The 72,089-nt window shown below is 35.6% G+C and overlaps 2 protein-coding genes and 1 non-coding gene across 3 annotated transcripts; 1 reads left to right on the top strand and 2 right to left on the bottom strand.

Annotated features, from left to right (window-relative positions):
• Positions 1-17,488: 17,488 nt before the first annotated feature.
• Positions 17,489-17,565, top strand: TRNAW-CCA (transfer RNA tryptophan (anticodon CCA)). Its single transcript has one exon. It is a non-coding gene; the product is annotated as a tRNA-Trp (tRNA).
• A 9,034-nt stretch (positions 17,566-26,599) lies between these two features.
• LOC138707743 (serine-rich adhesin for platelets-like) lies at positions 26,600-42,057 on the bottom strand. Its single transcript, XM_069837608.1, has 5 exons — positions 41,943-42,057; positions 41,526-41,627; positions 39,091-39,192; positions 36,171-36,260; positions 26,600-31,235 (listed from the first exon to the last, which is right to left on the bottom strand). Exons 1-5 carry the CDS (start codon positions 42,055-42,057, stop codon positions 28,120-28,122), a joined length of 3,525 nt encoding a protein of 1,174 aa, XP_069693709.1. The 3' UTR covers positions 26,600-28,119.
• A 2,995-nt stretch (positions 42,058-45,052) lies between these two features.
• Positions 45,053-53,722, bottom strand: LOC138707742 (uncharacterized). The gene is made up of 6 exons (XM_069837607.1): positions 53,549-53,722; positions 46,853-46,954; positions 46,353-46,445; positions 45,938-46,039; positions 45,106-45,207; positions 45,053-45,060 (listed from the first exon to the last, which is right to left on the bottom strand). Exons 1-6 carry the CDS (start codon positions 53,574-53,576, stop codon positions 45,053-45,055), a joined length of 435 nt encoding a protein of 144 aa, XP_069693708.1. The 5' UTR covers positions 53,577-53,722.
• Positions 53,723-72,089: the final 18,367 nt, after the last annotated feature.

The raw sequence follows: 72,089 nt of genomic DNA, 5'->3' as shown, positions 1-72,089 counted from the left end.
CGGTTTCGAAGGGGACACCCCTCCTGCAAGCAGACGAAGACATGCGTCATGATCTGAATATGCCTATGAAATGAAATGATGAAGATGAATGATATGATATGAAATCTAAATTCTTTTTCTACAGGGAAGAGGAAGGGAAATGGATCGTGGCAATGAAACTTGCACCCCGGAATTTGTTTAAATAACTGTGGTAAACCAAATAAAAATCACAGTCAGGATTGGTCGGTCGAGGGATTTAAACCGCAGACCTCCCGAATGCGGGTCCCGTGCATAACGCATGAACCACCTTGGTTAATTAGAATGAATGTTAGACATACGGACATAGCATTGAGTAGTGCTTGCATTGCATTTTCTACTTTCTGATCCTTGTAGAATAGTATAAATTCAGCCTTTACTCGTCATTCCATCTCGTTTACGCCGATAAAAAAATTTGGTATTAAAACGTGAGAGCTGCTGATAGTCATGCTGTCTACTACAGAACTTTTCCCACAAACATTTGCCTTACTTTTTGTGGCTTTGTACACAAAATGTACCACAAATATATATTTAGACTCTCACAACGTACTTAAGTATAATACCAATTTTTATTGAGCTGAAAACGTTAATAATATTCTTCCGGTGTCTCCACCTATAAATAAATTTTTGATTAGTTTATTTTGCAACGCTTTATCAACTGCAATGTTTATCTTGCATCTGGGTGAAATGAAAGTGATAATGTCAGTGAAATGAGCCCGGGCTCTAGCGCTTAAATTTTCTCTTAATGGGTTGAGGGAAAACCCGGGAAAAACCTCAACCAGGTAACTTGTATCAACCAGGATTTGAACATGGGCCCGCTCGTCCTCGGTCAGACATGCTAACCGTTATTCCACAGCGTGTACGAGCCATTGTTCCTCATCCAGTTGCGTAATATGCTCAACCATTTCTATTCCAGTTACAGTAATGTTGGTTTGTGTATGGTCTCGAATATATACTTGAGCAATGTGACAACAGCGCAAAACGAGACTCATTCGATCCCTGTGACAGTGACCTGAGCACGCTGACCTGAGATGTAAACAAACGACGACGTTCTTCTCATTCCCGACATTGAAAACCTAATAAAGTTTGCTGATTTAGAGTTCAGGATAAAAGGAAAATTTTTACCTCTGGTTTCAGTTGATGTTGAGCGGTCATTTTCTGTTTATAACGACATTCTGCATTCAAAGAGGCAGAATCATATTGAAACATATTAAAATGTTGAATGTGATCAAATACAACACTTTCCTTCTGTTGTGAAGCGATAATTATAAGCTTGTGTATGCTATGTGTATCCATGAATGTGCTGAAGTGTGTTTTCAATTAGTCCATTTTGAAGTCCTTCTTTGACTATATCAAATACAACACTTTCCTTATGTTGTGAAGATATAAATGTAGGAATGTTTGTGCCATGTATATCCATGAATGTGCTGAAGTTGTTTGGGGAGTAATGTAGTCCTTTTTCAAGTCCTTTTTTTTGCTGTAACTTTCCCTTTTTTGTCCTTTTTTGATGAAAAATTTGGGAAAAACGTAATACGGCGAACGTTAAGCTCCGCCCACGACCCCTTTCCACTTTTCCCCTACAAGCTCACCACACACTCTACGTGATAGGCTAGTGTTGTGTCGAATGCACATTTCATGTAAGTGGGGATAACTTCCCCTACTGGCGTTCGCCGTATTACGTTTTCGCCAAAAATTTTCCCTTTAAAATCCGGTCTCTAGTGATGATGTTACATGAGTTTATATTTTCTCTACAAAGTGTACAATATCTCAGCTTTTAGTGGTTAGATTTATTTCATATTTTCTGTGTCTATTTAGTTAATATTGTAGCATAAATTGGCACGGTTTTTTTAAGTAATGGCTTTAAACCAGATTTCTTGATAAATATAACAAAACATGAGGTAAAAATTTACATATTCAGAAAACAAATTTGACATCACCGCACAGTGGGACGGATTGCGATTCTAGCCGGAACAAAATCTAATATTGATAAATTCCTTTCGAATCGTTGAAAATAGCAAAATGAAGGTAAATAATTATGACATTTGGTGAAATATTTGTATGAGAATTATTATTTTAGTATAGAATGCCTATTTATTAAAAAAAGAATCGTAAAGTAATAGAAATTTCATAAAACTAATGCAAATAAAAATTAAAGTAAATAGAAATTATTTTACAGACTACTACGAAGAGAAAAGTAATATATGTAGTAAATTTTATGACTCATGTTTAGAAATCTGAAGCGTCTGTTGTATCTCCAGAAGTGTCGGATCCGCTAGCGCTACTGTCGTCCTCATCTTGGGGTTGCAGTTGAGCAGTGCTGTTGTTGGCACTCGCAGCTGGTACTTGTAGCAGTTTAATTACCTCAAATTACATTTTCGATTTTCTTGTATTTGGATGTCGGTTGATTTGGGATATGATGGGATCAGAAGATACTAGCAACATGTGTAGGACATCTAAGTTTCTCTCACGAGGACACTTCCTAGCGTGATCTAACCTGTACTTTTGTAAATGTTTTTGTCTTGCCTCTTGAGCATCTTCAGATAACATCCCAATAGGAAGTATCACAGTTTCTGCAATTTTTCCTACATGTACAGTATGAGTATGTTATGGACGCTGGATGGCATGTAGTATCATGGATATATCTATTATACATATAAATGGGCTGTATCATTGGTGTACATCTCAAACGCCTCAATATACTGTATGTTGAATATCCACATGAAATGGTGCATAAAATTACAGAAAATCTGTGAATGAGGTCTTACTAATGAGCGTAATATTGGCTGTAATTTGTGGGTTTTCAAAAAAAAAAAAAAAACAAACAAAGTGCTATATTGCCGTCATTTGATGTCCCAGGGCCACCACATTTCGGTTTGTCAATAAGAAGACCTAATTGAGAGCGAAATCTAGAAATAAGCCCCTGTTTTATAGCTTCAAAAATATATTTGTTGTTGCCTCTGACCTGCCAAGAACAATGTTTTTTAGACAATAATCCTTTTTATGGCGACACTGCATCCAACGTCTGTTAAAATTACTTCGAATATTTTTCAAAATATTATGAATGCACTTCTCACTATTAGAACCACATGTTTCAATACATAATTTGTTCAAAACATATCTATATAGTTCATCCAAGTCGCCACTTTTATTGGCGAGTATTGGAAATAGATCACGGCGCGAAATCACCGGTAGCGGTTCCGAGTCTGAAAAAAATTAACCACATGCAGAGCGGTCAGTAGGAGCAAATGAAACTAGGTTAGTCTTAAAGTGCATACTTAAACCTACATTATGACATAAAAGTAAATGTGACTCTGTGTGACTCTCCTATTATAAGTCAACGTTTACTTTGAGAAATAGTTTTAAAAAATTGCATTTTCCGTCGTTCAGTTAACGTGCCGATTCTAAAAATTCAAAATTATTTTGAACATACCATTTATATAATAATTATCTACAAACCTTGTTCTTCATTTTCCATTTCAGAATAACAAAATGTTTCACTCCCAGATCACAGAAAACAAGCTTGCTTCTTACACTATTTCAGCGTGGCTGAGCAATAAAACTGGTTACGGAGGGGAATCCTCGTCAACATCATTGTGTGACGTCCGTATGTATAGTGTCAAAGCTTCTTTCTCATAGATAAGCATTCTGTGATTCATTAGCAACAACTTGAGATAGGACACGCATAAAAATGAGAACGTGTGAAAATTGATTTTGTTCCGGCTAGAATCGCAATCCGTCCCACTGTGCACCGGGGTGACTCAGCCGGTTAAGGAGCTTGCCTGCCGGTTTGAAGTTGCGCTCGGGCGCGTGTTCGATCTCCGCTTGGGCTGATTACCAGGTTGGGTTTTTTCCTAGGTTTTCCCCAACCGTAAGGTGAATGCCAGGTAATCCATGGCGAATCCTCGGGCTCACCTCGCCAAATACTATCTCGCTATCACCAATCTCATCAACGCTAAGTAACCTCGTAGTTGATACAGCTTCGTTAAACAATCAAGTAAAAAATATATATTGTTCATGTTACAGAAAATAATCGCTCTGGTTTACATATATGGATAAACAACAATCGATTACACATTTATGTAATATTACACGAATTTCACGCGCACAGTGCAATGGGTCTGATCCCTTGTCTTTCGAAGATTGTTGCAATCGCACTCGATTTACCGTCTTTTAATATGTTCGTCCATCGTAATCTGTGGCTATTCCCTCATACGTCTCCCCCTAAAAGGTTAGCTATTAGGTTACGTTCATCATTGTTGGCTTCCCGATTCATACTTCAATAAATTTGCCTCCATTGAACGGCGAATCTCGGGGTGAGACAAGTGGCCAACAGGCTTGGAGTTCACAGACAAGTGGCCAACAGGCTTGGAGTTCACATATCAGTTTTTCCCATTCCCAGAATTCCCTTGCAAGGACGTGTTTTTTGCGTATCATTACATTTTACTCCTCTCATTTCCCCATTGTCATTGGCACAAAATAAATCCATGTACACATTTTAATTCTTATTAGTAGGCTTCGTATTTCAGCTACCTATAAACTAGAATGAAGTTGTTTGATTCGAAGTATATGTGACGTCACAGCGCTGGTACAGGTACTTTCGTATACAAAATAGTTACGAATTCTCTAGAAAGTCAAAATCGGGACGCAGTCATAGTGAGTAGTCTTATCGATCACTGCTCTTACTAGTCGTATTATTTAAATAACTACATCTTTGTGGCTGATTAAAGGTTCATAGCAGAGGTAAAATGCCTTAGGTAAGACGCTCAAGCGTGTAATTTTGCGTATCATTACATTTTACTCCTTTTGAACTGATATTTTCGCTGTCAATATAGACAACATTACATATAAATTGTGTTAAATAAACGTAAAAGTGAAAAAAAAAAAAAAACATTACACTGAAATACACTGCAATACCAAAAGACACAAAATGTGTTGAACGCAATCTAAAAAAATCAGTACCATTTAAATCTGAAAATTATGAAGATATTAACTCGACGTATATCATGGATTTGTGTAGCCTACCATGATGTTCAGTGCCAACATTCCAATTAATAAATTGAATAATCTACATTTTAGGGAATTTATAGAGAAGTATCTACATAGAAAATTAGTGGCTTTTCAGTGTTGAGCGACATGCAATATCCTAATGAAACACGAAAAAATATCAGACAATAGGAATATCTTGTACTACATCATGCACCAATAACATCATGTGCTATTGAAAGAATTTCTTGCAATATAAAATCATTTCAAGTTCCGTGACTTACGAATGCACGTTATTATTCACGGCAAAGATCACAACGAAAGTGAACATCACCGCTCAATAATGTGTTTACCAGTATAGCTTCAGAATGTCGGGAGTTGACTTTACTCCACGAACACGCAGCGTTGTTCGACCTGTTTGTTTATATCCTTATCCGTTGCATTACCAGTGTTCGGCGTACTATATATCCAGTGTGTCTTTAACTTCAGTCTTTAGGTAGCTGGAATACGAAGCCTACTTATTAGCTTATTTTATCATTTTATATTATAAATAAATTGTCTTACCTTCATGACATCGTTTGACACTTGCAGTGGAGAAAGCTGTTGTCGGATAAGTTTCTGCGGCGTTCTTTTGTTTCCTCGGCCATTGTTATTCCACCAGTGCTCTCTTGCGACTTCATGGTCACCTACTCTAAATACTACTACTCCGTAGTTTAAAAGGGTCGCTACCTAGTACATTCTCTGTAGCCCTCGAAGGATTGTGGCGCACACCCTCAGAATTCGAATGCGACGAGTGAGGAAACTGCGATTCTGTCGTGGATGCATTTTCCGGAGAATTCACGTATCTCGCTGCACTTAGGCAGAAGTGAACGATTCCGTGACGTCGGGAGAGTATAAAGGGGACATAAAATGGGGAACTGGTGGCCAAGGAATGAGTGAGGATGGGGTTGTGTGCGGGTGGCCGCCGCTAGCCACTTTCCGCGCCCCATCTCCCTTCCACCCTTTCTCCCCCCCATCGGAATGGGTTGGGGCAGAAGAATATCCTGCCACCCGATACGTATAGCCTCTTTTAAAAAGCCCTGCAAGCAGCTCTCCGTGTAAAACCCGAGGAGTTTCCCCCGCTTTTTTCTATAAGAAACAAGCAGCATTGTCCTGCCAAACTTTGAAATAGATGTGACACCTTTTATCACCAGTTATAAATATCTCCACATCATCTATAAAACAAATGGTGTTTTCCTGTATGCTCAACATCATAAAGGGATGGCAGTTATATGAAATGTTTTAACGGCATTTTGGTAACGTTTTTCTTCTTTTGCCTTCTTTTTGCTCGGAACCTTTCTTTTGCAACCCTCGAGGACAATAGAATTTCCGCTTCCAGTATAAACGAAAAACTCCATGCAATGTTGAAGACGAGCAGCCAGTGTTTAAGATTGTTATATATGGCTCTTAGGAAGATAGTATCCGCACTGTAATGTTCCTCTATCTGTCCAAAGTGTACAGTAAAATTAAACAAATGTACATGACATATTGCGAGGATCCACTGCTATGGGTGACATTTATACGTCTGCAAGAATTCATTTTCTTCTCCATGCTGCGAAAACCATTACCGTCTATAGTTATTTCCTTGAACTATTACTTAGACACATCTAAGTGAAATAATTTAATAGATATCAAAATAAGAACATATTTCATTTTGACGTAACTACGTCTCTGAAATCTGACCTACACATGGAGTAACAGAACGGAAACCTCGCTATAACGTTTGCAGTGAGATCAATTCCAAAACTATAACTTCGTGACTAACACCACGATTGAAATAAATGTGGTCTCGTTCGATCGCGTATACGACTACGATGCGAGCATGGCCTTGACTTGACGTCGCGCGTGCGCGAGGCGCGGATGAAGACCGTGGCGACTGGCTGCCATTTTGGGCGTCGGCGAAAATTTCTGCTCAGTATATCTCGTGACTCAGATGTGCTAGCGTTATGATTTTAGTGCCAAACGAAATATCTCGTCTAGAGCTGCTGATTTAAGCCAAAGCTATTCACTAAAACCGAGGGCCGTGTCCCCGACACAACCGCAACTCGATTTTTTGGTTTACAAGTAGAACGCATTTTTCTTATAAGCACAAAAACTATGGAAATTATTTTCATTCATACATTGTACTGCTTCAATAATTATACATAATTAATTGTCCACAGATTTAAATGAAATAGCCCACACCTGTGGAGTAACGGTCAGCACATCTGGCCGCGAAACCAGGTGGCCCGTGTTTGAATTCCGGTCGGGGCAAGTTACCTGGTTGAAGTTATTTTTATTTTATTTTATTGGGTTATTTTACGACGCTGTATCAACATTTAAGGTTATTTAGCGTCTGAATGAAATGAAGGTGATAATGCCGGTAAATGAGTCCGGGGTCCAGCATCGAAAGTTACCCAGCATTTGCTAGTATTGTGTTGAGGGAAAACCCCGGAAAAAACCTCAACCACGTAAATTGCCCCGACCGGGAATCGAACCCGGGCCACCTGGTTTCGCAGCCAGACGCGCTGACCGTTACTCCACAGGTGTGGACGGTTGAGGTTAAGTTTGATAGTGTAACTGAGAATGGTTACACCTCCTATATACGTCACGTCAGCAATCTGCCAACCACAGTTGCCAGTCTTGCCGCCCAGACTGCGGCAGAAGTAAAGATACTTGCACTTGACTTTCCTTACATAGCGTTCCTGCGTTGAAAGCTTGAGTACAGTGTCCAGTCAGTGAGTTTCTGTTGTCACTGCAGCTGAGAACGATATCTCCTCCTAAATACATGTCGCATCAACAATTAGCTAGTCACAATTTTATTGTCAGCTTTATCGCCCATAGACTACTGCTAGGGTAAGATACTCTCACTTAAGGTTCCCATTACTTATTTCACATGCCAAAAACGGTGGCGCGGCCTATAGACTTCGCTATTTAAAAGAGTTCTAACTTATCGTAATTGTTGTTCAGGAGATTGCGCATATGAAACGTTCTGCTCCAAAAACAATTAAACCTGGTCGGAAAGTCATTCTGGTGTGGAAACAATTTCATGCTAAAGAAATTGTTGTTCATTTAAGAGAAAAAAATTAATTCAAAACAATCCATAGCAACACAGCTTGAACCAACACGCGTTTTTACGTCCTTCGCTTCAGCCAGAGCTGAGTCTAAATTGACCGCAAACTGTACAGATAAAAACAGTTTCATGTAAATCTCTGTTACATTTAACTCTGTCAGATTAAATACAACTGGATTTCATTCGAATATGGTATTTACGAATGTGTGTCTCGAGTGTATGAACTGTGTATTGCTTGATTTACATTTTTAATTTAGGAACTTAGGAATGTATTTATAATTTGTTTGTATTTATTTACACTGCAAGTGGGCAAGCACCCGGTGGCAGTGGTATACACAATGTAAACAATACACAATACAATTACACAATACAAATACAATTATAAAATACACAATACAATTCTGTGGCCGGAAGGAAAAAGATCTTAAGTAAAAATTTTATACTTTTCAGGAGAGCAGTAGAAAGACTGAAATTGGTGTCATTTATAGAGTTTTTCTAATTAAGAGGTTTTTCCTGGATATTATTTGTTTATATTTCTTCTAAAATAAGTAATGTTGCTCATTTAACAACTTACTTGATTATTTCCAAAATTAGCCGCACTTAAGCCCTTTTAAGACTAGAATCCAAACTGAGTAGAAGGGACTATTTAAACATAAGACCTTTTTCGTATCAAAATAAATGAGAACTGTAAATTATTAGGAATGCAAAATGGGTCTTAAACAATTATAGGACTGTTTACCCTGGTGCTTAAAGTTTTAAAAGGAAAAGGCATCAGTATGTGATATAATGGCTAAAATATAATTTAGACATTTTTAATAGGGAAGCATGGAAAGTAAACATGTGATGGTCTGTAAGAAATAAAGTATTAAAAATTCTTAAGCCCTTTATTCTGTGTGTGCTCGATTCAGAAAGTACTTAGGACATTTGGTAACGCTCTATAAATCCAGTCAGGAGTCTTATTTGACTTTAGCCGTTTACCAAATTGTAGAGCGTTGTTTCCACTTTCAGAATATATAAAAATTTCATTTTCACAAAAAATTGACTTAAGACCTTTTACCTCCCGGCCACAGAATTATATACACAATACAATAAGAATACAAAATACAATTTAACACAATAATTACAATTAATAATAATACTTAAATTAACCTAAGTAATAAGTGAACGCAATTTTACAATACAACCTACATATGTATAGGCCCTACATAAGTTTCATATTGGTACTGATAATAGTCTTTCACTTTACTCTCATCTCACTCACTGTAGTGGCACTATGACGCATTTCACTGTCACTTTAGGACACATTTCTCTGACACTCCATGACACATTTCACTGACACTATAGAACACATTTCATTTACACTATAAATTATCACTGATCGGAACTATTCACTGCACTGTAAAACCATAACTTCACTGACTCACCACGCTTCACTGATTCAACAGCTCAAATAAGACAAATACTTACACCCTTATGCATACTTATAAACAGACCTACATTTAAGCTAAACATTTCTAGTCTAAGATCCTCTTACACACTATTTATAAATAATTTACAATTCAAACCAGGGGAGTAACTCGTCAGGCTAAATAAATACATGTAACCTTAAAAAATTAAATATTAAACGTCACCTTAATTTTAATTTACACTTTATACACAACTTTTTAAGTTAGTGTCGTTGACAAAAGAATATTGTTAATCTAACGAATAGGCCTATGATGAGATTTTGAAGGGATCTATCTGTTTAGATTCACTACTACAGCATTTTCCTAGAGAGAAATTTTGGAAGTCACGAGACGGATGTGAGAATAATTATTCCCAGAGACGGAAGTCTCATTTATATTTATATTTATTTATCTAATGTAGATTATATAGATAAATTTAAGTGTAAGCAAATGAATTTCTTGTCATTATTTTCTGTAACAAACTTATATTCTCTGTTCATTATATTTTAAATTTCCTTATTTCTCTCTTAATTCAAATTGAAGACTTGAATTGACAAATATTCCAAGTGCATTGAAGTACATTTTTCAGGAGAACAACATACTACATTGGCTTACAATATAAGCGCATTGAAATAAATATTTTTATGATTAAAACGTAGGCATAGAGTGGGATTGGAATATTCTTTTTTACAAGATGGTAGCTTATGCGAATCACATCGTACGTAAGGTAAAAGCACAGTCTAGTATATACAGTCGCGAAGCTCAATACGTAGTAAATATGCAAACACTAGATAGTTGCTCACCACTAGGATCGCTGATATCGCCTCATTACAGGCAATGCAAAATAGTACCGTCATAGTATATTGTTTCTAGCACCCTCAAAACTCAAGCTTCGTGACTGTATATAGTAGACTGTGGTAAAAGTCAAATTCGGTAAATTTTGTATTTGGAATGTTTGTAAATTTAAGTGTTCAAGTCTAAGTTTACTTAGGACGTATGATTGTAATTATTGCCATGGTAACTCTGTTGTGTACTGCCTCTTCGGAAGGCCAATCGTGCTCTTTGAGGCGTTGACTACAGTGAATGAACGAAAGAACGAATAAATGAAGGGATAAATAGACAAATACATAAATGATTAAATTAAAAATACATAAAAATGAAAAGATAATAAACACAGAAATAGTGAAATGAAGAAATAAATAAAAATGAAATAACTAAACAAATAGAGATATTATAAGTAAATAACTAAGTAAATGAATACATAAATATATATAAATAAAAAGCATAATTTATTACTTTGAGATACAGTAACTTTTCCTGTGATATACTGGGTGTTCATTTCAAAGTGTGTCATGACGTCACTGTTGTGAGTCAGCGATTTGAAGCGAGTTTCAACTTCTAAGTCAGATAAGTTGCCTATTAATCAAGGCGTTCAATCTGAACTTGAGAACGTGTACGGTATAACTTGAATGTCGTAGCAACAGATGGCGGTCTGTAAAGTCTGTGTGCTACCATAATCTCTTTCGAACTGTGTTTTGCGCGGGCAAGTCGTACGCAGGGTATTTGTTATCATCGGTTGCGTACGGCAACATTCCACAACACAAATCAAAATGCTCCGTGTCCATGTTGACCGTCCAAGTTAATGTCAACAAATACGTAAGTAATCGCCTTAACCCTCTCCCCATATCCCGACAGTAAGAAAAAACTCACTTCAGTACGTGTTTCCAAACAGTTTACATTCTTGCAACTACTGGCGTTACCGTACGTATCGGTAAGTAATCTTCAGAATGAACGCCGTACTTGCTAGGCAACTTCTCTCGCATTTAGGCAATACTCCTCTGCGGAAGTGTAGGAAGATTGAATTCTCTAGGCTCATCGGCTAGCCACATGACGACATACAGCGAGCAATGACACATTTTGAACTGAACACCCAGTAGTCTAGACTACTGAGAACTTATTAACATCATCTCTTATGTTGTTTGTTGTTGTTTGGTCAGCTGTCCGAAGACAGGTTTGAACTTCATAAGTGACACCAATAAGCCATCACTCATGAGGCAACTGAGCCAGGAGATAATGGGGTAGGGTGGCCAGTTCCTTTCCCCATATCATCTGTTATATGAACCAAAATAATAGTAATAGTAAAGAGTCCAAGTAACGTTCCTTAATAAAATATACCACTTGTACTTTATGAGTGACCATTACACTTTTACTACGTCATAGTACTTCTGACCAATAAAACGGTGCGAAAGGTTGTGTTTCAACTAATCATGGCTGTTTATCGCTACAATTTTATCACTTCCCTACGATTTGTTTTTATCACTTCCCTAGCATTTCTTTGCTTTTATCACTTCCATAGCATTTGTATCTTTGTTTGACACATTTCAAACTGAAAATTCTTCACGGTACTGTAAAACATGTTTTGCGATCGTCATTTATTTACCGCATAGATAGTCAACTGACAATGGCGACTCCGTTCAAACGTATTGTTGAAGCTAAATTCGTGAACTAGAATTTTAGTAAGTAAATTAATATTTTATTGTATTAGAGTACTTTATTTCTCCTAATTTTTATATACTTTCTTCTAATCGTGTAATAGTCTATTAAATACCACTCGAATTTTGATTTTCTCTAAGTAAATCAAAACTTATAGGAGATTACTGTGACTATTACACTCTTACTACGTCATACTACTTTTGACCAATAAAACGGTACGAAAGGACGTCTTTCAACCAATCATGGCTACTTATCGCACAATTGTATCACTTCCCTAGCATTTGTTTAATTTTATCGCTTCCCAAACATTTGTTTGTTTTTATCACTACCTTAGCATTTGTTTCTTTGTTTGCAAACATTTGAAACGGCACTGGTCTGGAAGTCAAAAACAGAAAGTTACAAACCACTCCAGTCGATGCACAGCACTTTCAAATATGACTCGTATTGGCTTTCAAGAACAAGAATTAATAAAGATCACTGGTCATAGCTATGCATCTTCCCTGAAACCATATTTACAAATAAATGAAGAGCACCATTTGGAAATCCTGAATAAGTTGAGGAATGCACCATGTACATCAACGAGTTCCACTTCTTTTACGCACACGTCCAATATACTGTAACACCAACCACTAAAACATTCATATTTGAAAATTGTACTTTCAATAATTGTTCCTTTTAAAATTATTCATGTTTATTTTTTATTTCGTCATCCTTAATTAAAACTTTTCTTATTTCATCATTCCAAATTATAACTTTTCAAACACTTGTTTATTATATTTAGGTTAGGTTATAGTTTCTGCTGTGTGATATTATGGATAGTCACGTATCAGAGATTGCTTAATACTAAGAAAATTATCTGTCAAGTGACGTTGATTACTGAAATCCGTATAATTGAAGTCGAAAGCAACTTTTTTAATAAAAATGAAACTGAATCAACAAAGCCTTCTTAACTAGTAACCGTCCACAGAGTTCAATGAAGATTCCATAGTTGGCACAACTGATAACAAGAAAACAACTAATCATGACACACTACTGCCATCTAGCGTAATATTTGTAATATTGAGATGGTACAATAATACATTTGAAGACAGTTGTATTTTCGTAAGTCAATTAATATTTTATTGTATTGGAGTACTTTATTTCTTCTAATCTTTATATACTTTCTTCTAATCGTGTAATAGTTAACTAAATCCCACTCGAGCTTTGATTTTCTCTATATAAATCAAAACCTCTTGTGAGATTACCGTAGAAGTGGGTAAAGTCAATCATTGGGTGTAAAATCGATCATTAGCGATTTTGATTGAAAATTATATATTTTCTCAGTTACTTGTTACAATTTTGTTATGCTGACTTCATTGCCTTACATTGTAAATGTAAGCGAGACGGACAACAAAAAGTCTGCGAATGCCAACAATGGGAACATTGTGTAATTACCTTTGAAGTGAAAATTGTTATTTTCAACTTTTTCTCTTAAATGAAAACAAAGCCTTACAAACTCTAAATTATCGTCAGCAGTGAAAGGAGACAGGAAGTATACGTAAGTACTTTTCGTTGAGATTGTATCCTGAAATAATAGTTTTGCAGTTCGTAATTGAAACTTATTATTTTAAGAAAACTTGTACCTTTGTAGGGCTAAGTCGATCATGCCATCGACCTACTCGAAACAGATATAACCAGCAGGAAGAATAAATTTTTCACCGAAATACCTCCAACTAACACTTATAAACAGAAAAGTGTCATAGTATAGCTTATATTGATGGGATAGTGGGGAAAGAGGAAGACAAAATTATGGTGAATTTCTTGCGTAAGAGAAGCACTGCCAAAGGAACATATTTTGTACACCCCTCTGTACCTGACTATGGGAACAGCGTAGTTTCTAAAGTGACATGAGGAGGGGAAGATTTCAAATAACATCTGATATAAACCTAAGCAATGTTGAATTGCATTTTAGATTATAATTGAAGGGTGGTATTTCAATGTAAATTTTGAATTCTTAAATCTTTGTTTGTTTGTATGTGAAGTATTAAAAAGTGTTTTATGTTTTATAAATTGGCAATCATAGTAACGATTGTACAGTAGAGACCTATAGGCCTAATTTTATCGAATAGTATGATCACAGTAACAAAAGATAGGCTACACTATATAATGCTATAGGCATATATTGAAGATTATTATTGTTTTTACACCCCTTATAACAAATGAAATATATGTAATACACTTAATTTGTTTTTTAAAAACATAAACAGTGATCGACTTTACTCCGTAATATTTTCAAATCAATCTTAAACTAAAAATTCAATGGTGATCGACTTTACCCTATTTAAGCAGGTAACTTCGATCACAAGTCAAATAAAAAACAGTTTTTTATAGATTGTAATTCAATTCTTGTAACGTATCTTCATAAGTGAAGGATATGACGACAAAATGCTATTTTCTGAGGAACTTCGCTCCATTGCATAACCTCAATATCATTAAAAAATTGCAAAATTTTGATCGACTTTACCCTCTTCTACGGTACTGTTGATAAAAATGTTTATTGTTTTATTCGTAATTTTCCGCAGTGTACTAGCTGAAATTCCCTAATACACGGACGTTGGTTAGAGTTAGGGAACTCCTTGGTCACAAAGTCCACAGCGACGGGATTCGTCAGGAAAAGGCAAACAGTTATATCGGCGCGGAACCGTGGAAGTGGTTGCCGCGCGTCGAGGAGGTGCAAATCCTCTGTCTTTATATTTAATGATGAGTCCGGGAGGAAGAAGCTGCGACAGTATCAACACGGGTCTGCAGAAGCCAGGGGATTTAGGGTGCATGCATGTAGCGTTGAGGAACAAGTCGGCCAAATCCCGCTCTCTGGGCCTCCGCTCATTACAGGGAGTGCAGCCCCGTCGTTGACGACTCCTCGGTATATCCTCGCTGCCATTATGTATTGCGCCATCTCCACGGGGCAATTGGTATCGGAATTAGCGAGGGCCACATAACTCACGCTGCACATGTAGACGACTATTCCTTGTTGCCTCCAGCGGCTTCTTCAGGTAGGGGCGGGACTTTGCGAGTCTCGAATTGACTAAAATATGGATTAAAGGAACTGCAGCAAATAAAGGCCGCGGCTTTATGGAAGGCCTTGTCGCGAAGGGGACGAATTAGCACGCCTTTGGGGCAGGAAGGAGCTCGGAGTCTGCGACTCTGTTTACAGGAGGAGGTTCGAGTGCTCCTCGGGGACCCGCTGTAAAAATGAACACATGAAATTAGCGGCACTGCGTGGCTGCTCCGTAATCTAAACTCACCTCATTGCGCCCTCCACTGCCTTTTAATTTGATTTTGACTGTCGCAATAGTCATCCCCGCCGTCGCATTATACAGAATTTGTGGTCTATTCGCAGTTTTCTTGCCACTTGCTCTTTTCTGCCAATAGCAGATAATATCCCCAGTTCAGAATGAATTCTTGAGGCATTATTTCCATTGTTATTGTCTCAAGCCTGTATTACACTATCAAATTATTGTGTCACAGAATATTATAAAATTTTTATCAAATATATATGATCAAATGTACGATTTAGACTAAGGTACACGTACCAAATAACGCCATCTTAACACTTCAGTCACTTTTGCTCTGGAAATAAGTTATGTACAAACACGAAAATTATGAAATAGAAACTGTAATCTTATCTTTACAAAATAGCACAATGAAAATGGATATATTATATACCGAACAAGAATTAGAACTCAAATAGGAAAACTTTGTAAACTGGCGTTATTAGGAACAGGCTGTCCAATTAACGCCACCTATTTTCTAGTAACCTATACACTTATACTTGTTAATGAATTATTTTTCCCAAGCAACACAAATAGAACTGCGGGAATAAATTTGAGTTTCTGTTAATAAAAGATACAAAATCACCAATACTAATGATAGATTCTTGATCTGAAACTGAAACACCAGATGAATTAGGAAAATATGTTTTCCAGTGACTCCTTAAAAAAAATAAGAGACAATGTGACACAGTAGAAAGTTATTAAACACAAAAGCATTTACCTTAGTTTAATATGAATGTTTTCCAATAAGTAAAACAAAAAAAAAAGTTAAGTTATGTAAAATAAAAAAAAAATTAAGAGTTCGATAAGCAATTGAACCAATATCATCACTGCACATTCTGAACATTTGTAAGTTGACAGCCTAGTGATTTTCCTGATGTTTTCACACTGATGCTGTACTGTCAGCCTTAGTACTAACATAACCTAAAATTTTGTATGTAGACCTTTAACGCCACATGGCGTTAAAGCGCTACTGAGCACTTGAAAACATGACATGCCTGTTTCTCTAACATTTTCAAATTTTATAGGTAGCAAATACTTTCTATACATAGAAGAATGTTTAAGGATCACGAAAATATATAGTTTAATATAGTTATTATTTGCTCAACACACACAATAAAATATTGCCTCTTACCTTGATATAAGAACAGCCATTCACAACAGGAAAATGATGGAATATGTCACTCGTAAATGTCAGCGGACAGCTAGTAACCCATTTCATCATTAGATTGCAAGCCAATGCAGGCTACAATAGTGCACTACCGAAACGTGTGTCGTTAACAAATTTTAATAGGGTGGCGTTAAAGGTATACATGGCGTTATTTGGCTCAGGAACCTTATATTACACGATGTCAAAGCTTTGTTCATATCCATCATCACAGTTCTAATAATGGATCCACAATAGTTCTATGCTTGTTGTAACTGTAAAAAATGTAGTAATGGTTATTGCATTAATACTAAAGAAGAAATAAAAAAATGTATTTCGCCGCCTTAGAGTGCAAACCTGCTAACCAACAAAAAGGAAATTTTACAGGGGAAACAAAAAACTGAGTATAAATTAACTCTGAAACTTTAGGACCAAACCCAAAGTACAGGTGGTGAAGTATCAGAGTTAATTCGCACTCAGTTACGGAACTTTGTTATTTTTCCAGGTAATTAATAACTACTTTAATATTCTGAATATTGTTTCATAAAGTGCAATGTGTGTATATTAAGCATGAAAAGATTTTACATCACATATTCATTATATATGAGGTCTCGCCTACCTCATTGAATATTACACGACTACTATGAAGTAGCCAATGTGTATTATCATCATTTAATTCGAGAAAAATTCGTTCCGGCACCGTGAATCGAACCCGGGACCTCTCAGCTCTGCGCGCTGAGCGCTCTTTCCAACTGAGCTATGCCGGGACACGATCCACGGTGCCGGCCGAACTTCTCTCGTTGTAATGAGGTAGGCGAGACCTCATATATAATGAATATGTGATGTATTAACTGTTAGCAGTTGTCACAAACTGAGGTTAAATGTGGCCATAAAGTTATTTAAATATGCGCTCCTGCATGTATGACTTACATTGTCTAAAGTGGTGGTAGTAAGGCCGTAAAACATTACAACGAGAGGAGTTCGGCCGGCACCGTGGATCGTGTCCCGGCATAGCTCAGTTGGAAAGAGCGCTCAGCGCCCAGAGCTGAGAGGCCCCGGGTTCGATTCCCGGCGCCGGAACGAATTTTTCTCGAATTAAGTGATGAAAAGTTTTGTTCATTTACCTGAGATACAAATAAAATTAATTTCACTAAATTTTTGCAGGCCAATGGTACGGGCCCTACCTCTCTCCTTAAACGAGTTTCAACCATCAATTTTTCTGGCTACTTAATTTGTCCATTTTTTCATATTCATGGGTTATATATCGTACAAAACAGTGTTAATTGACAGATGGTGTAATTTTTTGCAAGGAAATAGTAGTTACTTGTGTTGTATTACAACCAATTGTTGAGTCCAGCAAATGTAAGAACATTTTTCCCCTCTTTATTGCAAAAAATTGACTCATCTAGTTCTTATTTTAAGATAAGGATTTTATGCTGAAATCTTTAATTGAAGCGTTGGGCCGAATAACGGTCTATGTTACAATTTTTCAAAATCGACTTTTCAATGGAATAATGCTCTATATAGTCTTATACAGCTGTCACAAAAATTGTTTTTCAATATCTGTGCCAGAGGCGCTTCTACACGAGTTACAACCATGAATTTCTTGGTTGGAACAACGGTCTGCGATGTAACCAATGAACCAACAGGATTACAACGAAGTGCTAAACATAATTAAATACATAGCACAAGAAAACTGATACAATCCTAACATTATAGATAACATAATACGTAAAAGAAAACATAATCACAAAAAACATAAGAATACAACACAAGCAAATGAACACAAAAAATACATCACACTAACATACGGAAGCAAAAACACACACAAAATTGCAACCTCATTAAAGAAATTAAATTACATCGCATACAGAACAAATAACACTCTACAAACACATCTCAACACACAAACAACACAAACAAACAAATACAACCACACAGGCGTATACAAACTCAAATGTAACACCTGCAACAACTTCTACATAGGACAGACGGGCAGATCATTTCAAACACGTTACAAAGAACACATAACAAAATTACAAAATACCTCCACATATGCAGAACACATCACAAATGCTAACCACACCTATAGAGACATCAACACAGACATGAAAATATTACACATCCAACCAAAAAAGCCAGAAACTAAACACACTAGAACAATATGAAATATACAGACACACAAAAACATACTCCAATTAAATTCTCAACACACAACTCAATTTCAGAACACACACACTCTTTGACTCCACATTACACTACACAAACACACCCTCATAGGAAATAAAACAAGAGGCGCCAAGACCAACAACGACCAGTTCTGAGGATGACCCATAATAGGTCGAAACATGTCAACCAGGTACGATAGAATTAAAACAAGAAAGTCATATAATACATATTCTCACATTCAAATTCAAATTCATATTTATTCACAATTTACACTTGAAATGGTACATAAGAATAGATAGCCAAATTGAGCATATGCTCGTGCTCGGGTACAGTCCAGTAGAGTATGCATACATTTTACTGATATCAATAATAATGTTGATGTTAGAAATAATAGTAACAACAATAGTAATAATAATAATAATAATAATAATAATAATAATAATAATAATAGAATAACCGTGACGGAGATAATACAAAGATAGTAATACAAATTAATTAAATAATAATGATAAAACAAAAATATTAACAATAATAAAATAAATACTAAGACTGATAAAATAATAATAAAACCACTTAGCGAGAGTTAACACAACTTAAATAAGCATATAATAACCACAAAAAAAATAACGAACTTGAAAATCAACAAAAAAGTTCGTCGTATCGCAGACGACAGCAACCGCCGTATTGGCATTGTGTTATAAATTATTGGTAGGAGGGGGGAGCCGAAGGTCTACATCCTGACGTTCTCTTCGAATCTTCTCATACAGTCATGGGAAGTTAATGGTGAAAAACCAAATGTCTACGAGTCAAACTGTTCATTATTACCAGTAACATTTTTGTTCCTCCTGCAGAGTTAGCAGATTGTAACATAGACCGTTATTCGGCCCAACGTTTCAATGAATCAAATTTCTTTAATTTTATTTGGTAGCGTATCATATAATTATAGACAAAATTATCAACCTTCAATTGTTTATTTTGTGGATAATAGTGTAAATCTGACCCAAATGGTTTACTTACTTACTTACCGGCCTTTATGGAACCCGGAGGTTCATTGCCGCCCTCGCATAAGCCCGCCATTAATCCCTATCCTGAGCAAGATTAATCTAGTCTCTACCATCATATCCCACTTCCCTCAAATCAATTTTAATATTATCTTCCCATCTACGTCTCGGCCTCCCCAAAGGTCTTTTCCCCGCCGGCCTCCCAGCTAACACACTATATGCATTTCTGGATTCGCCCATACGTGCTACATGCCCTGTACATCTCAAACGTCTGGATTTAATGTTCCTAATTATGTCAGGTGAAGAATGCAATGCGTGCAGCTCTGCGTTGTGTAACTTTCTCCATTCTCCTGTAACTTCATCCCTCTTAGCCCCAAATATTTTCCTAAGAACCTTAATCTATGTTCCTCTCTCAAAGTGAGAGTCCAAGTTTCACAACCATAAAGAACAACCGGTAATATAATTGTTTTATAAATTCTAACCTTCAGATTTTTTGACAGCAGACTAGATGACAAAAACTTCTCAACCGAATAATAACACGCATTTCCCATATTTATTCAGCATTTAATTTCCTCCCGAGTGTCATTTATATTTGTTACTGTTGCTCCAAGATATTTTAATTTTTCCACCTCTTCGAAGGATAAATATCCAATTTTTATATTTCCATTTCGTACAATATGCTGGTCACGAGACATAATCATATACTTAGTCTTTTCGGGATTTACTTCCAACCCTATCGCTTTACTTGCTTCAAGTAGAATTTCCGTGTCTTCCCTAATCGTTTGTGGATTTTCTCATAACATATTTACGTCATCCGCATAGACAAGAAGCTGATGTAACCCCTTCAATTCCAAACCCTCTGTGTTGTCCTGAACATTCCTAATGGCATATTCTAGAGCGAAGTTAAAAATTAGAGGTGACAATGCATCTCCCTGCTTTAGCCCGCAGTGAATTGGAAAAGCATCAGATAGTAACTGACCTATACGGACTCTGCTGTAAGTTTCACTAAGACACATTTTAATTAATCGAACTACTTTCTTGGGAATACCAAATTCAATAAGAATATCATATAAAACTTCCCCAAATGGTTTAGCATCGTAAATATCTTAGGATTCAAATATTTATTTAATATTTTCATATTTTGCTAAAATTTCTTTCGTATTGTGCTAGTTTCTAGTTATTAACAATCTTGTATATTAGAGTTATGTTATTCGTCTTTCTTTCATTGCGTAATATCAGTGGTTAATTTGTTTCTTTATCCATTGATTTAGTTAATAATATAACACTCCCGCCCCTATCACTCGATCCCTGTTCGTGTTGGCGCGTGTGTGTGTGTCTAGAGTATCTTAGGTTACTGTGGATTCCCTTCGACCGAGAGGAAGGCCAATGAGAGCCGAAAGGCCGGAATGGCTGCAGATCACGCCAAGCTCCGAGTATCATGACCCAGGTCACAGCCGAAATATTAATTGCAGTGTCCGTGAGAGCAATACTACACGAATAAACACGCTCCTGGCACCGCGGAATCATCCAAGTCCTGTCGATTTCGTTCTTAAAGGCAACCTAAGTTGCCTAATTCCGTGACATATTTAGTAAAGTCTATATTTATGCCAAAATTGTGATAAAAATGTCAAATAACACCTAAATGAGTTATTTGTCCCTTACCTACAGTTTTTACAACATTCAGTGTTAACAGTTTCACAAGTTTGGTATATAATATAAGATTCTTCATTGTTATACAGTGGCTCCCAAATCCGTGACAGGGATCCAAATTCCGTGATAGTGTTTTAATAATTCCGTGAGTGATATCCTAATTCCGTGATACTAAAATAATCCTCATTAACTGCTCAGAAAACAAACGTGTATTTGGATAAACACATTAAAGTCATGGTATATTGTTTTAATATGGGTTAAGCAAGAAATTATAACATAGAAAAAGGGCCTAAGTGACGAATTTCACAGAAAATATTTATGTAACTACAGGAATACATATTACATATGCCGATTTCCGGGAGAATTTGATCACAGTCTAGTATATACAGTCGCGAAGCTCAATACGTAGTAAATATGCAAACATTAGATAGTTGCTCACCACTAGGATCGCTAATATCGCCTCATTACAGGCAATGCAAAATAGTACCGTCACAGTCTATTGTTTCTAGCATCCTCAAAACTCAAGCTTCGTGACTGTATATAGTAGACTGTGATTTGATGTTGGCACTCAGCTTCAGTTTCAAGTCCATCGTGATTTCCGAAATGCGTGGATGCACGTGCTAACAAAACCTTGTGTAACACAAGTCTCATTGAAGATAGCGCTTTGAAACTTTGTGTCGCGTCTCTTCAAGGTCGTTTAGCGTCACTACTGCATCTAAAAAGCATTTGTTTATAATGAAATAAAATCAAAAAAAAATCTGAAGTTATAAAAATAAATTAATCAAAATATAAAACTAAAAAATGAAATTTTATTTCCTTCTTGAAATTCAAATATTCGAGCACCATCTAAATTACAATTAACATATCTATAAGAGGTTCCACTAATAATTATTGAAACAAAATCACTTTTAGAAAGACCATAACATGGAAATAAAGTATAAAAAATTGGGAAACAAAACATCATGATAATATGAATAACAAAAACAAAAATATTATAATAACACAAAATAAAATAATTTGGAAGCAGACTAACTTAGAAATGTAGAAAATTTAGCTACATTTTGAATTTTATATCCTGGAATTTTCATGATACAGACAACCAAGGGGGGTGACATAGACTATAAAGGGGGTAACAAGATCACCCCACATGAATAATGTGAATTACAACTTTAAGTAACGGTAGGTTAATTATTTATATTATTCTTAATTCAAATAGTTAGGTGGCATATAACGGATAAATACAAGGAATTTAAAAAAGAAAACAAAATGAAAATATTGAAAAACCATCAGTGTTAACAGGAGGGTTAAAAGAACGTTGATCTTGTGACAACTACATCATCATAGTGTATAGACGTATGTAAAATTCAGTACATTGACAGCAAATTAACACATTTTAAGACTGTATATATTTTAGTGAATTATTTTATATGATATTACTTGCGTTACAGAAGTTTTTACCATAATTAGCAAAATAATTGCATCAAATGCCGATATTTTTATTGCTATTCAAACTCCTTACTCCTTCATACATTATGATTCGAATTTCTCCAATGCAATAATATAGCCCTGTCGAATTTTTGTCAGCAAATTTGCCCTTCCACTTACTTTACACTTTCCATATGGCGGACAAGGGATGTGCACGATAATGTGTCTGTAGAGTACTATAATACTTCGAACAGATAATCGATATTTATAGTGTAGATGGGATTCGAACACCCAACAGTGGTTTTCGCGTGACTTCAAGTCAACGTGACCTAAGAATTGGAACATATTGAAACATATTTGTTTCTATCTCGAGTCATGGATGCTGTATTAGTCTCCTCCTGGACCACCATGACAATGTGCTACAGACATGGGCGTGGCACAGAGCCAAACCAGAATGGCGATAAAGAATAGTCTCTGCCTCTCTTCAGAGTCGCCACCATTGTGTCGGTGGGACCTGTTAATAAAATTGTCGTATATTTAAACGTTTATCTGCTTTCAAATAATTTTTATAAATCCATTCCATATTGTTGAGTCTATCTTCAGAAATAACATTTATTATGTATTGTTGATATTGGTTCAAAAGAATAACCCACTGATCCCTAAAAAGTTTTGAACAGTGGAAGACAATTAAATACCTTATTAATCATGTTATCAGAAGAAGAGCGTATGTAATTCAGAGATATAAATTTTCTTTTTTTTTTTCTTTTTGTACAGTGACTTAATATGCCCCCCCCCCGTCATAACGTCGTTGTCTGAGGTATCATGCCTAGGACCCTAGATCATATATGTAACAGATATGTCGAGCTTATAGGCTTTGAGGTTAACAACTTTTGTCAGGTTTACTACGCTGCCATATAGTTGTTACATAAGGAGTCACGTCATAATTCCCATTTGAATTGCATTAGCGACTGTGCTGCCATCTCGTGTTCGTTTACGGCGGACGGGTAGCGATATTGGCGGTTGTTCTCTTCAAAGTGCTGCCGATTTTAACATAGCGAGGAGTTATCTGTTACATATATGATCTAGGCTAGGACTCACGTTACGGAATGCGCGTTGGTACGAGTCTTCGTGGGGAAGGAATTTTCTCATTAAATTTTGACCATGTATGGGATCGGTGCCCACCCAGCATCGTAATGAATTTGGAGAACTACAATATGTAGCGAAATCCGGTTACGAAAACCAGCAATAACGCTGGAGGTTAATTGTGATAATCACATCATACCCTTTTTGTGGTTGGACGATCGTTCACCTCCGCTGAAACATGTGAACGTGAAGCCTGCAGCCGGCTGGTCAGCCTTAGCCATTCATGGCCTGTCGCTTCTCGGATTTACGGTAACTTAATATGTGGTAGACCTACCGATATCCCAGTGGCAAACTTTGGCTTTCCAAGCTGGAGATTTGAGTTGAAGCCATGACGAGTCAAAATAGATATATATGGTTGATATAGGGTACACTTCTCCAACAACAGCTGCATTTCCTGCCAACAGTCCATTGTATATCCATAGCTCGCAATCATCTCTTTCGCCGATTCAGAAAGGAGCGGAAAACCTTTTCAAACCGACACATTTCTAGGGTTACCATAAGAAGTAATTCTATAGGAGGACATGGAATCTAAAATAAGAGGATGTTGCTAAAAAAGGAGGACTTTTAAATAATTGGTATGAACAAAATTAAAGATCAAATCAATGGCTCACCTTAGTTTTCTCATTAGTTGCTGGATCAGTATTACTTCTGTACCCTACTTATCGGTGGAGCCCACTTTGTGCACAAGAGCCTGAAGAGACAAACTTATATTATCTTGTAAAAATAACTATGGAAATGTTGACAGGACATATCCTTGAAATTATATTTCACCATGATGATACGTCTGACTGTCTTCGTTAGCATGCGATTTCGTTCTTTTGTCCATTGAGCAGATATTAGGGACAATACTGTCTGAGCACTTCCATTGTGACTTGGGATAAATAAATAGAATTGACATATTTTTAAGAGTTCTGAGAAAGTTTCAGTACTCGCAGAACTATTGGAATTGAAGAATTTCCACCATTGTTTATCTAAACTTAAATATTTGTCCAAATTAACTTGATTGCCATATCTTTGTACATTGCAGAATAAAATTAATAAAATACCGTAGCTTATAATCATGCATAGTGACGTTTTTAGAGTGTAAGAATTCAATGCATGTCAATAGGTCATCATATTTTATGTTTTTATGTGCTCCAGCTCTACCAAATGCACTTGAATTCTCAGCCTTGTGGGTTCTCGGCTACATACATGTAAGCACTGCGGAGAGACTTCTCGATCGCACTGTATTATTTATTTGCGATATAAGTATAATCACACATATTACATTACAAAATGTAAAAATTGTCCACTATTTCATCTAAAATTTCGAAGTTTTATTAGGCTTAACAGTCACTCTAGGAAGACAGACGACAGGATTATTATGTGATTATTGAAAGAACTGAGTTTGCATTAGTTACGAATATCCTCTCGTTAGAGATCTTTTTCCACAACTCTGCTTACAGTGTATGATGCGCAAGCTAGTTAGTATGGAATGCCACCATAGTTATCGTGTAACAACAACAACCCCACATCAGAATAGTCTGATTCCGTGTAGATGCTCTGATTTACTTCTGATTAGAATGCAATTACACATAAGAGTGGTGTATCATTTAGTAATTCTTAGGTTCACTGCCACTATTGTTTTGTTCGAACTGTACTACGTTGTTATCGTGTCACGTGACCTAACTTCATTATTTACCATTCCCACAGAAATAAACTAATTTGTACTCTCTACAATGTAAACAGGATAGGAAAATAGTTCTAACTAGGAAGGAAAGCGTTTCTTGGCCCATGTTCGTACACGGTGCCCAGATCAAAATGTTTAAAAGCAGGACATTTAAAGGATAAACAGGACATTTTGCAAAACAGCCTGACAACAAATTCCTTTCCATTCACTAAGGATAATAAAACAATAGGAAAACACAGTACCAAAGCTATCCATTGTTATTAATCTTACAATTTCATTGTTCATACTTCTGTGAAGAGGAAATGTCCTTCAGTAGCATCGTGATTTTAAATAAATATTTGTGATATTCTTTACGTGTAAAATACTTCAAATTGTATTGTACTGTTACAATACCCTTTACTGCTTCTACTGATAGTCTGTTTCTTTCATCTGACCATTGGGTGTTAATTAGTGAAAACACCCTCTCAACATTAGCACTTTGTGCAATTATTGAAAAAAGAATTGACATATATATAGCAAAGTTTGGAAACACTCAAAACCTGCTCAAAAAGTGTACTCCACTGAAAATCTATTCCTTCCAAGAAAATTTTCAGATTTTATATTACATACGTACTATATTTCAATATTTGGCAGAAAGTCGGACATTTTGGTTTTATCGTAAAAAGCTCACGAAATAGTAAAAAGCAGGACATGTTTGGCAAAATCCGGACGTTTGGTCTTGCTATGTTCGTATAACATTTTCATCTCCTAATAAATATGAGGAATTTTTCCCTAATGTTTTTAGATAACTTCTTGTTACACCCTTCATATTCTCCTATTCAGATTACATGACTAAAGTGTTAAGAAGTTTCAAGAACAGAATAGGTTTAATGCTTGAAAAGTAGTCTACACTTCAAATGCACTGAAGAAAATAATGACTGTAAAGGAAATGGAGAAACATGTGAATTCTATAAGTACATATGCAATAAATGAACAAGGAAAATTCAAGGAAGATGGAAATAAGCGTCATTTCCTGGGAATTAGCAGTGGAAGAATTTCAGCAATAGAGAGTGTTGAGTATCCTTTATTGCGTTTGTTAACTTTAAGACAGCAGTACAAAAATAGCATTTAATGAATGATAAGTTAATCCCCTGTCATGGTAATCGATCACTGACCGAACACCATACTATAATATTTTAACAAAATGTTTAAGGGGATCATATACACACTTGAAGTGGTTATTCTTGATTCTTGTTTTAAATTAATGTGTATGTAATGTCTATGTGCATGTTCTCAAGCATTTCGAAAAGAATGTTCTTAAAAATATAATTTTAATAGCCTGTTAAAGAATTTTGCCCAACTGAAAATCGAAGGTAGTAAAAAAAGGTAATGTAATTTTTACCCTTTATTTTTCATAAATCTAAACAAAAGTGTTAGGAAATATTCCGCAAATACTGTAGACAGATTTAATGTAATTCCATGAAATTTGGGTAAAAAAATGTAGCATATAGACATTCTTTAACACTGTAGTGTAGCTAATAACACATTAAACTATGATAACACATAAAACAAATTTCTATAAGGTCAGGCTTGAAATGTGTCAGTTTCAAGGTCATGAAACTATTACTATACATTGATATATCAAAGAAAAAATGCGTACTATCTATAGCCATCTTAATACTAATACATAATATGTGAAACTCTATACACATTACATAAAAAATGAATCCACAATATTAAGAAGTTGTGTCTAAATTATTGGTGATAACTGTAAAAAAATAAGCATTTTGCATACTACAGACCATGTGTTAGTTTGAAAATCTTCTGTATCTATGATGAAATAATTATAAACTCCCTAAATGTTCAGTGGCATTAAATTATGGACACTTTGGCTTTGGAATGCATTTAACATAAAAAAGTCAACTTTATTCTGACTTACAGGCAAACATTCTCATGACAATGTATAAAAAAAAATAAATTTTTATTCTGCTCCAGGAGAATATTTGTTTGTTAGTCCTCACATTTGTCCACTCCGCATTTTACAGAAAGCAGTGGAGGTTTCTCAACCCTCATATTGCCCAATTTATCGAAATTCACTATTTTCTGTTATGAATTTTGGATATCAGTTAATTAGCTTCAATTACAATGTAAAACGTAGTGAATTTTGTTAACATGAGACCACAAAATATTTTGCAAAACATTCAACTGATTCTAGTGTTAATTCGAACAATACCAATACAACATCTTTAGTTCTTCAGAGGTAGTGACCTCCACGATCGTTATTTCTAATTTAGTAAGTTGAATGTTATTTACAATTTTAATTATTTTTAATTCTGTGGCTCACGAATCCGGAACCCTAGAGCGAAATATAAAATCACATACAGACCTAAACAAGTAAATAAGCTTTAAGGAAGGTTGTAAGTTCCAAGTTATTCCATCAACTGTACTTCCATCTCTTGCAAAATGAAGTGAATATTACAAAAACGGTACTTGGTGTGGTGCGAATATCATCATCAAACTTTACCTCGGCACTCAATTAATTGTATAGAAATTCTTTGGTTCTGTACTAAAATAGTATGAGCAAAATTGATGACGAAATTACCTATCCATTTCTAACGCTTCTTCGAACGTAATGGGTGGGCTATGCACCCTAGGACCTACACGACATACCTTCCGCAGGGGAGCTTTGGAAGATTCTTTCTCCTGCAGTAATCTTATAGGGGATCTCTCCCTCAAAGTAAAATCTGAAGCCCTATACTGGACAGATGGGTCACGATTCCCATCCAGCAACGATGGAATAGAACGTTCATTAATAACATCCCTGTCAATTTCTATCTCTTCGTCCGTAATGGCTTGGCCACTCACCATAGGCCGTACAACACATACCTTCCGCAGGGGATCTTTGGAAGATTCTTCCTCCGGCAGTGATCTTATAGGGGATCGCTCCCTCAATGTAGAATCTGAAGACCTATCCTGAAGAGATGGGTCATGATTACCATCCAGCAACGATGGAACAGAACGATCATTCTGTAGCGACGAACATATGCGAGTATCAGTATGCGTTGGATGGGCAAAAGAACTCTCATTCACAGTGGAGATGGGAGACTCCACTCTCGGGAAACTGTGTGGAGGCGTCTGCCTCAGTGAAAGATCTGGAGAATTCCTACTCAGCGAAAGGACAGGAGAACTTGTAGGCGACCTCTCCCTGTTCTGGAGAGATGACTCACGATTCCCATCCAGCAACGATGGAACAGAACGATTATTCTGTAGCGACGAACATATGGGAGTCTCAGTATGCGTTGGATGGGCAAAAGAACTCTCATTCAGAGTGGAGATGGGAGACTCCTCTCTCGGGAAACTGTGTGGAGGCGTCTGCCTCAGTGAAAGATCTGGAGAATTCCTACTCAGCGAAAGGACAGGAGAACTTGTAGGCGACCTCTCCCTGTTCTGGAGAGATGGCTCACGATTCCCATCCAGCAACGATGGAACAGAACGATTATTCTGTAGCGACGAACATATGGGAGTCTCAGTATGCGTTGGATGGGCAAAAGAACTCTCATTCAGAGTGGAGATGGGAGACTCCTCTCTCGGGAAACTGTGTGGAGGCGTCTGCCTCAGTGAAAGATCTGGAGAATTCCTACTCAGCGAAAGGACAGGAGAACTTGTAGGCGACCTCTCCCTGTCCTGGAGAGATGGCTCACGATTCCCATCCAGCAGCGACGGAATAAAACTTCTCTTCTCTAGCGACGAACACATGGGAATCATATTATTGGATGGAGGAGGGAAAGAACTTTCATTCGCAGAAGTGGGAGACTCCTCCCTCAGGGAAATGTGTGAAGAACTCTGCGTCGGCGAAGGGCTAGGGGGCTTCCACCCAGGGGGACGCCCCAGCAGAAAATTGTCGATAGGACACTCAAGCAGCCAACACATGCCAGACGGTTTAGTCTTCGTGAGATTGAGCCACGTGTTGTGGAAAGGATTAGTAACCTTAGATAACATACGAGAGCAAGCTTTGCAACTTATTGCAGACCTGTCCTGCAGGGATTGGTCACGTTTCCTACGCCGCGACGAACGTAAGGGAGTCACTATGTACGATTGGAAGGAAGAGGAACTGTTACTGACAGAAGAAGAAATGGTAGAAGACATATCCCGCGAGGGAGATACGGGAGACTTCTTTCGATGCGGAGTATTTGGAGAATTGTCAGGCAGTTTCTGAATAACAGATTGTTCGTGTACAATATTGTTGATTTCTTTTACAGAATGTGGAATTTCGGGACGACTTTTTTGCGCATAAGAGACAGAAGACATCTCACACGATCTCTGTCGTCGGGACCGCTCTCGAGATTTCATCCTGGTTGATCGTTCACGACATCTTTTCCCAGGCGAACGACGCCTAGACCTGCCCCGCAACGATTTAGTATCAGACATTGCACTTGGTGAAGAGATTGGAGAACATCCCGGCAACGAAAGTGTAGGAGCTTTTTCTGGCATTGATGTGACGACAGAATTTCTCCCTTTAGAAGAGACTAGTGAGCTCTCTATTTTTGAAGGTCTAGGAATTGTTTTCCTTTTTGACGAAACGGGTTGCAATTCGCCGTTTACAAATTCGCAAGACACCTTTCCTTTGATGAGAGTGGAATTATAGGGCACTACGTTTGAGAGTGACGCAGTTTTTCCTGAAGAGTTAGTAGGTTTTTTCCTGTTATTACAATCTGGAAACACATCTCGTCCATATGGGAATAGTGATTTATCTCTTTTGGAAGATTTAGATACTATTTTCCGTCTTGAACAAACGGGAGGCAATTCCTTGTCCAATGAATCGCAAGACATCCTCCCTTCAGTGACAGCATTATTACTCGATGTTACATTTGAGGTTGATACAGCTCTTTTCAAGGAGTTGGAAGAATTATCTCTTTCAAAAGAAACTAGAGACGCTTGGGGTGGAGAAGACAATAGTAATTTCTCCTGTTTGGAAGATTTAGATACCTCCCGTTCTGGCCAAATGGGAGGCAAATCATCGTCAGATGAGTCGCAAGGCAACGCTTCAATGAGACTATTATTGCCCGGTGCTACGTTTGATGGTGATACAGCTCTTTTCGAAGAGCTGCAAGACTTCCCTCTTTCAAAAGAAACTAGAGACACTTCGGGTGCAGAAGAAAATGGTAATTTCTCCTGTTTGGAAGATGTAGGTAGCTTCCGTTCTGGCCAAGCGGGAGGAGGTAACTCGTCGGAATCGTCTGAAGACACATTTGGTCCGGAACAGATGGGAGATACAGACCTTCCCAAAGAGGCAAGAGACTTTTGACTTTCCGAACAGCGGAGAGATGCATTTCTATCTGATGACGCTGGAATCAGATCTATTTTGGAGCATGAAGGAAATACCTCTGTTTCGGAACGAGCAAGAGATGTCTTTGTCTTCAAGCTTTTAGGCGACGACTCATTTTTTGAATTTTCATGAGCCTCCTCTGTTGCGTACCACGCAGTTTTCATCTCCGTTTTTGAATAAACTGGGAACATTTTTGTGTTATCTGACTGCGGCGACAGAAATTTATCAATGCTGTCCCCACACCGCTCCTCCTCTTCTTTGCCAGCTGACATTCTGGTTTCCTCGTCAGAGTAAGTGAAGTTTTCAAATTTTCCACGTGTCTGGAAGACCTGATGCTCCTTGGATGGCGTCAGGTTCTCTGGTGGTGACTGAATGTTGTTCGGCTCAGCTGAGAAATCACCAATGACAGAATTACGCTACAACATGAGAAAGTGATTCTCGTTGCATGATACGTGGTCTAATTCTGTACACGAGGAATATCTATCTAACTTTTGTCCCTGGATGCTATGCTGGCCGTAGTCACTGCTGCTCTTGTTTTTCTTAATAACTATGACAAACAAAATGTGTACTTGAAATGCAAAATGTCCAAAAAATATTACTTGAGATCGAAATGTTTTCCAGGTCTTGGTACATTTCGTTCTATTAATGCCGCCACGTTCTTAGTCGTACTGACAAAGGAAATCCATCTGCTACCCTCACACTTACCGTGCATGTGCGACTTGACTCGTCCGTATACTGTATTCTAGTTTTCAGTGATGTTCATGCTGGAGTATTATCTACTCATTCATCACATTAAGAACTCGTTTGCAGAGTATGCCAAAATTCTAGAGGAATATCGGTGCGCCACTGGGAGAGGATAAAGAACTTCAAAACGTGTCGGCATTAATGGAATGGAGTGTAACATGAAAAGAACAGCTGTGACGAGACTGCTTGCATGGTAGCATTTGGAACATTCGTGTAAAAGGACAGTAGTCTGAGTTTTGATTTTTAGGGCTTCCTGTACTTAATAGACATTACATTTTGTTGGAGAAAAACCCGCATAAACATAACATTACAAATAAGTATGAATTCTAAGAAGTTTCCTATTCGCTGATCATATTCACACTATTATTCGCTTCACAATCCAGACGCAAAAATGGATTAGAGACTGGGCTGAAATTGGAGAAATATTTATACCCATTTTGAAATACGATATTAAATTTCTGTCCAATTCAGTCCCTATGTGGATAGAGTATGCGCTTCCTAACCAATCGCCCTGAGTTTATATTCTCGGCATGAGCAGTCAAAGAACTTAACTTTCGTCCATGGGACTGGATTTCGTTCCCTTGTGACTGTCCCTTCATGCCTCTGTGAAGGCCCAGCATCTTGCCGATTTCACGTTCAGAGAGACCCTCGTTTTTAAAGTGTCCAGCGAATTTTCCTCTGCTACCCGCAGGCGTGTATAAGCCGTAAAAATTTTGGTAAAGCAAAGTGAGAAAGAATTAATTAATATTTAATTAATGTATTTACTACTTATTTAATCTTAATGATCGTATAAGTACTAATGTACATTTTCAAAAATTACTTCCGAAGTTAATCGTCCGATAAAAATATATACTCTAAATCCGAGGTCTGATTTCGGCTATCTAAAAGTTAACGCTCCATTATAAATTGTCCACAAACTACCAGTTAATTAAATGAATATTTAGTCTTGAATAATTGCACGACAACAAATTTACCTAGACTTTCATTTTCTGATGATCTTTTTCTCTCTTATGGGAGTAGCTTGTTGTCTCACGCCGTCGTCAGTGCCGATCTCGCGAAACATAACATGTCTACATCAAAATTCAAATTGTGCAAAAGAAAAGAACACTTTATCTTAAAAAAATTATCAGAACTTGATATCATTGATGAGAAGAGGCTGTAGTGGCGTTCACATAAGATTAGTTGCTATGATCTTAATAAGGCTATCTTTTCAGTGTTGCCAAATCTCACCAGGTGAAACGGAAACAGGTAAAATCTCTATTGTGTTAACTGAAACATTTATTTATTTATTTATTTATTTATTTATTTATTTATTTATTTATTTATTTATTTATTTATTTATTTATTTATTTATTTGTTTGTTTGTTTGTTTGTTTGTTTGTTTGTTTGTTGGTTTGTTTATTTGTTTATTTATTTATTTATTTTATTTATTTACTTATTTACTTATTTATTTTATTTATTTATTTATTTAATCTACCTACCTACCTATCCATCCATCCATCCATCCATCCATCCATCCAATCTAATCTAATCTACCCTACCTACCTACCTACCTACCTACCTACCTACCTATCTGTCGATCTATCTATCCATCCATCCATCCATCCGTCTATCTAATCTGTCTGTCTGTGTATCTATCTAGCTACCTACCTACCTGCCTACCTACATTCCTACCTATTTATTTATTTATTGTCATTCTGGACACTTCTATGAAAAGTAGCCATTGCGAGCACTGTTTCTACTGAAAAAAAATTCGACGTGTATTATATCTGTGTTGACTGTGTTTGCAATCTTTGTACAAGTGAATCTCGTGGCTCCAACTTATATTTACGTTGACAGAAGGCAATAAACAGAATACAACATGTGAGTTAGGGTAGAGTCGGGTAGTATCGGACAGTGCGTTTCTTTCATCTACCACCATACATTGGCTTGGATATTGTATCGTCTATAAAAAAATAACAATTTCCTTAGCAATGTAACTTCAGTAAATGCTTGTATGTATCTTTACCCCGTAACAGATGACGAAATAATCAATATAGCCAAAACTTACAAAAAAAATAATGTATCACCTGGTCCTGATAACGTAAGTGCTAAAATAGTTGAGAAGGTTATAAATTATATTGCCAAACCTCTAACTCATATTTTTAATTTATGTTTTCTAAATGGCAAATTCCCAAATAAATTAAAAAATGCAATTGTGAAACCTGTTTTTAAAACAGGAGACAAAAGAAATATGAACAATTATAGACCAATATCATTACTTTCGTGTATTTCAAAATTACTAGAAAAATGTATTGAAGTTCGATTAATGAATTATCTTGATAAACATAATATATTAAGTGATAATCAATTTGGTTTTCGAAAAAAATTCAGTACAGATAATGCAATATATAAAGTTACTAAAAAAATTGTTAGAGAATTTGATCAAGGTAACAAATGTATTGGTATTTTCCTGGACATAAGAAAAGCATTTGATACAGTGAAACATGATATCTTAATTGAGAAATTAGACTTATTAGGAATCAAAGGTAATGCTTTCAACTTAATAAAATCGTATCTTAACGACAGAATTCAAATAACGAAAATTGACAATTATTCAAGTGAACCTTTAATTATTAATATAGGTGTTCCCCAAGGCACAGTTCTAGGCCCTATTCTATTTTTAATATATATTAATGACTTATTAAAAATTGACTTACAACAATACAATGGTGTTCACTATCCTTATGCAGATGACACAGTTTTACTTTTTGGTGGAAAAACCTGGTATGGTGCATATAATAATTCAAATAATGGACTTAAATTAATAAAAAAAATGGTTTGACATACATTATCTTTCTATCAACGAAAATAAAACCATAATTATTCCATTCTCATTATCTGAAAAATTTAACAAACCTCCTACATCTATATTGAGTATTAAATTACATTTATTCTGATTGTTGTCTTATACAGTGTAAATGTCCGATTATTAAAGAGTCCTCTGAAGTTAAGTATTTAGGCATAATTTTCGATAATCATTTAAAATGGAACCAACACATTAATTACCTTTGTAATAAATTACGTAAAATAGTATATTATTTTGTTTTATTGTGGAATTACTTGTCAATAAGTTTATTACGTACAATATATTTAACTTTATTTCAATCGGTAATTATGTATGGAATTATAGGATGGGGTAGCTCATTTAAATCCAATTTTAATCCTCTTTATTTATTACAGAAGAAAATAATTAAAATATGTCTTCATAAACCTATTGATTTTCCATCTCAAAATTTGTTTCTAGACTTTAATGTACTTAACGTAAGACAAATTTAATATATTGTATTAATAAAATTCATACATAAATATCGAAATAATTTTGAATTGTATTCTCATAGTTATGAAACAAAAGGTATGAATTCTTTATGATTGTTTGAACCAAAATGCAACACTGTTACAGTATTTATTCATAGTAGTAATTTAGGCCCAAGAATATATAACAAATTTATATTTAAATATCCTAATCTTGTCAATTCGAATAGTTCTAGTATTAAATTTAAATAGTTATGTGTGGATTTTATAAAAATTGAAAAATTGTAAATTTAAATTTATATACTATAATTGCAAATTGTATTGTATAATTATTAATTATAATTGTATTGTATAATTATTAATTTCAATTCAGGAATCCGCCCCTAAGCACGAGTTCTACTTTCAGGGGCGAGCTAAAGTTTCTCTGTATATTTTATATTTTATGTTACAATTATTAGCAAAATAATAATAAATAAATAATAAATATGGTAGTACCTGAATGTCATGGTTACGTTTCTCTATGCGACATCACAGAAACGTAACCATGTCAATCAGGTACTATCATCGTGTGGTAGATGATAGAAACTCACTGTCCGATATTACCCGATGTCCGATACTACCCGACTCTCCCCTAAACCTTTGCTTTCCGTCGTAAAATATAAGATACCCTCGTTAGTTTATTGTACTTTGACAGAATATCCGTGATATCAGTACATGCAAAAGTTATTGTTTATACATTTTACAGGTTAGTAAAGGCGCCAAAGTGATTATCTTAAAAGAAATATAAAAGAAATTATCTTTGTTTAGAGTTTGCTGTCGTCTTTTGCATGAACATGAAACTCTGTGAGGGCAGTGAAAGAAATTATCTTACTCCCATAGAACTAGTATTCGTTCGTTTTCTTGTGACTGTCTCGTGATGTCTCTGCAGTGATCAAGTGTCGTTCTGATTCTATCGCTAGGAGTCCCGCATTTGTGGGATATCTACTGGACCATAAAATGAATTTTCCTTTCTTACACTAAATAGTGTATATTTAAAAAATGGGAGGTTAAGGACGTTATAAAAAGCTAAATATTTAATTAATGTGTCTACTATGTTACGCCTTAGTAGTCCTCAAAATTACTGGTCATAAGAGAAATCATTAAGGTTGGGGATGGATAAAATATGTTGTAAATTAGAGGTATGATTTTGTTTGTCTAAAATTGCAAATACTCTTTCATAATCTGTCAATAACTTACCAACCTCCGAAGTAAATATTGAATTTTGTACTCTTGGATTACAATTTACCTGCAAAGTCTGGTGGTTCTACTAATATTGTTTCATAAGTAGAATTGCTCAGGTCGTAGTCTATGATGCTGTCGTCGCTGATTTCGATAACTGCGAAACAAAAAATATGTACTTCAGAACCCAATTTGTGCATAAATATTACTCCATACTGAAATGATTTTCCAGATCTTGGTATCAATGAACAGAACAAATGCGAAAATCATAATATAGACATTCACCTAACATTAATTCTCATTAAGTTAATAAAGCTGTTTTTCTAATTGAGGACCGTTTTTGCAAAACTTGCTAACTGAAAAAAAAATTGCAGGAGAGGCAAACGCTGTAGTAAGCAAATTTTGCTGCTAACTCTCACTTAGGAGTAACCAAGTTTTGAAAAAACGATCACACTTTGACACAGCACAATGAAGGGAAATAATCCAATTTTACTAAGACGCCTTTAACATCATGTAGAGGCCTGCCTTATGTTAACGAATTCCTCAAAATCTCAATTTTGCAAATTTTGCAGTTAGCAAGTTTTGCAAAAACGGTCCTCAATTGTGTCAAGTCTTACAAGATATCATCAGAGCTGGTAAAATCACTATAATATGTACTGAAATATTAGTTATTTAATTATTTAGTTATTTATTTATTTACTTACTTACCTAATTACCTATTTATTTATTTATTTATTTATTTATTTATTTATTTATTTATTTATTTGTTTGTTTGTTTGTTTGTCTCTCTGTCTGTCTATTTATTTATTTATTTCAGTCGTTCGTTTGTTTTTTGTTTATTTGTTTATGTATTTCTATGATACTCTTACTTACACTCATGTAATATCAAAATCTATTTTGTTTGACAACTTGATATTCATTGGTGTGACTAGTCACTTGGCCATGGTCAGGTGAAAAAACGTGTTAAGTCCAAAATTATCGATTTTCTGTTTTGGATGCCATGCAATACCTCAGGGAGTACAGATTTCTGTTTTTTAATTGTACAGAGTAAAAACCTGATTAAGCCAGATATATTTGAAGAATGATAACTCAGAAACAATAGAATGTAATGGACCTTGAAACTTTTAACTTGCTGTCCTTTAAAAAGAGTAAACTGTAACTTAGCAGGCTTTTCCCCTGGACCCTTCAATTGAGAACTAAAATAAAATATATATATATTTTGTTTGAAAATATGGAATGTTTAGTACAAATTCCGAAACCGAATACCATACCAATATGTTATATGTTCTATATTTTTAATTAGTACTTTGTGGTTTATTAATTCCTATATTATTAATTATTAGTTACGTTCAAATTTCAAATAGCACTCGCTAGCAACATTCGTTTGGCAGAGACAAAGAATGCTACCAACATAACAATTACCGAATAATATGACTGCCACTTGCTATTCTTTTCAGTACCAAAATTCGGGAAAAAAAAGGGAAAAAAAATTTAAACTTCACAAACAGAAAATCAATGCAATCACTAGAATATGCAGTAATAAGGAAAATTTGGTAGGGTTCATTCTTCCTCAGTGAATAATGTAAGAAGACCCAGAATTGAATGGCGTGGAAGCTTTTGAAATATTTGTGTACCAACATATGAACCTGAACTTCGATTTTCAACGCTTCCTATTCTGAATAGTATTATACTCTTTTTCTGGAAGAAAAACCCATATATGAATAATGCTACAAATAATCCTGAATTCTAAGCAGACGCCTATTCTCTGATCATATGCACTAGAGATGAACAACGATCGAGAAAGCGAGACTAACAGCGCCTGCAAAGCCGAAAACCCGCAAGACAAAGTTGTATTACATCGGATCCTTGACGTAATGACTGGTTGTGAGTGTTCCGAGACTCGATATTGATGACTCCCGAAGTCAAGCAGCCTTGAATCGCCTGAGTTGTTTATACCTGACTGAAATTTCATCTATTGGAAACTGTTATATATGTATTACAATCAATAGCCTATTTGAAACATCTCTTCCTTTCAGTGTATAATAATCGGTTCCCCAGTCTTTATTTAATTACTAGGCCCTTATTAAAAAGCTAGGAATTTTCTTTTCATATGTTTAAGATCAAGTGTGCAATCTCAAGTAAAAAGATATTAATGTTATGTTTTATGTTTCTTAGAAATGCAAATTTATTTCAGAATTGTTTTTTATATAACCATAGGTAATATAATATAATAGAACCAGAACAGTTTGATAACTAAGATACTGTTCTGTTTTGTCTTTTTGTCTCATTTAAACATTTATAATGTTATTTATTTCAATGATGTATGTTATTCAAAGTTACGAAATATTTCCACGCCGACAAAATGCTATTTCGAGAATGACGAGTCGAGACTCGAAAGACAAATGCAACGAACACAGCGATCGAGAGCGGCAGTTAGTTTTGTTCATCTCTAATATGCACACTATTATTCGCTAAACATCTGAAACACACGAAAATGATTCGAGAGCTGAGGTATTGCTGCAGTTGGAGAAATATGTATACCAATTTAGAAATACAATATTAAATTTCTACCGTTGCGGTTGCAATAGCGGGTACCGTGTACGTTTTCCGACCAATCGTTCCGAGATTCTGTTCCTCCAGAGGGCAATGAAACAATTTAGCTTACGTCCACGGAACTGGGTGTTCGTTTGCTGTCTTGTGACCGTCCCGTGATGTCTCTATTGTGGCCCAGCGCCATGCTGTTCCCATCACAATGAGTCCTGCATTTGTGGGATATCTAGTGTACAATGGAGTGTGTTATCCTTCCTTACTCTCAGTTGTGTGTAATTCAAGAAAAATGAGAGGTTAACCGCTTTATGAAAAGCTGAATATTTAATTAACCTATTTATTATCTTACGTTTTAGTAGTCCTCAAAATTACTCTGTCAATAACCTACCAACCTGTGAAATAAATATTGAATTTTGGACTCTTGTACTACAATTATTTACCTTCACACAAAGAATTTATTTCTGGTGCTTTTTCCTTTCTCTCTTGGGAAGTAGATTGTCCCAGGACGCCGACAGTGTCGCTCCCGTCGCTGACTTCGATAACTGCGAAACATAACACGTGTACTTTAAAACCCATTTTGTGCAAAAAAAAATCCATGTTGACATGTTTTTCAGACCTTTGTATGATTTGTCAGAAGAAACACGAAAGAGAATATAATGGCGTTCACATCGAAGAATCTATTCTTCTTGAGTTAATAAAGCCGTCTTTTTAGTGTTGTCAAATCTTACCAGATATCAGCAAAGAATTTAAAATCACTATACTAGTACTGAAATACTACTATTGTGTTATTTATTTATTTATTCATTCATTCATGCATGCATTCATTTATTCCTTTCATTCTTTCGTTTGTTTTTTTGTTTCTCTATTTATTATTTGATACTTACATTCATGCAATATTAAAATGTATTTTTGGCAACATGGTATTCATTGGTACGACTAAACAGTTTACGATACGTGGGCCTTAAATTAAAAAAAATATATATATATATTTTTTTTGAAACTATGGAATAATTAGTAGACTACAAATTCCGAAACCGAATACAACATTAAAATATACGCTCTGTATTTTAATAATTACTCTGTTCCCTATTAATTATTTATAATATTATTAATTATAAGTTACGTTCAAATTTCAAATATCACTGGCTAGTAACATTCGTTTCATGAGCGTTGGCAGAAGCAAAGAATGCTGTCAACATAACAGTTATAATGTGACTGCCACTTGTTATATACCTGCAGTACTTGGGAAAAGTGGTATAAGTCAGTTTCCACAAACATTTTTTAATAATTTATTTACAACTTAAGGAACATCTGCTCGCTTGGGAAAAGAGACGTAAGTATTTCTCCCATTACAATAATTCATACAGAAGAAAATCAAATCGACATAAACCAGTCTGAAGACAGTTATTTTCATTCTCCTGTAAAATTAACATTTTTGACTTGTGCCACTTTTCCCGAGCACTACAGATATGTCAGTACCAAAATTCGTAAGAAATAAAAAATTCAGCCCGACATTTGATAATCACTACAATCATTAGAACAAGTAGAAATAAGGAAAAATGTGTAGGCTTCACTATTCCTTAGCGTATAAGGTAAGAAGACCCAGAATTTAATAGCATGGAAGCTTTTGAAAGATTCGTGTACGAGCATAGAAGTTTTAGTTTTGCTTTTCAAGGTTTCCTATACTGAGTAGAACTATACAGGTTGGATGTAACCTCTGCACCAAAATGAAACTGGTAATAGATCATGAGAAGATATTTGAAAGTTCTAAATATGTTTTTTTTCTCTAACATTCACCGTTTTAGAGGAAATCGTTATGTTTCTATGAAGCATTTGGCAACATCACGGCTACTGAAATACACTCTACCAAACGCGGCCTGCACTCCTTACCTCCCCCACCTCCTCTGCTGTACTCAGTCAATTATTCAATTTAAATTCATGGATGAACGCTTTAATTTAAAAAAAAGACGCAAGACAGTAACCGTTAAGTTTATTTTTTTTTCTATCTGCTTATATAGCCAGCAATCAGCTATTTCTCTCAGGCCATTACCGCAATAGAGCGCTACAAACATTGGGCAAAGACTATTTTTTCCTCAACGGTGAATCAACGAAGGAAAAATATAATAAAAGTTTTCTTACATTTAACGTGTAGAATCACCTCTTAAATTTTGTGCATCGGTCCTCTTACACCCTGTATTCTTACACAACGCTACAAATAACCCTGAGTTCTGAGTAGACACTTATTCGGTGATCATGTGCACACTATTATTTGCTAAACATCTGAAACACAAAAATGATTAGAGAGCCAGAGACCTGGCAGCAACTGGAGAAATATTTACACTTATGTTGAAAATGTAATATTAAATTTGTGGCAATAGTGGGTAGCGTGTGTGTTTCCTCACCAATCGCTCCGGGATTATATTTCCGGCGAGGACAATAAAAGAATTTATCTTACGTCCACGAAACTGGGTGTTCGTTCGTTGTCTTGTGACCGTCCCGTGATGTCTCTGCTATGGCTAAGTGTCATGCTGATCCCATCACCAGGAGGCCCGCATTTATTTAGATGTCTAGTGTACCACGAAATGACTTTTTTCTACCTTAGACTCAGTGGAAGGTATGTAAATAGAAATGGCAGGTTAAGCATGCTAATAAATGCTGAATATTTAATTAATGTGTGTATTATGTTACGTCTTAGTAGTCCTCAAAATTACTAGTCACAAGAATTGTCATTAACGTTATGGACTCGAGAAATGTATCTTCCAATTTAGAGGTCTGAGTTTCTTTGTCTAAAATTTTAAAGCTTCCTTGAAGTGCTGTCAATAACATTATCTAACAAATAAAAATTGAATCTTGAAATTTTTATAAAACAATTTACCTGTATCTGAAAAATCATTTTTTGCTCGTTTTTGTCGTTTCTCATGGCGAGTAGATTGTCCCAGGTCTTCACCATTGTCGCTGCCAGCGGTGTTTCCAGTATCTGCAAAGCATAACATGCGTACTTCAAAACCAAATTTGAGCAAAAATATTACTTCTTCTTGATATGTATTTCAGATCTTAGTATCATCGATCAGAGCAAACTCGAAAGACGCTGTAGTGTCGTTCATATAATATTATTTTCTATGAAATTAATAATGCCTTTTTTGAGTGCTGCAGACTGTTAACAAGTCTCACCAAATCAATTAGATATCTCAGTTCCTTTGTCTAAAATTTGAAAGCTCCCTTGAAATGCTGTCAATAACCTAACAACCTACGAAATAAATATTGAATCTTGAATGTTTGTACAACAATTTACCTGTACTTGAAAAATAATTTTTTGCTCGTTTTTCTCGTGTCTCGTGGCGAGTAGATTGTCCCAGGTCGCCATTGTCTCTGTCAGCGGTATTTCCGATATCTGCAAAGCATAACATGTGTACTTCAAAACCAAATTTGGGAAAATGTATTACTTCATCTTGATATGTATTCCAGCTCTTTGTATCATTGATCAGAGCAGACTCGAAAGACGCTGTAGTGTCGTTCTTATAATATTATTTCCTATGAAATTAATGCCTTTTTTGAATGCTGCAGGCTCCTACCAAATCAATTAGATATCTTAGTTCCTTTGTGTAAAATTGTAAAGCTCCCTTGATATTCTGTCAATAAACTAATCACCTACGAAAGAAATAATGAATCCTGAAATTTTGTACCACAATTTACCTGTACTTGAAAAATAATTTTTTGCTCGTTTTTGTCGTTTCTCCTGGCGAGTAGATTGTCCCAGGTCTTCGCTATTGTCGCTATCAGCGGCATTTCCAGTAACTGCAAACCATAACTTGTGTACTTCAAAACTAAATTCGGGAAAAAGTATCACTTCATCTTCATATGTATTTCAGATCTTACTATCATTGATCAGAGCAAACTGGAAATACGTTGTAGTGTAGTTCATATAAGGTAATTTCCTATGATATTAATGCCTTTTTTGAGTGCTGCAAACTCATACCAAGTCTCACCAAATCAATTAGAGGCCTGAGTTTATTTGCCAAAAATGTCAAAGATCCCTTGAAATGCTGTCAATAACCTAACCACGTAAGAAATAAATATTGAATTTTGAAATTTTGTACCACAATTTACCTGTACTTGAAAAATCAGTTTCTGCTGGTTTTTGTCGTCCCTCACTACGAGTAGATTGTCCCAGGTCTTCGCAATTGATGTTGTCAGCGGTATTTCCAATATCTGCAAAGCATATCATGTGCACTTCAAAACCTAATTTGGGCAAAATTATTACTACATAATGATATGAATTTCAGTTATCAGTAACATTGATCACAGCAAACTCCAAAGACGCTACAGTGGCGGCCATATAACATTATTTCCTATGACATTATTAATGCCTTCTCTGAGTGATGCACACTCTTACCAAGCCTCACCAAATCAATATCATATCTGAGTTCCTTTGTCTAAAATTTTAAAGCTCCCTTGAAGTGTTGACAATAACCTAACCACCTACGAAATAAATATTTAATCTTGAAATTTTGTACGACAATTTACCTGTACTTGAAAAATAATTTTTTGCTGGTTTTTGTCGTTTCTCATGGTGAGTAGATTGTCCCAGGTCTTCAGCATTGTCGCTGCCAGCGGTATTTCCAATATCTCCAAAGCATAACATGTGTATTTCAAAACCAAATTTGGGCAAAAATATTACTTCATCTTGATATAAATTTCAGATCTTTGTATCATTGATCAGAGCAAACTCGAAAGACTCTATAGTGGCGTTCATATAAAATTATTTCCTATGAAATTTATAATGTCATTTTTGAGTGCTCAAAACTCTTACGAAGTCTCATCAAACCAATTAGAAGTCTGAGCTTCTTTGTCTAAAATTTTAAAGCTCCCTTGAAATGCTGTCAATAACCTAACCACCTACGAAATAAATAGAGAATCTTGAAATTTTGTACCACAATTGAAAGCGGTGAGATCAATGACCATTCAAGTCCATTTACAATAGTTTCGAGAAAATGCAAAAAAAAAAAAATAAGTAATATTTCTTACCTGTTTATTATTATTGCACGTAATATTTCTGGTTTTTTAGAGATCAAGAAATAATAGTTCACTAACTTATAAAGTCGTAACACTTGTGGAAATATCCAAAATTTAATTTCTAATTTACAAAAAATGAATGGCCAGAAGTGGACTTGAATGCTTATTGATCTCAACGCTTTAATTTACCTGTACATGAAAAATCATTTTCTGCTGGTTTTTGTCGTTTCTCAAGGGGAGTAGATTGTCCCAGGTCTTCACCATTGTCGCTGCCAGCGGTGTTTCCAGTACCTGCAAAGCATAACATGTTTACTTCAAAACCAAATTTGGGCAAAAATATTACTTCATCTTGATATTTATTTCAGATCTTAGTATCATTGATCAGAGCAAACTCGAAAGACGCTGTAGTGTCGTTCTTATAATATTATTACCTATGAAATTAATAATGCCTTTTTTGAGTGCTGCAGACTCATACCAAGTGTCACCAAATCAATTAGAGGGCATGAGTTTCTTTGTCTAAAATTTTAAATCTCCCTTGAAATGCTGTCAATAACCTAACCACTTACGAAATAAATATTGAATCTTGAAATTTTGTATCACAATTTACCCATACTTGAAAAATCATTTTTTCCTCTTTTTTGTCGTTTGTCATGGCGAGTAGATTGTCCCAGGTCTTCGCCATTGTCGCTGTCAGCGATATTTCCAATATCTGCAAAGTATAAAATGTGTACTTCAAAACCAAATTTGGGCAAATGTATTACTTCATCTTTATATGTATTTCAGATCTTCGTATTATTGATCAGAGCAAACTCGAAAGACGCTGTAGTGGCGTTCATATAAGATTATTTCCTATAAAATTTATATTGCCATTTTTTCAGTGCTGCAAACACTTAGCAAAGCTCACCAAATCAATTAGAGGCCTGAGTTTCAATGTGAAAAAAATTTAAAGTACCCTTGAAATGCTGTCAATAACCTAACCATCTACGAAATAAGTATTGTATCTTGAAATTTTGTACCACAATTTACCTGTACTTGAAAAATCATTTCTTGCTGGTTTTTGTTGTCTCTTTTGGCGAATAGATTGTCCCAGTCCTTCGCCATTGCCGCTGTCAGCGGTGTTTCCAGTATCTGCAAAGCATAACACATGTACTTCAAAACCAAACTTGGGCAAAACATTACTTCATTTTGATAATTATTTCAGATCTTTGTATCTTTGATCAAAGCAAAATCGGAAGACGCTATAGTGACTTTCATATAAGATTATTTCCTATGAAATTAATCATGTCTTTTTTGCGTGCTGCAAACTCATACCAATTCTCACCAAATCAATTAGAGGTCTGAGTTTCTTTGTCTAAAATTTGAAAGCTCCCTTGAAATGCTGTCAATAACCTAACCACCTACGAAATAAATACTGAATCTTGTAATTTTGTTCCACAATTTACCTGTGCTTGAAAAATCATTTTTTCCTGGTTTTTGTTGTCCCTTATGGCGAGTAGATTGTCGCAGCTCTTCGCCTTTGCCTTTGTGAGCGGTGTTTCCAGTATCTGCAAACCATAACACGTGGACTTCAGAACCAAATTTGGGCAAAGTATTACTTTATCTTGATATTTATTTCAGATCTTAGTATCATTGATGAGAGCAAAATCGGAAGACGCTATAGTGGCGTGCATATAAGATTAATTCCTATGAAATTAATCATGCATTTTTCTAGTGCTGCAAACTTATACCAAGTTTCACCAAATCAATTAGAGGTCTGAGCTTCTCTGTCTAAAATTTTAAATCTCCCTTGAAATGCTGTGAATAACTTAATCACCTACGAAATAAATATTGTATCTTGAAATTTTGTACCACAATTTACCTGTACTTGAAAAACCATTTTTTGCTCATTTTTGTCGTCTGTCATGGTTAGTATATTGTGCCAGGTCTTGGCCATTGTCGCTGTCAGTGGTAATTCCAGTATCGGCAGAGCATAACATGTGTACTTCAAAACTAAATTTGGCCAAATGTATTACTTCATCTTGATATGTATTTCAGATCTTAGTATCATTGATCAGAACAAACTCTAAAGACGCTATAGTGGCGTTCATATAAGATCATTTCCTATGAAATTAATAATGCTTTTTTGAGTGCTAGAAACACATACCAATTCATACCAAATCAATTATACTTCTGAGTTTCTTTGTCTAAAATTTTAATGCTCCCTTGAAATGCTGTCAATAAATTAACCGCCTACGAAATAAATATTGAATCTCGAAAGTTTGTACCACGATTTACCTGTACTTGAAAAATCATTTTTTGCTTGTTTTTGTCCTCTCTTATAGCGAGTAGATCGTCCCAGGTCTTCGCCATTACCGCTTTCTGCGGTGTTTCCAGTATCTGCAAAGCATATACGTATATTTCAAAACCAAGTTTGGGCAAATTATTACTTCATCTTGATATGCATTTCAGATCTTTGTATCATTGATCAGAGCAAAATCGGAAACCGCTATAGTGGCGTTCATGTAAGATTATTTCCTATGACATTATTAATGCCATTTCTCAGTGCTGGAAACTCTTGCCAATTCTCACCAAATCAATTAGAGGCCTGAGTATATTGTTTTAAAATTTTAAAGCTCCCTTGAAAGGCTGTCAATAATCTTACCACTTACAAAATAAATGTTGAATCTTGAAATTTTGTACCACAATTTACCTCTACTTGAAAAATCATTTTTTGCTGGTTCTTGTTTTCTAGTAGATTGTCCCTGGTCTTCGCCATTGCCGCTGTCAGCAGTGTTTCCAGTATCTGCAAAGCATAACACGTGTACTTCAAAACCAAATTTGGGCAAAATATTACATCATCTTGATATGTATTTCAGATCTTTGTATCATTGATCGCAGCAAAATCGGAAGATGCTATACTTGCGTTCATATAGATTATTTCCTATGAAATTGATCATTCCTTTTTTGAGTGCTGCAAACTCATACCAAGTCTCACCAAATCGGAAGACGCTATAGTGGCGTTCACATAAGATTATTTCCTGTGTAATTAATCATTCCTTTTTTGAGTGCTGCAAACTCATACCAAGTCTAACCAAATCAATTAGATTTCTGAGTTTCTTTTTCTAAAAGTTTAAAGCTCCCTTGAAATGATAATAACCTAACCACCTACGAAATAAATATTGAATGTTGAAATTTTGTAGCACAACTTACCTGTACTTGAAAAATAATTTTTTGCTGCTCTTAGTCGTCTCTTATAGCGAGTAGTTCGTCCCAGGTCTTCGCCATTGCCGCTTTCAGCGGTTTTTCCAGTATCTGCAGAGCATAACACGTGCACTTCAAACCAAATTTGGGCAAATTATTAGTTAATCTTCATATGTATTTCAGATCTTAATATTATTTATCAGAGCAAACTCGGACGACGCTATAGTGGCGTTCATACAAGATTATTCCCTGTGAAATTAATAATGCCTTTTTCGAGTGCTGCAACCTCTTACCAAGTCTCACCAAGTCAATTAAGGGAACCAGGTAGTGATTAAGGGTCAAAAGTCCGATTTTTTATTTTGTGTATTAAAAAAAGTACAAAACTTGCTCTTTAAAACAATATACATATTGTGGGGAGTAGTTCTGCAGATAAGCCCTTTAAATAGCCTCTTGAAATTTGACGGTGCATGTAATTCATACGTCCTTCTTTTTTAAATGCAGTTTTCAAACTTAAGTGCATTTTTCTCTGAAACTACTTAATCAATTTACATAAAATTTTTACAGTGTTTTTTGCAGTCTGTATTCTACTTAGTAGACCTATGGGTTTATGCATATCACGCACATAACACGAGAAAAAATATATATATGCATTGAAAAAATTGCAAAAAATGTTAAACAAAGTTCAATATTTTTCTCTTTCACTAGGGGTGAAATATTGAATTAAATTTTGCTTTAGAATTTACAGTATACATTGCTAAGTAATTTAAAAAATACAAGGCATATAAGTGAAAATTGTGGGAAATAATGTGCACCCGAGGAATGATGTACACTTAGCAAATTGGGAAAACAGGTTATCAGTTAGGACTTTTCTTTTGCACTTGGATACGAAACTAATTAGTTGTCTTTTATACCACTGAATTCAGAATGATTGATTGTATGAGCATGAAAATTGTTATTCTAATCTGAGCAATAAAAGCCTAGAAATATTGAACTGAACTTCTGTACTGAAAATTTTTAATCGCACAGGTAGCACTACTCAGTTCCCTTAAAATCAATATGCTATATATTGAAAACCAAACAGTGTTTGTTATTTATTTATTTATTTATTTATTTATTTATTTATTTATTTATTTATTTATTTATTTATTTATTTATTTATTTATTTATTTATTCATTCATTCATTTATTTACTTATTTGTTTACTTATTTATTTATTTACTTATTTACTTACTTACATACTTATTTATTTATTTATTTATTTATTTATTTATTTATTTATTTATTTATTTATTTAGTATTGCAATATATTTTGTTTGCCAAAATGAATTTTTCTGTTGTATCTAAACGTATTATTATTATTATTATTATTATTATTATTATTATTATTATTATTATTATTATTATTATTTATGATACCCAAGATCACATATAACAGTTTGATCATATTTATGGGCTTTGAAGGCATCGCCTTTTATCAATTTCTCTATGCTGCCATCTAGCGAGTTCGGAAGAAGTCACATTATAACTCTCATTTTAATTGCATGGAGTAACTGTACTTCCATCTAGCAGTAGTTACCAGTCGGCATTGGCAATCCTGGTGGTTGTTCTCTTCAAAATGTTATCGGTTTTATCATGGGGATGGTCAATCTGTTAGGGCTTATATGTATATGTGATCAGACATGATAACAAACCAAACATTAATTTTGTTTGTCAATATGGAATGATTGTTACGAATTCTTGAGATCGGAGTGCATTAAAATATTTGCCGTTTATTTTTAATGATCACTGTGTTATCTGATAATTTTCCTATTATTAATTATGTATTTAGAGCCATATTAAAGAAGTACCTAATTTCTCACACCTTCTATTCTGTAGGTGAATTTATGACATTTAAAAACCGCTTCATGAATATTTGTCTTGTATTAAGTATTGATACTAAACCTTTGTGTTATACTAGAACAAATTTCCGCAACCGGTGTGCCGTGTGACACGTGACACTGGTGTGCCTTCACAAGGTGAAAGGTGTGACGCGAACTTTTACCTATTGTCAGAAATTGATAAGGTTTTCATAAATATATATTTTGCTTATAGGCCATTCGATATCCCGTAAAACCTACATGCGCGTGAATCTACATACCAGCCGTGTTAGTGGCATTCCAGTGACATCGAAGACATTATGAAGGAGAAAATAAAGAGCAGTCAAAAGTTGTCACTTCATATCGATGAGTCCACCAATATTGTCGGTCACGCACACCTTCTTTCCCACATTCGTTACATTGATGTGGATGTAATTTTAAGTAATTTATTTTTTGCAAAGAATTGCTCGAGCGAGCTACCGGTGAAGAAATATTTCTTACAACTAATAAATATGTGGTCCGTAATTAATTAACATGGGAGGATTGCGATAGTATTTGTACAGATGGAACCGTTTCTATGACAGGCCAAGTGAAAGATTCGTGGCTAAAGTACATGAAGTAGGGTAAGGTTGCGTATATCGCACCACTTTAGCATTTATAATTTTTATTGAACAATACAGTTTTTATTTTCTGTATTCCTTTACAGAAATACATTCCCAGAACATTTACCTTTCATGTAAAAAAGAATCCTTGAATTTGATTTAATATTTCTGAAGTAGAATGACATTTTCGAAACACTTGTCAGTAGTGCCATTTAGGCAACTAGTTTCCTAAATAGCACCTGCGGTTTCTTAAATCGCACCTCTTTATCTGCAGGGAACAGGATGAAGGAAAGCTTTTAATATTGAACATATTGAACAGTATTTAATATGAATAATGTAATAAATGCAAATTACAAGTTTATTGAAATTAATGAAAGAGAGTAACGCATCTTCAAATGAAATTGAAAAAATACAGCATAAATTACCTAACATTTAAACTTCCTGAATGCATTTTTTATTGTTACATATTTGCCATGTGCTTCAACAGGCAGTTCAAACTGTAAACTGCGTCACCTTTTCTCCACGATTATCTCGAAGCCACCTAAGAAACTGCTTCATGATTTAGCTGTCTGAAATTGTTTCAAGATAGAAACATCCAAAGGTTGGGCCTTTGAGTATTATGACGAGGAAGCTGTAATAGGAGCACATCATTTTCCCGAGATAATCTAGCTTCTAAATTTTTGGAATTGTTCGTATTGGTGGACATACAGAAGCAGCATTTTTCTCTATGGCAGGTTTGAGTGGCAAATAAAATGTTTGAGCTATTCGACAAATAGTTCACTGTTGATGTAACCTGAATCAGAGCAAACAAATAACGATCCTGGAAGAACACCAGCTGATGTACTGTTTGACGTTTAAAAATTTTCATAGGTGGCACAAAATATCCGGTGCGCTTGTAAAACACACACTTGTTGTATTAACGCCCTTTTCACCACTTGATATTGCACCCACCTGATGCATTCCTAGTTCAGTTAAAATTTGTTGGCCTTATTTTGTACGGCTAGAATTGCTACAGTTGCTCATATCGCACCGGTGCGAATTAGGCACCTACAAAGTGATGCGAATTCAGAAACTACGTCATAAGTAATTATTTCCTTCATTCTAGCCTATAATCACCACATGTTCGAAAATCGTACTAAGTTAAATGTTCTTTAACATTTCTTTTAAGCAATAACATCTTAAGATTATGGGTTCCTTTGCATACAAATCCGTTATTTAGTTACAAAATGTTAGCTAAATATACATCCACCTGAGCGATTATATTAAATACTCTATCACCACGTTGCTAGCACAAAGAAGTGGCAGAAATCAAGTGACATGGTGAAAGTTCATATGGTAGATTGTAACAATACCCCTAGATGCTACACTACTACAGTAACTTGTTTTAAACTAGCAGTGGTGCCATTTAGGAAGCGGTGCGATTTATGCTACTCTACCCTAAATCCTAACATACGGAGCAACCACTGTCTTATTCACTGCGAAGCCATTGTTGCTCTTTGCCATCTCCTCTGAAAATTGTGTTGGACGAAGTAGTAAAAGTCGTCAACTTCATCAAATCGCGGCCCCTAAATACGAGGTTTTTTTCCGTTTTGTGTCAGGAAATAGATCAGAGCACATTACACTCTTGTTACATACAGAAGTTCGATGGTTATCACGAGGTAAAGTGTTAGAGAGAATGTTTGACCATAAAGAGGAGGTACCGTACTTGAATTTTTTAATATCCAGAGCATGATTACGCAGATTTATTTGCAAATGATGAATGGGTATTTAAGTTGGCATATCTTTTCTATATTTTTGTACATTTGAATGAGCTTAACAGAGAAATGCAAGTTAGGAACGAAAATATTCTGACTAGTATGGCTGGGATTCAAATATTTGTGAATAAACTGAATTTGTGAATATAGATTATTTAAAATCGGTAGTTTGAGATGTTCCCAACTGTATGGTCCCTTGCTGACGATAATAAAGTGTTGATGGACTTCATTAAAGAGCATTAAGTAATCTTACAGCATAAGTTAAAGAATTATTTTGGAGAGAGTGTTAAAAATTTCGACTGGGTTCGTGATCCATTCATTGTGGAATCAAACCATCTTCCGAATAATATACTCGTACGAGAGGAACTGCCAGATTTAAAAGCAGACAAAACACTGACATTAAAACTTCTCGAAGTGCCTTTGGAAACAATTTTGGTCGTCAATAAGGAATGGTTATGTTCGAAATGGCAGTTAATATGTTATTTCAAATTTCCACTACATATCATGTGTGAAGTGGGCTTCTTGACGTTAACTGAAATTAAAACATCAAAGAGGCAGAGACTCAAATCCATCGATGAAGAAATTAGGCTTGCAGTGTCAACGATTCCGCCAAGGATCAACCACCTGTGCACAGCTAACCAGGTGCAAGTATCACATTGAAGTTATGGATAAAGTTATTTACTTTAATATTAGTAACGAAAATGTGTATTTTCTACACTGAAGTTCAGAAATTGTTAATAAATGCAAGAGTCTATTTCTATTTTATAATAATAATAATAATAATAATAATAATAATAATAATAATAATAATAATAATAAATTTGATTACATTAAGAGTCATATTTCATGTTTTTGAGGGACTTATCATTTTGGTGTTCCGTGTTGAGTCTAGGCCCGTCTAGGGTGTGACGTGAATAGAAAATGTTGAGGAACACTGTACTAGAAAACTATATTGTAAAAATTCTGAATGCAGAATGTCCCATTTATCTTCTCTACCTGAAATACCTTTTATGTTTGGACTGGAATTGAAAATATTTTTTGAAAGTTATTTTACAACAAGAAGCTAACATAAGCATGGAAAGTTGGTTCATGTTATTGCATTCTTGTACAAGATACAAGTGACGTCATCACTTTTTTTCATATAGCACCACATAATTTAACCATGTGCAATGAATTACGCTCTTCAAGACGAGTTAAAAAAGGTGTCAACAATGAGTAGCAGTTGGTGGGGAACATTTTCAATACCTACTTTGAGCTAGGGAAGTATAAATTCTTGTACTAAATGTTTCAGTGCCGGCAGACCGGGTGGCCGTAGATATGCTCCTTGCGGCGTACGATGACGGGAAAACGAAAACCGCGCGGCCAAACAAAACTGTGTCACTATATTAACTGGGATCTAACGCTGAGAAATGTTTAGTATTTTGAAAATTAAGACATGTTTAAAGAGCCCAATATAATAAATATAATTAAAACCAATAGATTGAGGTGGGTGGGACATGTAATGAGAATGGATGCATCAGAACCTTGTGAAAGAATTATTCTCACAAACCCTGGAGGTCAAAGCAGACGAGGACGACTACATCTGCGATAGATTGATGGAGTGGAGGAGGATCTTGTAAGATTGGGATACAGAAATTGGAGGACTGTTGCACAGGACGGAGACAGATGGAAACGCCTACTGAGGGAGGCCGGGGCTCATAACGGGCTGTAGTGCCGATGATGATGATGATGGTGATGGTGAAAATTAAGAGCTTAAAATATATTATGCAAATATAAAATGCATTGCTTCTAAAGTGATCTAGATATCGTGAATTTCTTAACGTTAAAATATTGCACGTGAATCAAGGTCCATGAGAAAAAATTATGGATTTGTTGTAGGCCTATTTAAATGTAAGGTGCATGGAACATCAAAAATTATATCACTAATTTACGTAATTAGAATAAAATTAACTTCGAAATTAGCAGTCCGATTGAGCTGAAAATTTGCGCACACCTTTTCATTAATGCATCTATTAAAAGCTTAAAAAATGAGAGAAATCGGATTAAGATTGTAAAAGTTATAAATCTCAGTTCTAGTGTCCCTTAAATTACACGCATACCAACTTTCATGAATAATACGGTAGTCACTGGCTGTTACTCCCGACTTCCACACTACCGAATTGGCACAATAATCTTGAGGGTTCAGAAAGGTTTGCGTAACTTCGTGTTTAATGTTATATTTCGTCAGATTATTATTATTATTATTATTATTATTATTATTATTATTATTATTATTATTATTATTATTAAAATATCCCTATTAAATTCCCATCTTTCGCATTTCATATCTCGTATGTTGGTCGGTAGATGTCATGTTATATGCGCTCTGCACTTGTCACGATGACCGAAGACTTCAGTTTGGTATTTGGCGGACACGGCTGAACGATTGGTCACTCAGTACATAACTTACAGTAATAATAATAATGGAAAACTTTTAGCAACTTGAATACTTACAGTAAGCTTTCTCGCACTCGTTACCCATTGTCCACGTTGATACAACAGCCACACACCACAGTCACCACTCAAATGTAACGCGGCTGGCTGTTACACTTGTAAGTTCACCACTATCGCTTGGATCGCCGAGGCTCAACCCTCCTTCCACACACGAATAGAAGAACTGGAGTGATTACTTCGCCTTGCAACAGCGGAAGTGTTTGGGTTTCCAATTGCATACCTCGAATTCATTCGGCTTGCAACAACACAAGTGTTTCGGTTTTCAATTTCATACCCAGAATTCATCAACTGCCTTTGTGTTGGAGCTTGGTAGCTCGGCTGCTTGCAAGTCTTGTCATTGGCCGCCAATGATGTCATAAACTTCCATTGCTGCCACATTTAATAAGCGGCTATTTATATACTGCCCTGCTTGGTAACAAGCAGGTATAGAATAACGCAACAACGCGGCCAGCTTAAGACGTAAAGAGAAGGAGGCACGCTGGAAATTACAGCAACGCAGCTATAGCAGATGCATACTTTAGCTTTTCTGTTGGATGCTAATTAAGTTAAACAGTTATAATCAACTTAACTAACTAAGAATGCAATACTCTCGAAGTTATATATGTTATCTTTGATTCTTCTTCTTCGTCTTCTTCTTCGGCACTACGGCACTTGTAGTCTCGCCTTGGTCTTCCTTAGGATTTTGTTCCAACCCTGCCTAACCCTTAGCCTTCTGCCTCCATCTTCTCACACCTAAAGTCCTTAGATCATCCTCTACTCCATCCAACCATCTTAAGTTTCTGTCTGCCAATATTGCGTCTACCTTCAGGTTTTGAATTTAAAATCTTTTTGGGTATTCTGCTATCATCCATCCTGATTACATGTCCCAAACATTCCAATCTACGGGTTTTAATTTCAACTACAATATCTGGAGATCTATATTGAGCTTTCAACTCTATATTATATCTGATTCTCCAGTGACCATTTTCATATTTTGGACCATAAATTTTCCTTAAAATTTTCCTCTCCCATGTCGTCAATTGCTGTTCCATTTTCTTAGACAGCGTCCAAGTTTCACTACCATAAAACACAATTGGTCTTATTACTGTTTTTTATAATGAAATTTTTGCTTTTTTACTTATACATCTCGCACTCAATGTTTTATTAATGGCTCTCAAGCATTTGTTTCCTGCTGAAATTTTATGCCTCATGTCCGCATCTGCAGTATTTTCTTGAGTAATCAGTATTCCTAAATACTTGAAAGAATCTACTTCATTGTAATTATGTCCATTTCTTAAAACAACATTGTTGGCAAATCCGCTGGATCTTATGTTCTTCATATATTTGGTATTTTCTTTATTAATTGAGGCTATCAAATGCAAACCTCGCCTTAACCAGGTGAAGTGATTCGTCAGAAAACAGGAAAAACCGTTATGGATATGAGCAGTTTTGCATTTGATAGTAGTTTTCTGAGCTCTATGGAAGGGGAATTAGACAATTTTTGCACAAACCGACTATATCAGTAGATAAAGAGCTGCAAGAAGTACAACATCCCATATGTAACTCATTTTTTTTTTAATTTTGGATCGAAAAATCGAAAAATCGAAGGAGAATTGGGAGGAAAATTTAAAAGGTACGCAAAACGCGTCCTTGCAAGGGCTTGGGGGCTGTACAAAACTAAATATGTGAGCTCCAAGCCTGTTGGCCACTAGTCTCACTCCGGGTTACGCTGCTCCCCTGAAGGCGCTCTAGAAAATTTTGAAGGGGAAGCCGAAATTGGACGTAACCTCTTAGGTACCACATACGCGAGGGGGGCTGAGATTGATCAATTGATCACGGAACGGGGCGAGGAGGAGTTGGCTGGTGTTTGCCGTTAGGATGCCAAGACGCCGTCATCTGTTGTTCGATGACAAAGCAGGTGAAGGCCGTCGGAAGAAGCGCCGTGAAATCTAAGCTGCAATTTGAGAGGTCCCTGTCCTTTCAATTTGCGACTTATTGAGTGACCTCGTATGTTTAATAGACTATTAATATTATCTGAACTAGGGCATACATAATTTATAATAAAGGTGGAATATATATGGGGAAGGGCATATAGGTCCGTGGCCCATTTCTTATAGGGCTCATCCCGACATTTGTCTTACGCCTGAGGAAAACCACGGAATACCTTAGGCAGGATGAGTTGTCTCATATAAGAGACTAGCCAATTTGGCTATTATGTAGGAGGTCATGAGCCTTGTTGATTTGTCTCAATTTCGAGACCAGCCATTTGGCTATATGATGGCTCAATTGCGAAGAGGGGGGAGAGATGTAATTGTTAATTAGGGAGATTCATGGGGATATGAGTGCAGGTCCGTGGCCCATTTCTTTTAGGGCTCATCCCGACATTTGTCTTAGCGCCTTAGGAAAACCACGGAAAAACCTTAGGCAGGATGAGTTAAATTTTGGATAAAGCGAGTTTTGTACTTGATAGCCTCAATTACTAGCCACATATGCTCTGCTTCTATTTGCATTTGGTTGACAATTTTATCTAGCACTCCTAAAGAGCTGCTTGTGATCACAAGTTATCTTTGATTACCTTTGCGTAATAAATACTTACGTATGTGAGTTTCGATTTTTACTCTATACTGAAGTATATTGACGCCGACATTACATCTTATATGACATGGCAAGTTTACTCATTATAACAAAACCTTTTTAACAAATTGTACCAAAACTCTTAAGCCCCAAAAATCTGAGTACAAATTTGAAAATCTCGTCTTTACTTCATTTTTTCACTCGCAATATATATATATATATATATATATATATATATATAGAATTAGCTAAATCTTGCAATTATGGCGTGGTAAGCGATTGAATATGGATGCAGAACGAAAATAATTGCATATTTTTTTTAGCATTTAGATAACAATGTGTAAAATATTCATGAGCCTATGCAAAAAAAGAGGTTCGTGGGTCTCTTATCCCGGGACGGGTATGGATTGTTGTTTCGGAGACAGGTCTGAACCTCGCACCACTTATGAGGCAACTAGACCAGGAGATAATGAGGTAGGGTGGCCAGTTCCATTCCCTTTTCATTGCATACATCGCCGATTAGCTGCATGTTACACTAATCAGACTTCAGATGTATACAAGCAATTGTTTTTCCTCTGACAGATATCAAGTGAGGTGTACTGCCTGATAATAGATGTACAGACCCGTCGGCGGCCTCGGTAGCGTTATAGCGCTGGCCTTCTGTGCTTGACGTTGCGGGTTCGATCCCGGCCCAAGTCCATGGCATTTAAGTGTGTTTAAATGGGAAAGGCTCATGTCAGATTTACTGGCATGTAAAAGAACTCCTGCGGGACAAAATTCCGGCACACCGGCGACGCTGATATAACCTCTGCTGTTGCGAGCGTCGTTAAATAAACCATAATTTAATTAATTTGTACAGACTCAGAAACAAAATTTGGGGCACCTAATTTTATTAAATTTCCGACACAACGCATTGCGCATGTGCAGTAAACAAGGGCGCCTAAATGTATGCTACTTGTGGACAGTCTTGCGAAGCTTGTTGCCTACATGAAGGAAAACTGCTGCCAAGACTCGGTCCATTTTTTAATTCCGTATCTGTAAATATCAGTCAGAACCTCAGGATGTCCTTCGTTAATGTTAATGTCTCGTATTTGTCTCTGTGGAAGCTGCTATGCTCTGCTGATTCCAGGCTTGGGAAGCTCACATAATTATCGGTGTCTACTAGTGTGTGTGGTTCATAGAATGTCCCCTACTCTACAGACAATGGTGTGTAAATCCTATAAGAGGAGGAGCTTAAACGAAAACGAAAAATATATATAAATTATATAGACATAAAAATCATTAATTTAATCTTTAAGTAGCATATATGCTTTCGTATTGTCACTCTTCGACAGTTATTGTATTACTGTCACTTTACGACAGCGGTCTCAAGGTTAAAGCTGCACTGGGCAAAGCATTGTTAGTCACTGCGAGACCGAAGGAACTCGATCGTAGAATGATGTAACCTTGAGAGCGCTGATTGTAACGCTTCTGTGATAAGACGTACACCACATCACCTTTGATTCGTAACATGTTATTAACGTATTCATACGGAACGTCAACGTCACGGACCGTCACCGTCACGTCCAATGCAAACCTATTCACATTTAATGGCAAGTGACCGTCAGCTTGCCGGCGTCATGAAGAATAGAGAAGTAGTCTATGCTCTCAAATAATGTCGTAGCTCCTATGAGAGACAATCAATTGCACTGTGATTTTTAGGATTCATACATAAATATCTACCAACTTAAGGAAAGCATAGAAACAATTGGAATCAAAATCTTTTACGGTAAAAATATATTTATTTATTAATATGCAATAAAAATATGAAAATATGAATGCATTTATTCGGCGGCGTTAAGTAACTTGTGACCATCTCTTCCACTCAACCAGGTCTACAATAAAGACAAGTACAAAATTTATAGCATAATAATAATAATAATATTATTATTATTATTATTATTATTATTATTATTATTATTGACAGTAATACCAATAATGAATTCAGTCTTATCAGTTTTCTCAATTTAAAAGTACGTCATACTAGTGTTTAATCAGCATAGATGTTATTTATAGAGGTACTGTACTAGGAATATTTTAACTACATTTCAAAGCTCACGATTAACTCGATAACCTTACACAATGGAAATACCTTGAACACAAATTTGGAATCAGAGCGATGATTTCTATGAGAATCCGCAGTTCTAACAGAAAAAAGTCGTCACTCTGCATAAGAAAGTCCGCCACGCAAACCTCCGTATTTAACTCACAGTAACGCGCATAGTTGCTTTTAAAAGCAATTTACATTTTTTCTAAATATCTCTCTAGCTTTGACCCTCCATCTAACGTGAAACAATAGTTTGTCGCTTATTACTTTTTAGAGTGTCAGTGTCTATTTTGAACGGGTGACTTCGAAGTTAGTAATTTTTTTTCCCACTGTCCAAAAAAGATTTTGATTCCAAAGTTTTTCCATGCTTTCCTTAGACATTTGTCTACGAACCACAAAAATTACAGTGCAATTGATTGTCTTTCATAGGAACTACGACATGTTAATATTCAACGTTGCTACTAGAGTCTAGCAGAACAAACCCTCCACGTACAGGTTCCGTCACGTCAACATCTAAACATTCTTCTCGAGAATCTTAGACGGTCCGTGACGTTGATGTTCCGTGACGTTGCCTGTATATGTGAACGCTACCATACAAAACGCGTTGTACAATAATTTGATGTAATGCTGCCGGTCCGTGACGTGACGTTGACGTTCCTTGTAATGTGAATCGAACTTCATATTTCACGTTAGGCACATACATAATCCGTAGCGTGTGACACTGTGAGTGGTCTCTGTGTAAGGAAAATAAAAGTAAGCTTTCCGAATGGATATATTCCATATACTATATGTGTATTCATTCATATTTGGGGTCGACCTAGTTGGCGAGTTGGTATAGCACTGGCCTTCTATGACCAAGGTTGCGGGTTCGATCCCGGGCCAGGTCGATGGCATTTAAATTTGCTTAAATGCGACAGGCTCATGTCAATAGATTTACTGGCATGTAAAAGAACTCCTGCGGGACAAAATTCCGGCACATCCGGCGACGCTGATATAACCTCTGCAGTTGCGACCGTCGTTAAATAAAACATAACATTTTTCATATTTGGGAATGATAAATAACTTACTTGTACATTGTAACATTTATGTTAAAGAACGTAAAAATTAAAATTAAAAGTGTGAAATATTAAAAATGACAGAAGCTAATCAACTATACAAAAATTGTATAAATGAACACACCCACAGATATATATATATATATATATATATATATATATATATATATATATATATATATATATACTATATACATATATAGTACATAACCTATACACATTATACACAACCGAAAGCCACCAGTGTGGCTCAGTCGGTTAAGGCGCTTGCCTGGCGGTCTGAAGTTGCGTTCGGGCGCAGGTTTGATCCCCGCTTGGGCTGATTACCTGGTTGGGTTTTTTCCGAGGTTTTTCTCCAACCGCGTAATGTGAATGTAAGGTAATCTATGGCGAATCATCGGCCTCATTTCGCCAAATATCATCTCGCTATCACAAATCTCATCGACGCTAAATAACCTAGCAGTTGATACAGCGTCGTTAAATAAGCAACTAAAATAAACATAACCGAAAATGGAATTGTAAAGAATTCAAAATCCTTTTTTTTTAAGATGAAACTCCTTTAATGATATTCTAAGATCTTTAAAAATATTTCACTGTATCTAAGTTGTTGCTGTTGTGTTAAACCAGATAACCCTTTAACGTTCCCGAGTTTCCAATAACGTGAGCCTCATGATAAAAGATTTGATTTTATCATGAATGTCAGTTATTACGCTATCTTTCCCTTGTAGACAATTCAGATGCGCAGTGATATCACTAAGAAAGACTAAATCGTGTATCCATTCCTCATCAATAAGCTCTGGTACTGGGTGCTTAAAGACTGTCTAAAAATTCCTTCATCTCAGCCTTATTAGTTCCACTCTCTGTAAACAAATAATCTTTTTCCAAACTTTCTCGTAACGCATAGTTTTCAGATTTCCTAGCCGCTTTAGACAGAGACATTTCTCTACGGATGCTAAAGGAAAGCAATGTGTACTGTAAGTGACCGAGTAGATCTGTTCATATTACGCGGTGTTTGACGTCACTGTCACGAACATACCCGAATGCTTATCTAGCTGCCCTCGTGAGGGCAGCGTTATTCCGAAAGGAGCGAGGTCTGCCCGGTTAGCTCATGTTTGAGACCGCTGCTCTTACGATATTATGCACGAACGTATTGTATTTCGTGTCTAGTGCAGGATATTAGATAAACGATAATACGTTATTAACGTTATTAGATGAGCACGGGCGCTGCACAGTGGGATAGAATGATCTTATTTGTGGCCAAAATTAAAAACATCCATTTTTAACATTTTCTTTATGCGGACTGTTGAAAATACGACTAATTATCATTTTAAGTCTATATTTGCCCACTTTTCTGAAATTTCCAAGGCTCTGTTAAAACGTCTGTCAAAATGGAAGTCGGAGAATTTTTTTCGCATGAATTTCTCTCTCTTGTATACTTTATCCCACTTGGCTTGGATTTGTCAACATGTAAGCTCCTAAATTTCTATAGTACCTCTAACACTATACTAGGGGCAGAAGAAATAGGCGGGTATGGCGAACCCCTCATTCACTACCCCGACTCCTATACCCCTCAGAACCTGCTTGGTGCATGGTCCTGTCCCAAATAACTTACTCCGCCATTCACACGTTTTGCACTATAGGAAAACTTAAAAGAACAAATAAAATAATAACGTGATTTCTAGTAATTACAAATACCTGATTTAATTAATATTGTTGTTTTGTTTAGTCAACTGTCCGAACACAGGTCTGAAACCCGTAAGTGACTAAAATAAGACATCACTAGTGAGGTAACTAAGCCAGGAGATAATTATGGCGACCAGTTCTTCTTTTTCCCTCCATTGCATACATCGCTGAATAGTAGACTAACATATTACATTAATCATTTATAATTTTTAGTAGGTTATTTTACGACGCTTGATCAACATCTTAGATTATTTAGCGTCTGAATGAGATGAAGATGATAATGCCGGTGAAATGAGTCTGGGGTCCAACATCGAAAATTACCCAGCATTTGCTCATATTGGGTTGAGGGAAAACCCCGGAAAAAACCTCAACCAGGTAACTTTCCCCAACCGGGAATCGAACCCGGGCCACCTGGTTTCACGGCTAGACGCGCTAACCGTTACTCCACAGGTGTGGACAATCATTTATAATATTTCGCAAGTTAGCCAATTCACAAATGTAATAATTATTATCATGTACTGTAACCCTAATACGAGAAATCAAATATTTAGCATTACACACAATTAGTGTTTTGTTTTAATGTGTTTTCAGAATAGTGTATTGAAATAGTAACTACTAAATAAAGTTTATACAGTTACCAACTTTGTGAATCAACAGGAAATTAAAAATTAAAGTGCAAAACGTATTTTTACTGTGTGTAGAAAATGTACATGTTATTTTAACATGAACGAGTTTCGTAATAAAAAAATACTTATGTATTAAAAGCACACTTAGAATGGCTTAGCTTAACAAAACAAATGACACAAACTACAAGTTCTTTCAGGAAACAGTAAACTTGACAAATAACGCCTTTAGTATGACTTCTGATATCAAGGCTCGACTGAGACATGATAGCGATTACTTGAATGATTAGTATATATATTAGCGAACAAGCTATAACACAATATCATCATAGACGAGCACCTGTCAACAACCAGCATTCGAACGCAGCGACAGGAAGGTCTCTTTGTTCAGGTCATAAACCGCTAGAGAAAGTGTGGAGTGAGTAGTTTCCGCACAAGACTAAAAACCCGCCTATTTCTTCTGCCTTTATAGAAAGATTGGGTATGGTGACATACCTATAAAGACTGAGAGGGTCATACTGCCTTAACATGTACGGAAAACTGATTTCGTTGTGTAATAATAATGCAGGGATACAGAACTAGCGACAGAGGGGTGGAAAGCATGGGGAAAGTACTGGTTCCCCGTCCACAGTCCACCGGCGTTGAATGACGTATCTGTGGCCCGTACGCAATCACATAACACAGAAGACACCGGCGTGGCTCAGTCGGTTAAGGCGCTTGCCTGCTGGTCTGAAGTTGTGTTCGGGCGCGGGTTCGATCCCCACTTGGGCTAATTACCTTGTTGGGCTTTTTCCGAAGTTTTCCCCAAACGTAATGTGAATGCAAGGTAATTATGGCGAATCCTCGGCCTCATCTCGCTATCAGCAATCTCATCGACGCTATATAAACTAGTAGTTGATACAGCGTCGTTAAATAACCAACTAAAATAAAAACATAAGACAGACACTGAATACAAATCTCGTCCCCTACCAAGTCAATGACTCGCGGGTGGAAGGAAGGGGTGAGGGACGTATTCCGATGAGTGACGTAACGCCACAATTGTCGCCCAGTTCTGCAAGCCTGATGAAATGTAATGTAATGCGTTAGCAATATATTTTTAAGCGTCATAATAGTGGCTCTTCACAACAGAAGTACAGTCAGTATAAAAATGCAATAGGTAGCACAAAACAGTAAGATTCTAAATTCAGTCAACTCTAGATATAGTGAACTCGGTTATAGTGAACATTCGCCTATAGTGAACCTAAACCTTTGGTCCCGACCTGCACACATTAAAAAGTGCATTAATATTTCCATTTATAGTGAACCCTCGCTTCGGTTATAGTGAACCTTGTATCCTGACAAATTCTTATTTGAAGTCAGACCTTCGTGTATAGAATTGAAATAATATGTTGAGAACAACATTCTAAGTTTCTTACTCCTTTAGTCAAAGTACAAAGGTAGGATTAGTGATTCCTACTCAATGACCTGTACTGCAAATCCAGGCAACGCGCGACGACCTTGCCTCACTCCACCATCGAAGGGGTGACATTCTGTTCTCGGGCACTCTACTATTATTTCTAATCTTCCACCGCCAAAGGGCTGCCATTTGTTCTCAGAAACATTTCCATTATGACGGATAGCATCGAAACAACGAAAAATGAAATTGCCTTCTTTTATTAAAAGGGCACGGACATTATGTCCAGAACATAAATAAAGGTAAACTTTCGATGGCTTTCAAACCCACTCGCAGTTTTCATTAAGTGACCCGGGAAATTCCAAGGCTGAGTACGCAGTCACACCATAAAACTGTTTGTCATTTCTACCTTACCAGTCTGTTTATAGTATTCCAACAGTGAATGTACTGTATAAAAATGTCGAAGCGTAAAGTGTTTCTTTGGAAGATAAGGCGAATATTATAAGTGACACTGAACGTGGTCTTTCGCAAGCGGACGTGGGTCGACAGCATAGTTTAAGTAAATCAACTGTGAGTAACAGTATACAGTGTAATCCATTCCATAAAAATGAAATATTTTATTTTCTTGTTCACAGTTCCATTCATTTTTGTCACTTAAGGTCAGGGGAGAGACACTTCGGATATAGTGAACGAAATATGCAAGTCTGCAGAGGTTCACTATATCCGGAGTTCACTGTATAGAGAATGAAGTTAAATTGAAAAATAATCATAATATGGATATTTAAACACATTTTTTTAAATGGTGGCAGTTCATTTCAATACAGACTTCAGTTATAATGTGCATATTATCGCACTACAGACTATTGTACCTAATCCCAATTACTAATTGATACTAGTAACTCATGTTGAAATAATTCTGTACCTACTCTATAAAAGAGTGATTTACGTACTGTAAATTCAATCTTTACTTCTGCCTGATCCGAAAAGATAAAATTACTCAGACATACTATATACTGTCCGTCCAAGTGGTTATGTCGTAGGGTCGTAGAAAGGGGGGAAATCACGTGACAGTTAATTACTTAACGAGGCCCTTTTATTTAAGTTATTTTAAATAGTTGCATAATATTACATAGACGTCCAATTCATAACAGAAATTAATGTTCTCAGAAAAGAGCTGAGTCAGCCCAGCCATTAGCTGGCGAATAAAAGGTGGTGGGGGAAACCGGGATACGACGTAGGCAAATGGACGACAGTACCTGTGCGAAAATGGTTCAATATTGAAAGCTCTTTTGTCACTGGAAAGCCCGAACATATTTTTGGAACGTACTGTTTAATATGACCGTAAGGCTACTATGACTGTACATGCTGTCTTGGATCTGTGTGGAGGACGGTTGAACTTCATTAGTAGAAGGGGTGGGAGTGAAGTACATTCAAAAACTCAGGTACAATAAAAATTGAAGTAAAAATAAAATGATGTCCCTGTAATATCTCTAATTCTGAGAAAGTTTCAACGTCAAGATTGCAGGTGAACAATATCTTGGTAAAATTAAGAAATCACATAGGCCTACAGCCACAATTGTATTACATTTAGCATAGGAGTAATGAGCTCATAAGTATGGAAAAGTGGTCACATTCTGGGGGTAATGTGGTAAGTTTTTATTTCAATTCTATATGGAATATGTTTAATATGTTTAAGCATTCGAAGCCTGAGATGAAGAGCGCTGATCCCACATTGTGATCCTTCATATTCAGGCACAAATACGGATGAATCTAAAGTTTTTCTGTGTTTAAATTGCAGAGTTTTGCTTTACAAATCCGGCATATTTTGTTATGTTTTGTCTTTGTCAGAATTTTATATATTTTCCCATAAATGAAGGTCATATTATACCATACGAATTTTATATACGCCATATTCAAATTGCTTAGTTATTTGAACATTTTTATCTCGTCGATTTATTTGTTGATATTAGCCTTCTCTTTCATTTCTTTGAATTTTTGTAATTTCAAAGGGCGACAGAATCTTACTAGGGGACTTGGTTGTTTCGAATAATATTCAGTCCTGAATTAATCATTCGCAATGGAACTGTAGTTGTTGCAAACAACATAGACTCATATTCACCATGCTTCCTGACTCGGAATGTGTGAATTTCTGTTTGTGTAGTGCTTGGTCCAAATATTCATCAAATCCATAGTTATAGATTTGTTCCAAACTGTAAAATTCGCTATTATTTATTAGCATGTCTTATAATATTACTGTCATAAAGGAGGTGGAAATGTTATAGTATGTATTTTTTTACTTGGTTATTTAACGACGCTGTATCAACTACGAGGTTATTTAGCGTCGATGTTATAGGTGATAGCGAGATGGTATTTGGCGAGGTGAAGCCGAGGATTCGCCATAGATTATCTCTGACATTTGCCTTACGGTTGGGGAAAACCTCGGAAAAAAACCAACCAGGTAATCAGTCCAAGCTGTAGTTTGTAGTGAAAAAATGAAACATAGAGATGTAAAACACAGGATGCAATGCAATGTAAAGAACACATAACTACTGTAAAGGGGTTAGGTATAGCTTACAGCAGTAAAATTTTGGAAATATTCAACATTTTTTCCTCCATTACTGCATCTTGTACAGGGACATCATTTTATTTTTACTTCAGTTTTTATTGTACCTGAGTTTTTTAATGTACTTCACTCCCACCCCTTCTACTAAGGAAGTTCCAACTCCACACAGAACCAAGACCGCAGATAGTAAGCAGTACTGAGTTACTGAGTATAGTACGTTCCAGAAATATGTTCGCGTTTTCCAGTGACGAAAGAGCTTTCAATATTGAATCATATTTTCGCACAGGTACTGTCCGTTTGCCTACGTCGCATCCCGATTTCCCCCACCTGCTTCTGCTCGCCCCTCTGTAAAAGCTGGGCTGTCTTAGCTCTTTTCTGAAAACATTAATTTCTCTTAGGAATTGGACGTTTACGTAATATTATACAGCTGTTTAATTTAACTTAAATAAAAGGGCCTCGTTAAGTAATTAACTGTCACGTGATTTCCTCCCTTTCTACAATCGTGCGGCATAACCACTTGGACGGACAGTAGATAGCATGTCTGAGTAATTTTATATTTTCGGGTCGGGCAGAAGTGAAGATTGAATTCACAGTACGTAGAGTAGGTACAGAATTATTTCAACATGAGTTACTAGTACGAAGGACGAAACTGGCAATTGGAATTAGATGCAATAGTCTATAGTGCGATAATATGCACAAAAGAATTGAAGCCTGTATGGAAATGAATGGCCACCATTTTCAAAATTGTGTTTAAATATTCATATTATGATTATTTTTCAATTTAACTTCCTTCTCTATATTGTACGCTAATGTGCTGTAGACAGTATACACTGCATAATGAATACGTCCGCATGGATAACTCACTTCGTGAGTAAAAACACTTATTCTTAATACAGTACTGTACTTTGATTAAAGAAAAACCTCATGAAAATTATTTCTTCCATCCTATACCTAGTAGAGTGATTTGTGTTTTACGCCAGTATCATCGAACTCCAGTCTTGGAGGGGGGAGCAAGCGGTGTTTCCGGTTCTCTAAAGGTATAGACAGGTTAATATTAAAAATGTTAGTAAAAATAAAATGATGTCCCTGTAGAATAATGAAAATTAGTATGTGTAAAACACTGTCTTTCTGCTATATGAAAAAAAAAATATGTTTACGATTTTTTAAAAATTACATTTTTTTTTCAAAATTCAGTTCACTGTGCAGTGATGAAGCATTTCCCACATAACTCAAAAACTATTCAACATTCTGTGATGAAATATTGTGTGTGTATTTTTGCATGTCATGTCTACAATATGATGCAAGATCACTTCTCTACCTTTGATAAATTATCTGATATAAAATAAATTCTTTTAAAAAATGGCCAAATATCAGTATTTTCTTCTAAAACAAAATTTTAAAAAATATTTAATAAGGAATGTAGTTGAAAGAGCATGATATTGTAAACATGAGTTTCAGCAATATTATAAAAGAGATATAACATAAAAAGTTAACAATTTTATCAGTTATGAGGGAAACGCTTCATCACTGCACAGTGAACTGCCATCATTTTGAATTAAAACACACACACACACACACACACACACACACACACACACACACACACACACACACACACACACACACATATATATATATATATATAATTTTTAATCGTAAAAATATTTTTACCATATACTAGAAGGACAGTGTTTTACACTTACCAATTTTCATTATTGTACAAGATAGAGTAATGGAGGAAAGAAATGTTTAATATTTCCAAAACTTTTACTGCTGTAAGCTGTACCTAACCCCTTAATAAGCACTCGAAATAGTTAAACATAGAAACTAATAATGAAAAAACAAAGTTTTCGTAATGTAACTTCGATTGTACGTTCCTCATTACACTAGCTTATTATAGACCAGTACTGACAACATCGCTGAACAAAAAGTCACCAGTATTTGCCCAGCTCTTGGAAATCGTGCATTCAGTTGCTGTTATCTTCATATTCACGTAGACCGCCAGAATTTAGGGCATTGACTTCTTCTAAGCTAAGTTAACCTAACCAAGGTAATAATACTAATAGTCCTATCTTGAAGACTTCTTTTATATTGTCTGCTGACATTGTTGGTAACTCTTTAAAATAGCGTTGCCAAATGAAGGCGGACAGCAAAGAAGAGCACATTCTTAAACAATTTTGTGTAGACCTATATGCAGCGCATACCAAAAGCCTAATCTAACCTGTCACTGCTTGGTATATCCAAAGCATAACAAAAGTCTAAACTAACCTAACTTGATCTGTCACCGATTCGTATATAGAAGGCATACAAAAAAACCTAAACTAAATTAACCTAACCTAACCTGTAGGCATACCAAATGTCTAAAGCAGCGGTGACCAACACTCTAACTGCAATGATTACATGCCGCAGACAGCCTATGAAGTAAGGAGACGGAGGAAAGGTACTTGGCATGAAAACTACAACCAGTACTGACTGACATCTTGATCAATCCCGCGGATAAAAATCTCAAGTTTGCTGTATCAGTAATGTCACTGCTGTCATCAAGAGCCAGTGAATAATATACGATTTTCCTTGCTTCTTGTTTAACCTTCCTCTTGAATATAATCAGGAATTTTCTAAATTCTTCTCTCGATACTTGGTCGAGAAATTCGTAGCTTTTCAAAATTAAATTTTTTTATGAACAAGTTATTTAAGCTATTTTAATCATTACTCTTTTGAGAAATTTTGTTCTATTAAAAGACTTTAGAGCACGAGATATTTCAAACCCCATTAGGTAGCTGACTTCCTTACATTTATTTATCTCATCTTTCTCTTCCTGGCTATGATTTAAGACATGTCAATTCCTGGCGTTCAACAGTTCGTTTGGCTCATAATATTGAATCAGTTTTTCTACAATATTATTATTAAATGAATAACTAATAAATAGTTACCCTCATCTAGCCTAAAGATTAAGAAGATTAAAATTGAGATAAAGCCTAATAATTTTATCCTTCTAGGAAGAAGATCTAAAAATATCAATATTCATGCACGTACAAAATAATTATAGAAACACATACCTAGTGGTCAGTAATATTTATTTACTTACTTACTTACTTACTTACTTACTTACTTACTTACTTACTTACTTACTTAGTTACTTACTTACTTACTTACTTACTTACTTACTTACTTACTTACTTACTTACTTACTTACTTACTTACTTACTTACTTACTTACTTATTTATTTATTTATTTATTTATTTATTTATTTATTATTTGTGTGCTGAACAACAGCCAGAGGCCAATTATAGTTCAGCACAATACACAAACAGAAGATACAAAGGTGCAAAAACAAATAAATAATATCTTAAATAAACAAAAACATACATAAATAAAATTGATAACAAGAACAGTAAATACTAATAATCAAACGAAACTATACCTTAAAAGGATTTAAATTGTGCCCATGAAAATTGGCATATTTTATGCATCTACAGACTGGAGAAAGTGATTTTGAATTTCTGTTATAAAAATTGTTTGAAATCTTAAATCTTTTTCAGGAATACGAAGGCTGATGTTGTTTATGATAGACTCACAATCAATATCACCCTTGATAACTTTGCAAAGAAATTGATAATCAAGGTTTTGACGTCTAGAATAAAGGCTACAACAGTTAAAATATTTACAGGTAATCTCATAGTTAAAGTCAGAGGAATTGGGTATAAGTCGAAAAGCACATAAGGAAATAAATTTTCTTTGAATATTTTCCAATTTAACCGAATCAGTTGAAGTAATGGAATTCCAGGCTACAGATGCATATTCAAGTTTAGATCGAACCAAAGTAAAGTATAGAATTAATAGTGACTCTGGAATAGAAAAAGAATAAGTTATTGTCCTTATTAAACCAAGCATCCTTATTGAATGAATATAAATATATTGAACATGATCGTGAAAGTATAATTTAGAATCGAGTAATACACCGAGACCTTTAATAGAATTTTTCCTAATAATACAGACGTTGTTAAGAGAATAGTTAAATTTTATGGAAGTAGATTTTCGTGAGTACGAAATGACAAAAGTTTTTGTTCATTAATTTTCATTCCATTATTGTCAGACCAAAGTTCAATAGAGTTAATATCATTTTGATGTGTTTGGCAATCGGCAGGACTATTTATTGAGCGAAAGATTTTGAGATCATCAGCAAATAACAGGTAGTTTGAACTTATTCTTTTACATATATCATCTATAAATAATAAAAATAATAGAGGGCCCAATGTAGATCCTTGGGGAACTCCACATAAACAATTAAATGGGTCAGAGAGAGAATCACCTAGACGAACACAACATTGTCTATTAGTTAAATAGTTTTCAAACCAGCTCACGTAGTTAGAAGAGAGACCAAAGTTTTCTAATTTATTTATCAAAATATTGTGAGGTACAACATCAAACGCTTTGCTAAAATCGCTTTGCTAAAATCGATATAAATTGAGTCAATTTGACCTTGCGTTTCAACAACAGGCATAACAAGATTAAGGTAGGATACTAAGTTTGTAGTTGTTGATTTACCTTTCGTAAAACCATGTTGGGCTGAATTAATTTTATTCTTAACATAAAATGAAATATGTTTGTGGATTATTTTTTTCAAAAATTTTTGAGAAATTGTTTAATATTGAGATAGGTCTATAATTGGAAACAACATTTTTTTACCATTCTTGAAGATAGGAATAATGGAAGCTTCTTTCCAAAGCACAGGGTATGTACCGGTTAATAAACTTAAATTAAATATAAAAGTTAAAACAGGTATTAGAATATTAGAACATCCCTTAATAATAAAATTAGGAATGCCATCAGTGCCCTTGGATTTATTAGGTTTAAGCTTTTTTATGGCTGATGAAACGTCATCAACTGTAATTTTAGGTAAGGATAAGAAGTCAGTAGAATTATAATCCAACAAACAGAGATTAGAATTGGGCTGTTTTTGAATTGATTTAAATTGATTAGCAAATGCATTAGCAATATCTTTCTGATCAGTAATGTGAACCCCATTTATTAATAATTCGATGGGGTAATTATTGGATTTTCGAAAAGATTCTACATATTTCCAAAATTTCTTGGGTTCATTCTTCAAATTTTCATCAATGGATTGTAACCATTTAAATTTATCATATTTAATCATAGCTTTAACTTGCTTTCTGTAATTGGAAAAAATTTGATAATGATTATCAGTTTTGAATTTCTTAAAATTTCTATGTGCTTTGTTCTTTTACTTAATAAGTATACGCAAGCTATTTGAAAACCATTTAGGATAGTGCGATTTTTTACGAAGGTGACAGGAACAGCTAGAGATATAGCATTGTTCATAATTTGAGATAACGAGTTAGTAGCAACGTTAACATCAGTAGTCTGATATATGGAATTCCAATCATGATTGTATAGAGTGGAATAGAGTTTCAAGTAATCACATTGAGAATAATTCATGAAGGTACTAGATGGGCAGTGATCAGGTAGCGGCAAATACACTTCAAGATTAATGGAGATAGATGGATGATAAAAGTCCTCCAAAACTAGAGAATGACTGGCTAGTTCTGCTGAACTGTTAATGATATTAGTAAAGACAAGATCAAGTAGATTTTTACTTGAAACAGTAAAATTAATTTGGTTTAATCCCAGAAGGCAAGACGAGGAATATAAATCACCGGACTTAATTTTATCACCGGACTTAATTTAATAATAATAATAATAATAATAATATTCAGCGTAGCAATTAATGTTTCTATACTCCTAATTGAACCGTTGAGCAAAGTAAACATATTACATTTTGTCGGACAGAACAACAAAGAAGTTCTCCTTCTCATTATTTACGAAACCACCTCTTACTGCTTGTAGAGACAGAGGTTGTAGAGCGACATGATACCGTCACTGCTTGCCTTCAGTACGTGAATGAAACACACAGGAAACTCCTCGTACATGTTTGAATGTCTGTGATTACACGATGTAATCACGACACCCGCTTTGGTCACCGCTGGTCTAAAGTAATCGAAACTAACGTGTGGCATATTCGTATATGCAAGACATACGAAAGGAGGGTATCGTGGTATGTACGCATGTATAAAAAAAATTCGAGTGTATAGACCTACTAACGTGAATTTTTTTTAATGTCACCAAAGTTATGTTGGTATGACTGAGGAAAGAGTTGTAAGACAGTTGAAGGTGTATAAGCGGACTACGAAGGAAATGTTAAATGTTATGTTTTATTTAACGACGCTCGCAACTGCAGAGGTTATATCAGCGTCGCCGGATGTGCCGGAATTTTGTCCCGCAGGAGTTCTTTTACATGCCAGTAAATCTACTAACATGAGCCTGTCGCATTTAAGCACACTTAAATGTCATCGACCTGGCCCGGGATCGAACCCGCAACCTTGGGTATAGAAGGCCAGCGCTATACCAACTCGCCAATCTACGAAGGAAGCTATACCTCTGTGCTAGTTTAGCCTGCATCTGACTCGTAATTCTTTTGAGTTTCTTTCCTATAATATTGAAAAACTGTTGTTTAAAATTGTGAAAATTAATTTCATTCCACCAAAAACAAACTCGGTATTTGTCGT

Source organism: Periplaneta americana, chromosome 10, assembly GCF_040183065.1.
Source record: "Periplaneta americana isolate PAMFEO1 chromosome 10, P.americana_PAMFEO1_priV1, whole genome shotgun sequence".
NCBI lineage: Eukaryota > Metazoa > Arthropoda > Insecta > Blattodea > Blattidae > Periplaneta > Periplaneta americana.
This window is presented reverse-complemented; position numbering and strand designations above follow the sequence as displayed.

Excerpts from the sequence above, each read along its gene's own strand:
- LOC138707743 (XM_069837608.1), bottom strand. The coding sequence starts at position 42,057 with ATGTTATGCTTTGCAGATATCGGAAATACCGCTGACAGAGACAATGGC. Across the intron at positions 41,628-41,942 it reads AAATTATTTTTCAAGTACAG|ATACTGGAAACACCGCTGGC; the intron begins GTAAATTGTTGT and ends TATGCTTTGCAG. Across the intron at positions 39,193-41,525 it reads AAATGATTTTTCAGATACAG|TTATCGAAGTCAGCGACGGG; the intron begins GTAAATTGTTTT and ends TATGTTTCGCAG.
- LOC138707742 (XM_069837607.1), bottom strand. The coding sequence starts at position 53,576 with ATGGGTAACGAGTGCGAGAAAGCTTACT. Across the intron at positions 46,955-53,548 it reads CGAGTGCGAGAAAGCTTACT|ATACTGGAAAAACCGCTGAA; the intron begins GTAAGTATTCAA and ends TATGCTCTGCAG. Across the intron at positions 45,208-45,937 it reads AAATGATTTTTCAAGTACAG|ATACTGGAAACACCGCTCAC; the intron begins GTAAATCGTGGT and ends TATGGTTTGCAG.